Below are 72089 nucleotides of genomic sequence, written 5' to 3' on the forward strand. Positions count from 1 at the left end.
TTTAAAAATTTAGAGTTAGTAGATCCAAAAATTATATCATCAACATAGATTTGGGCTATGAAGATGTCTTTATCTACAGTTTTTACAAATAGAGTTGGATCTATTTGACCTTGGTTGAAGCCTTTGGATATAAGGTGATTGGATAACCGTTCGTACCATGCCCTAGGGGCTTGTTTAAGTCCATACAAGGACTTTTTTAACTTAAATACATGATTAGGATTGTCTAAGTCTTCAAATCCTGGGGGTTAGCTTACATAGACCTCTTCTTTGATGAAACCATTTAAAAAGGCTGACTTAACATCCATTTGGAATAATTTAAACCCTTTATTTGCTGCATAGGCTAATAGCATTCGAATGGATTCGAGTCTAGCTACTGGTGCGTAAGTTTCATCGTAGTCTAATCCTTCAACTTGACTAAACCCTTTGGCTACTAGTCTGGCTTTGTTTCTTATGATATCACCCTGATCATCCAACTTATTTCTAAAAACCCATTTGGTGTCTATTATTGATTTATCTGTGGGTTTAGGTACAAGGTCCCAGACTTGGTTTCTCTCAAATTGGGCTAATTCTTCCTGCATTGCAATAATCCAGTCTGGATCAGGCAGGGCTTCTTCTATAGTTTTAGGTTCAATTTTAGAAATTAGAGCGATCTGACTAAGGTTTCTATAGGATGATCTTGTTCTGACTCCAAGGTTTGGGTCACCCAAAATTTAGTCAGGTGGGTGAGAAGTGCTTATTCTAGTTGGTCTTATCTGTGAGTCAGAACCTTGTTCTTCAGACTCATTAAGATTAGGTTGGATTTCATCATCGTCTACTACTCTTGGATTAGTGTCAATATTTTCATTAGTTAAATTATTTTCTTCATCAAATATTACATTAGTTGTTTCTTCAATTTTCAAGGTATTTTGATTATATACTCTAAAGGCTCTACTGGTAGAGGAGTATCCTAAGAATATTCCTTGGTTAGATTTGGGTGTAAATTTTCCTAAGTAATCTTTAGTATTTAAAATGTGAACTTTACAACCAAATACTTTTAAATAGTTTAAGTTAGGAATTTTATGATAATATAGTTCATAAGGAGTTTTCTTGTGATATTTATTGATTAAAATTCTGTTTTGAATATGATTTGCAGTATTTATGGCTTCAGCCCAAAATTGGTGATTTAAATTATATTCATTTAACATAGTTCTGGCGGCTTCTTGTAGTGTTCTATTTTTACGTTCCACCAGGCCATTTTGCTGAGGGGTTCTAGGACATGAAAATTCATGTAGATATCCATTTATTTTACAAAATTGAGTAAATCTATGATTTTCAAATTCTCCCCCGTGATCACTTCTTATTCTTTTAATTTTAGTATCTTTTTCATTTTCTATTAATTTACAAAAATTACTAAATGTTTCATAGGTTTCATCTTTTGTTTTTAGGAATCTTACCCATGTAAACCTGGAATAGTCATCAATTATTACTAAGCAATACTGGTTCTTGCTTAATGACTTGGCTCCATGTGAATCAAATAGGTCAAGGTGAAGGAGCTCGAGTAATGAGTTGGTTCTTTCTAGATTTGTTGGTTTGTGTGTTGACTTAGTTTGTTTTACTTGTTGACAAGCATTACAGATTGAGGTTTCAATGAATTTTAGTTTGGGCAGACCTCTAACTAGACCGTTATGACTCATTCTTGAAATGAGTCTAGTGTGAGTGTGACCCAATCTTCTGTGCCACAAGTCAGTCTCCTCTTCTTGTGTTATTAAACACTTTATTAAGGATGTGGGTAGATTAATTGAGTACATATTATTTTTCCTAAGTCCCTTAAGTGTAATTTCAGGATTTTCAATATTTTTGCTAAACACCTAGTTTTGTCAAAAGTGACTAAGTATCCGCTATCACATAATTGGCTTATACTTAGTAAGTTGAAATTGAAATTATCAACTAACAGAACTTTTCTAATAATAAACTCAGAGCTGAGTTCGATATTACCTCTTCCGATTACTTTAAGTTGACCATTGTTGCCGAATGCAACTGATCCTAAATTTTTTAATTTGAGCTTTGAAAACTTCAATTTATCTCCAGTCATATGTCTGGAGCATCCACTATCCAACATCCATTGATCCAACTCCTACACATGAAGAAGTTGAATTGGTTTCTTTTTAATGGATTAAAGATAGCGTGATTGAAGCAGACACTATGTTTTCTAATCCATTGTATTTAAGAAAAAAAATTACTTTGCATTTTAAGTTTTAAATAATTTTGAAATTGATTTTTAAATAATTTTGAAATTAATTTTGAAAAAAATTTTAAATAATTTTGAAATAAATTTTGAGTTAATTACTTTGATGATAATTTAAGATAATTAACTTGATTAATTTAAATTCAATTCAATTTTACTTTTAATTTTTAGTCATCTCACCCGATCTAAATTTTCAATCAGGGAACCCTATAATTGTTGTGAGATGAATTATGGTTGAATTTTAGGGTAAGGTTTGACTTTGTGTTAGATTCAGGTTTAGCTTTGGGTTCAACAAGTAAGCATTCTTTGGATAAACTTCTGGGCTATGGTGAGTCACAAGGAACTCATTAAAGTAACCATGCCTTCAAGGTTTTCCAAATAGTCCTACCCACTGAACTTAATACTGAACCTTGGTCTAACTAGTTAGGATCCATTTAAGGGTAGCTTCGGTCAGTTCCACTTGGCCAAATACACCAGGTCGAAGCCATATCTTCCTAGACATGCGATGCCCAAGCTTCCCTAACGTACTATCATCCAAAAACTTCACCAGTACCGTGGGTCAAGTTAAACCTCGCCCATTTATCTAACCTTAATTACCCTGCTGGGTAGTCTATTCTTGTTTACCCATTCCGGGTAGATTAAGTTCGGTTACCCAGTCGGGTAATTTAGTTGGGCGTGCCAGCTATTCTGGATCCTTCTTCTATTGACTTTTGAATTTTTGAATTTTAATTTAATTTTAAATTTTGAATTTGTAATTTGAATTTTGAATTTTGAATTTTTGAAGTTTAATTTAATTTCGAATTTAGAATTTGTAATTTGATTTTTGAATTTTATTTTAATTTCAAATTTGTAATTTAAATTTTAAATTTTGAATTTTAATTTAATTTTGAATAATTTAATTTCGAATTTTAAATTTAGATTTTGTAATTTAATTTTGAATTTTTAATTTAGATTTGAATTTTAAATTTAGATTTTGTAATTTAATTTTGAATTTTTAAATTTAGAATTTTAAATTTAGATTTTGTAATTTTAAATTTTTAGTATTGTTTTTCTTTTTGCTCCCCCTGGATCACGGCCTCGATGTGGTCTATCGATGTAGTATATTTGATCCTTCGGGACCCAGTATTGACCAGATCCAACTTGATTGATCAATTTGGACTTGGGGACCCATGCTTGGACTGATTTACTACTTTGTTTGTTTATTAAAGATAAATAGGATTTATATTTCTTTTTACTTTTGTATCCTAGCCCAGTTCTATTGTAGACAGCTCTTTGTGTCCCAAGAATTAGATCCAAATTCTTGGAACCCAGAGAGAACTTTTCTAGAGTAATTTCTAACTTGTTTAACTGATTTTTCAGATTTGAATTTTCTTTCTCAAGTCGTTGTACTTGAGTTGAATCTTCAGTTAAAGATTTTGAGTTAGTTACTCCTTTAAGAGTGGTTATTTCTCTTAAAAGTGACTTAATTTTCAAATTTGACTTAGCTAATTTGTGAAGTAAATAATTGACTAAATTATTGAGTCTAGGAATACTTACAGCGGAGTCTGGTCCTTCGAAAACGGATGCGGATCTGTGGCTTTGCTCAGAGTCGGATTCGCTGATCTGGTCCCGGGCCATCAATGCGAGTAAACTTGTTTGGTTGAGTTCGTCATCTTCGTCCTCCGAAGAAGATTCATCCCAGGTTGCCTTTAGAGCCTTCTTTCTTCTTTGCTTCTTGGCTTCCTTTTGATTGGGGCAGTTTGCCTTGATATGGCCCTTCTGGTTGCACCCGTAACATGTGACTTCAAATTTTGTCTTTGATTGGGCCTCCTTGGATTGAACTGCCTTCTTCAGATCTTTCTTGTTGAATCCCTTCTTCTTCTTGTAGAGTTTCTTTACAAGATTCACAAATTCGCCGGCCAGTTCATCTTCTGAATCTTCTAAATCGGATTCGTCTTCTGATTCCGATTCAACTTTTCGCCGTCCTCTTGATTCCCATGTTCGACTCGTTCCTGCAACCAAAGCAATCCCTTTCTCGGATGGTCGTGCATTAGTCTGTTCATGGAGTTCGAATTCACTAAACAATTCATCTAATTTTAAGGAAGACAAATCCTTAGAGACTTTATAGGCATCTACCATTGATGCCTATAGTGTACTCCTAGGGAATGAGTTAAGGGCATACCTTATTATATCTCTGTTTTCTACCTTCTGCCCGATTCCATGTAGAGAATTCAGGATATCTTGAATTCGGGCGTGCAAAGAGCTTGTCGTCTCGCCTTCCTGCATTTTCAAATTGTATAGTTTATTTAATAACAAATCACGCTTACTTACCTTGGTTTCCGAGGTACCCTCGTGTAGTTCGATCAGTTTCTCCCATAGTTCCTTTGCGGAGGAGAATGGACCGACTCTGTTGAGCTCTTCTTTGGTCAGACCGCATTGGATGGTGCAGGTGGCTTTGGCGTCGGCTTCCACCTTCTTGATAAATGCGGGCTCCCAGTTTTCACAGGATGTAGGCTTACCATCGGTACCAGTTGGTAGTTGTAGTCTTGTTCTGACGATCATCCAGGTGTCGAACTGGATCTTTAGATATATTTCCATTCGCCCCTTCCAATATCCGAAGTCTTCTCCGGAAAATAGTGGGGGGCGAACGGTGCTATATCCTTCTTGTTGGGCCATTTAGATCTAAAAGAACAAAAACAACAAGATCTATTCCAAGACTGAGTCTTGGATTAGTAGTGTGGGAAGAGAATAGTAATAATTACGAGCTCGAGTGGTGTTGCACCAATTTCGGGCAAAAAAAAAAAATCGATTCGTAAAAAGAAATTAGAATATAGCTATGAGGCTAAATTCTAATTGACTCCGAACAAAACCACGAAAAGAAAATTGTCTTGAATAGTGGTTGCACTGATTCAAGACGACCCCGCTCTGATACCAATTGTTGGATCGAGACGTGCTAGAGGGGGGGTGAATAGCACTCGTGGCTAAATCGTTCGATTCGTAAAACACTCGAGTAATTAAAACACAGCGGAATAAAAAGGCAGACACACAAACACAGAGAAATTTACTTCGTTCGGAGCCTAAGGCGACTCCTACTCGAAGGCCCGCGATCCTTGATCGCTTCCGGTGGGCAACAACTATAAGCTCGATTATTACAGACTAAGTATTACAAGAGATGCGATAAAAGAAATCTATACCGACGACGAAAAAGAGGAATCTTGGAGCTCTGGGTCGTCATAGACGTGTAGCAGCACTTCCGGGAGTCTTTCGGAGCAGCACGTTGAGTAAAGAAGACTTGGAACTTGTTAGTTTGAGCTGCTGGTCGAACCCCCTTTATAAACAGTGTTCAAGGCGCCTTAAACCCTTTCAAGGCGCCTTAAGCATGAATTTTATCCCGTTCTGCTCGCTGGGATAATCCTTTGACTGCCGCGACCTGAAGGCGCCTTAAACCCATTCACGGCGCCTCCAAGCTGTCTAAGGCGCCTTAAACCCCTCCAAGGCGCCTTAAGCCTCCTCCTCGCGCCAGCTCAGGATTTTGAACCCGAGGCGCCTCCAAGCCTCATGGAGGCGCCTCGGACACTGTTCATCCGAGTTCTTCTTTGTGTTTTTGGTACCTGCAAGTATGTTAATCCAAAAATACCTGCAACACAAAGTTAACACAAAATAATAGTGTGAATATGAAATTATGACAGTCTCCGGACTGTCCGGGTCTGACTTCGGATTTCCGACCGGAAACCCTAGGTCGACCCGACGCCTATTGTTCCCTCTACGGGGAACGTGTCCTCACCTACTCCACTCAGGAGATTTACCTGCTGCCAGTGCGATCCTCCAGATCGACTGGACTTTTGCTCAGCACTCGATACTTCCGGACTTTCTGCTGGACATCCGCTTCCCGGCTAGTCCAGTCTTTCACCTGGTTCGCGACACCAGGACTTTCCACCTAGGGTTACCACCCCCTAGGACTTTTGCCTGAAGCCATCGACCTGCCAAGACTTTCCGCATAGGGTTACCACCCCCTATGACCTAGGGTTACCACCCCCTAGGGTTTTTCCCTTTGCCTAACCGCAGCTAGGACTTTTCTCCACCTAGGGTTACCACCCCCTAGGGTTTTTCACCTACCTAACCGCAGTTAGGACTTTTCCTGAAATACTCATTCAACATGTTAGATCACAACACACCTTAACTTTGAATCCTTTGCCATTATCAAAACTTGGGTTCGATCGTCGGATGCTTCCCGCACCAACAATGTAAACGCTCAACGAGTGTGGACCTTGGAGTAGGAGTTGACACAAGCTCCAAACCAAGTAAACGACCTGTGTTTGTGTGTTATGATTTCTTTTATTTTCTGCTACAATTTTTACTCAACTCGTTTTAAATCGAACGAAATAGCCACGAGCGCTATTCATCCCCCTCTAGCGCTTCTCGATCCAACAAACAGCTCCACCGAAAAAAAGTCAAAAGACCACATAATATGCTTCGGGTGCAATGAAAAGGGACACTACAAGAGTATACGTCCATTGGATAAGAAAGAGGTATTTCCTAAACTCAATTTAATTCATTTTGAATCTAATTTGAGCTGTAGGAAGAAGAATGAGAAAAAGTACATAGTGTACTTCACGTGTGGTGAGCGGGGTCATTACCACACCAAATGCCTAAAGAAGAAAGAAATCAAGAAGTTGGTGCATTTGAAGAAGGAGGAGAAGAAGTGGAGAAAGAATGGAGGCTCATGTCAAGAGGGAGCTCCAAAGGTAAAGGGTAAGGTAAGCCTTAGTTTAAATTTGAAGTCAAATTTAAATTCCTCCATGCATGCTAGGAAAAATAATGATAATCATTATGTAGCAATGAAAAATTTTGGCTTTAAATATCATGATAAAAATAGGGTAAATGTAGATTATAACCCTAGGAGACCAATTCATGATAACTCTAGAAATGGTTGACCTAAGGAGACCCAAGGCATTAATCCCAAGAAGGGGAGACATATGCCTAGAAAAATAGGTAGGTCTAGGAATGTTCATGGTGGACATGTTGACTCTAGGTTTAGGAACCTAGAAAGGGAAAATCAAGCTTTGAAGGCAAAGCTTGATAAATTGGAGAAAACCCTAGAAAGATTCAATGTTGGATCTAAGGGTTTAGGTATGGTGTTGGGTAATCAAAGACCCAACAATGATAGATCGGGTCTTGGATACCGATCTAGTGTCTCTAATGCTAAGGGAAAGTCTTATGCTAGGGTTGCATATGACTATAGCAAGGAGAAGTCAAGAAATGGCAAGGGAAAGCCATTTAAAGGTAAGGAGAAATTAACCAAGGACAAGGTGTCCAAGGTTAAGAAGGTTAGGTTTGTAGGTCAAATGTCACCGGAGGTGCACCGATGTGGCCTAGCTATTGTAGATGAGTCACCTAGGGAGGTGGCAAAGGCTAAGAGCTCTAGGGGGAGCTCAAAGAGTCATGTTGGGACCCATGGCCAATGGATCTCAAGTGGGTTTTACTTGCGAGTCTAGATTGGGTCATGGAATGTGCCAAGTGGTTTGGAGATGGACTTAAGTCTCAAACCTAGGGATTTGACACAACTGAGTTGTGTTTCATGCTTGAAAATATGACATTGGGGTCATATTGTAACAACCCAAATTTCCTCATTTCGAGTCCCAAAAGTAATTTAAAAATATTTGAAAATGCTATAGAATATTCTAGAGATTTTTAGAAATTTTTAGAGTATTTTTATGTAATTTTTGGAGGTCATTTGGTATTTTTACTAAACGAAAGAAGTTTCGACAAAAATAATATTCAAGCCGAGATTCGAACCCACGAGCTCTAGCACGATCCAAACCTTAAGCGAATCCGGCTGACCAAGTGTGCAAGCAGTCGTTACTGATCAAATAAAGGACGAATTGTATTTAAGTAGTAGTTGGCTAATGGAATACATAGTTATAAAAGAGGACTTAATTTTTCCCGAGACCTAAACCTTTCCTATCTTCTTCTCCCGACGGCGTTCTTCTTCTCGGGCGAAAACAAAAAGGAGGCTAGGGTTTCACTTCCGGTGGCTGGCGAGGGCATTCTCCGAGGGATTCTTCATGCGGTGGTGAACCTCTCGTCGAGGAGAGGCTGTGGGCGCAAGGAGAGGTCGAGAACTCGAGTTATCCGAACCCTAGAAGCTTTCTTTCCGGTTGTGAGTTCAAGAACACATTGTAAGTTGCTACTCACCTGCAGTAAGAGTTGTTCCGAATTTGATTTGGTGTTTTCCTTGTATTTTTGGGTATGTCGTGAAGATGAATGGTTTTAAAGAGGTCTCTGCCGTGAGCTTCATTAAGGATACAAGAGAGGAATTGATATTAGGCAGAGTATACTAATCTGCCGTGAGCTTCCTTGTTTAAATGATTGCTACTGTGAACTTCAAAGGAAAAGAAAAGAAAATAAATATATTGCATATATAAGGCATGTGGGTTGGATTCCTGTCTACTTAGTTCGTGTACTAGTGTATCACGTATCAATTTGTGATAGCAGCAGTATCATGTTCTTATGCTTTGCTCAGTTGGAAACAATTCAGCATGTGTAGATCCATTGAGAGCATGTTTTAGTATATCACGAGTTAACCTTGATAGCAACAATAACTTTTCCTTAGGCTATGCTTGGTTGAAGATTTTGGTTAAAGATGGGTGATTTGTTTCGATTTTTGTACAGCATTAAGATGGTTTGAGATGTAAGAGTAGTAAGTGCTCCTTGTTGTCTTGCTTTCGGATTTCCTTCCTGTACAGCATTAGGATGGCTTGGAATTAAAGAGTAGTTTAAGAAATTCTTCTGCATTGCATTATACTTTGGTTCCTTGTAAGTTCTAGTATATCATCATATTCACGTATCAACTTTAGATAGCAGAAATTTATTAGTAGTATGTAGGAATTTATTGGTAGTATGCAAAAATTTATTAGTAGCATGCATATTTTTGTTAGTTATAGTATGCAAATTTATTTGTTTGTCTGAACTGAAATTTTGGAACTTCTCAAGCACAGCAGTTTTAGTTTGTTTAAGTATCCAATTTCAGTTTGTTTAAGCATTCACTCTTAGTATGTTTAAGTGTGAAATTTCAGTTTATCTAAGCATTTCAAAGTTAGAATTTGTATGAGACATTGTTTTAGAGGTATTAACAAGTATAAGAAAGATAAAGTATAAGAAAGAAAAATGCCAAGGCCTTAAGTAGATCCCAAGGTCAAGACTTTAGGGATTTTGGCACACAAGGTGCTTATTAAAATGCCGAGGCATTATATATTAGAAGTAATAAAAGATAACAAGTATTTTATTTTAAAAAGGCTAGTACCCGACTTCCAAGGTTGTCGTTAAACAAATCCAGGTGACCAATTCCAAGGTCTTGGCCCTAGTAAGACCAAGGTCTTTACCCTCGTAGGACTTGTGACTAGCTACCACAGTCTCTATTAGGGAGCGCGCTTTGGTACTACGCCTGGGCCCAAGAGAAGTTGATTACTATTTTGAAGTATTAAAGTATAAGTTTTGAAACAAATGAAACAAGCTTCACTTATGTTTAGAGTCAGCGAGTTTAGTTTCTTTTAATTCGAATCATGCAGTATTAGTTTTATTTGTTTCCTGATTAGTTGATTGAGCATGATTAGACTTATCTTCCAGCATGCAGTTTTATCCTTATATATCATGAGTATGCAGATTTTAGTGCTTGCTAATGAATATGCACGAGTAGATTTATTTCCTAGTTTCATTACTTTTAACATGAGCAGCTATATATGTTTTCTTTTAAAAGCATACAGTTTCTAGTTTCTTCTTGTATACATGCATATCCGAGTTTTTGTGAGTTAGATAGCGCTTACTAAGTAATTTTTCTTATAGTTTGCATTTCCTCTTACTGCAGATAAAAGAAAGGAAAAGATATAGTAAAGGAAGGCGACAAGGTGGCATGGACGGTGTGTGATGCCAGGACTATGGGAGAGACTTGGGAAGTTATTAAGTTTTCGTGTTTAGTGGATAAGAAACAATTGAGTTGTACTTTATAGTGCAGGTCATTTGAGATTGTATTTTATTCTCCATGTCATTTGAGTTCATTCATGTTTTAGATTGCATGCTATGATGAGTCTGTTTAATAAGTAGATATTTTAGTGTTTGACACTTATTTAACTGCGTGGGTGTTTGATATATGTTCCAGCCACCTGTGGCTGATGTATACTATATATGTATCTCAGTTTATGATCACCAGTGCAGGGGAGATGCTGTCGAAATTTTTCGGTAGAGACTCCTCGTGGTTTCGATCATACCAGTTAAGTAGAGTTAGTAGTTAAGTAATGGTCACTCTTAGAGAGTAGTATAGTAAGAAGGATGGTCGTTACACATATAGCATGATAATTGATTTTGGATGTATATATGTCATATAAACTAATGCTAGGGATGCATTGTTGGTTAGTATGGGCACATACATTAAGAGGAAGTCAAAACTAGGACTTTAGGTCAAGGTTAAATTGAACAATTTAGCTAGTTTTAGATTTTATTTCAATCTTGGGACTGGTGATAGATACATTTTTTGAATGTATTTTTCCCAAATAGACATGGGTAAAACAGACATCTCCACAAAATTTGGAGATTTTTGGATGTCTGTGGAATTTTCTATGCATTTCTGAAATTGGGTTAGAAATATTGAAAAGGGCTGAAAAAGGGTGTCAGTCGACTGGTACAGTTATCAGTCGACTGGTAACAGTGAAAATTGAACACAAAATGGTTATCTGTGCTATTTCTATAAGGGCAGTCGATTGGGGCAATCGACTAATACTAGTCTGAAACTGTTTTCAGCATTAGTTTGTGACCGGGTCAACTCGTTGAGGTGTATGAGATCCATAGGGGATGATACACGAGTTTAGGGTCAATTTGGATGACAAGTTTTCAACAATTGAGATATTGTTGGAGAACTTTTTGGATGTTAGGCAAAGGAGGAGAAGTAAGGTTTACTTGAGAAAACCTGAAAAATACCTTTGCGGTGGTAAAAATCCTAGCTCGGGAGCTTATGTGTAGGGGGAGTCTTGGGATAGGTTATTAAAAAACCCTGTGGGAAAATTCCTAGCTCAATGGGGAGCATAGGTGTAGGGAGAGCCTTGGGATAGGTTCCAATGCATGTTGCATTTTGTTTCGGCGGTGTAAGTCCAAGTGTGTAGCCTTGGCTGCTGGTGCAGAAAGCATCCGACGATCGAACCCATGTTTTGATAATGGCAAAGGGTTCAAAGTTAAGTTGTTTTGTGATCTAACAGTTTGAATGAGTTTGCAGGAAATTCCTAAGTGTACTTAGGCAAAAGTCCTAGCTGCGGTTAGGCAGGTGGAAAACCCTAGGGGGTGGTAACCCTAGGTCATAGGGGGTGGTAACCCTATGCGGAAAGTCTTGGCGGGTCGAGGGCTTCAGGCAAAAGTCCTAGGGGGTGGTAACCCTAGGTGGAAACTCCTGGTTTTGTGAACCAGGTGAAAGACTGGACGAGCCGAGAAGTGGGTGTCCAGCAGAAAGTCCGGAAGCATCAGCGCTGAGCAAAAGTCCAGTCGATCTGGAGGATCGCACTAGCAACAGGCAACTCTCCTAAGAGGAGTAGGTGAGGATGCGTTCCCCGCAGAGGGAACAGTAGGCGTCGGGTCGACCTAGGGTTTCCGGTAGGAAATTCGAAGTCAGACCCAGGATAGTCCGGAGACTATCAATATTTTATTCACTATGACTATTATGTGCTAACTTTATTTTGCAGGGTATGTGTTTGGGACTAACACATTTTGCAAGAACAAATGAGCATTTTTTCACCTCGGATGAACAGTACCTGAGGCGCCTCCATGGAGCTTGGAGGCACCTCAGGTACAAAGTGGAGACTGTCTGCGAGAAGGAGCTGGAGGCGCCTTCATGGGGACTGAAGGTGCCTTGGACTGTGGCTTGGAGGCGCCTTGGAGTGGTGTTGAAGGCGCCTTCAGGTGGATAACGAGCAGCGGTCAAAGCCAGATCGACAGCGGCTGAATCGGGATAAAATTTTGGTTTGGAGGCGCCTTGGAGCTTAATGGAGGTGCCTTGAACACCCTTTATAAGGATGTCTCGAAGCAGCAGTAAAGACATCACCTTCTAAGCCATCTTTGTGCAACGAGCTGCTAACGAGACGTTCCGACGAAGCCACAACTTGACACCGACGACCTAGAGCTCAGAATCTTCAGTTTTCTATTGTTGTTGATATAATTTAGTTATTTCTTTTTTATTGTACTTCATCTTGTAAATACTTTAAACGAAATTATAGTTGTTGCCCAACGTAAACACTCAACGAGTGTGGGCCTTGGAGTAGGAGTCATCACAGGCTCCGAACCAAGTAAACGACCTGTGTTAGCGTGTTGTGTTTTCTCTTATTTTTCGATGCATTATCTCGATTAGTTTTAAATCGAACAAAATAGCCACGAGCGCTATTCACCCCCTAGCGCTTCTCGATCCAACAATTGGTATCAGAGCGGGGTTGCTCTGAATTGGTACAACTACCGTTCGAGCATTTTTTTTGTCGCTTTTTTGTTCGTTTAGGGTAAAAATAAAACCTTATGCCTTTCGTTTTTTCCCTCCAAAATTAATTTCGAAAAATTCACTGTCATCTTTTCACCACTGGTCTGTATTAGAGAAATATCGCATTTTCAAAAATTAGTGGTAATATTTTTTTTATATTATTTTAATAATATTTTTTTATTATTTTATTATTTTTTTCTCGAAATTCCTGAATTACTATTTTTATTTTTCTCCCACACTACTAATCCAAGACCTAGTCTTGGAACAGATTTTTTGTTTTATTTATGTGCAAGATTTTCAATGGCTTTCCAAGAAGGTTTTAGCACGGTCCGCCCGCCACTTTTTCTGGCAAGGATTTTGGCTATTGGAAGAACCGAATGGAATACCATCTCAGGACGCAAGTTGAGATGTGGATTATTATCCAAACTGGACTCGAGCTTCCACGTGATAGCACTGGAGAACTTGTCTCATGCATCAACTGGGACGCTAGTATAATAAAACAAGTTGAAGTCAATGTCAAAGCAACTTGCATGCTACAATGCGCCCTAACCAATGAGGAGCTAAACTGTGTCGGCCCCTTCTTAAGTGCAAAAGAATTATGGCAAAAATTGATCAAGCTACACGAAGGTATTTCCGATACGAACGTAAGTAAGTGCAATTTAATAGACAATTCATTAAAATTAAATGAGCAGACTGATACTACTTCGGCCGAGGAAGGTGTCACGTTATTTGCAGAATAAGCAAGACGAAGAAAGCACTGAAGGCAACATGGTCTGAATCATCAAACGAGTCCGAGTCCGATGAAGAAGAACCGACAAGCTTCCTCGCTCTACCAATACTAGCAACTGTGGCAGAAACTAAGTCCGAGTATGAGTCAGAAACCGAGAGAGAATTCGAGACCGAGTCCGAGCGAAGCCACGGATCCATATCCATTTCCGAAGGACGAAATTCCACTGTAAGTTCCCTACTCGTCGAGACTCAATTAGACGATTTACAAAAAATTAGTTCCGTACTTATTAAAGAAACTGCCTAAATCCAACGTCCGGGTCAAGTCACTCCAAAAGGAGGTAACAACCCTTAAGGAAGCGAATGACTCGAGTTCTTTGACTGAGCCAGTTCAAATTGGAAGTTCCACTCAAGTCCAACAACTTGAGGAAGAAAATTCTAATTTGAAAACTCAAATTAAAGAACTCAAGAACACGTTGGAACGGTTCACCCTGGGTTCCAAGAATCTAGATCTGATTCTTGGAAAATAGCGAGCCGTTTACAACAAAACCAAATTTGGATTTAAAACTAAAATAAAATACAAATCATATTTATTGCTAGTTAATAGAAATAATAGAAAAATTATCCAAGCATGGGTGCCAAAGTCCAACTTGGTTAATCAAGTTGGACCTGGTCACTATTGGGTCCCCAAGGATCAGATCCATTTCCTTGATAGACCATATCGAGGATATGATCCAGGGGGAGCCAATAGAAAAACTATCTCAATAAATAGATAAAATTGATTGATGCTTGTTTATTTTCCTTGCAATATACATGCTTAGACTAGGATAGCTTAAGGATTTAGGCGTAATTTACACTTGCTAGTTAAATCTAGGAGTTTCAAAAGAAAAATTAAATATATATATTCTTTGAACGGTTCTTCTATCTAGGAAGGGGTGGATGATCTCATACCCAAGAAGGCCTAGAGCCTCGTCCTGACCTGGGAACCAATCATAGAAATACATATTTAATTGTCTAATTGAAAACCCTAATTTTATCTCAAATGTAAATTAATCCTTAGAAAAAACTCAAATTAAATATAACCATCTCACAAAACTAATTAAGATTACCTGATTGATAACTTAGAATCGGGTGAGATGGATCTAGGTTAAACTTAGTCTAAATCAACTTAAATTTATAAATCAGTTTAATTAATAAAATAATTACATCAACCTAATCTATTAAATTCAACTTAATAAATCATTTTATTTAATTATTTTAACTTAATTAACTTGGTCAAATAAATCTAATACAACTTACCCATTGAAAATTATTTGAAATATTCTTTAAAAATCATTTTAAAAATTATTTGAAAAATTATTTAAAAATTATTTTTGAAAATCATTTAAAAATCCTTTTAAAAATTGTTTTAAAAAATCACTTGAAAATCATTTAAAAATCATTTTAAAAACTATTTTAAAAAATTATTTTGAAAATCATTTAAAAATCCTTCAAAAACTATTTTAAAAAATACTTTTAAAAACCATTTAAAAATTCATTTGAAAAATTATCTAAAATTCATTTAAAAAATTATTTAAAAATCATTTGAAAAATTATTGTAAAATCATTTTTTAAAAAAAAATTATTCGAAATCATGATCGCACTTAATATATTAATTTATTTCAAAGTCATGATCGCACTTAATATATTAATTTAATTTCAAAATCATGATCACACTTAATATTTTGATTAATTTGAAAATCATGATCGCACTTAATATTTTAATTAATTTTAAAATCATGATTGCACTTAATATCTTCACACTTAATCAATCTCAAAATCTTACTTAATTCTATTTTAAAATCATATTTGGTTTCCCTAATCTTAATCAATTTTCAAATTATAATTTCAACTCAATTAATTCTTCAAAATGTTAAATGTTTACTTATTTGGAATTCTAACTTATATTTTCAAATGAAGTTAACTCCATCTCACACTCACTCATAAGCTGAATATGCTTGATAACTTAGAATGAGTGAGATGAAAAATTAAGAAAATAATTACTTTTAAAAGCATGCTTGGACTATATGCATTAATTTAGGGGGAGTGCAAATTTTTTTCCCAAGTCAGTTTAAAAAAAAAATTGTTTTTGACTTATCTTTAAAATAAAAATTACTTTTGATTTGACTTCAAAATTTAAAACTATTTTTGATTTGTCTTCAAAAATACAGGCTATCTTTGACCTAGTTTTAAATTTAATTATCTGTGACCTGGCTTTAAAATTAAAACTTTTCTAAAAGGCTAAATATTTTCAAAGCTAAGTACTTAAGCTAAGCTCTTATGTATATCCTTTTAAGTTAAGTACTTAAACCAAAACTTTTATCAAGAAAAACATTTCAAATTTATCTTAAGTTTAGTTAAGTATTTTTTCAAAGCATTTTTTTAAATTTAGCTAAGTGTTTCTCAAAGTAATTATTTTCAAATGCTAAGTTTTGCTAAGTTTTTTGTTGAAAACACCAAGTATCTTTCAAAAGCTTTTCAAATTTAACTAAATATTTTGTCAAAAAGCTTTTCAAATTAAGCTAAGTATCTTTCAAAAAGCTTTTCAAATCTAACTAAGTTTTCATATTTTTTCTAATTAGCTAAGTTACCTTTAAAGTTAATTTTCTCTTTGAAAATTAAGATAAAAATTATCTTTGAAAGTTATGACCTGTATTTTCTTCACTCTCTTGGTTGATATATGACAAAGGGGGAGAGTAGGAAGAAATTCAAAAGAAAATTAAAGAAAATTCAAAGAAAATTAAAAAGAAATTTTTTGTTAAGGGGGAGCTTTGTATATGCTTATGCTTTATTTATGTCTGTGCTTATTTATGCTTATCCTTATTGCATTTTTTGCTTAACTTTAAATTTCGGTGGCATAATCAAAAAGGGGAAGATTGTTGGTGCAGGAAACATCCGACGATCGAACCCATGTTTTGATAATGGCAAAGGGTTCAAAGTTAAGTTGTTTTGTGATCTAACAGTTTGAATGAGTTTGCAAGAAAGTCTTAAGTGTACTTAGGCAAAACTCCTAGCTACGGTTAGGCAGGTGGAAAATCCTAGGGGGTGGTAACCCTAGGTCATAGAGGGTGGTAACCCTATGCGGAAAGTCTTTGCGGGTTGAGGGCTTCAGGCAAAAGTCCTAGGGGGTGGTAACCCTAGGTGGAAACTCCTGGTGTCGCGAACCAGGTGAAGACTGGACGAGCCAGGAAGCGGGTGTCCAGCAGAAAGTCCGGAAGCATCGAGCATTGAGCAAAAGTCCAGTCGATCTGGAGGATCGCACTGGCAACAGGTAACTCTCCTGAGAGGAGTAGGTGAGGACGTGTTCCCCGTAGAGGGAACAGTAGGTGTCGGGTCGACCTAGGGTTTCCGGTAGGAAATTCGAAGTTAGACCTAGGATAGTCCAGAGACTATCAATATTTTATTCACTATGACTATTATGTGCTAACTTTGTTTTGCAGGGTATATGTTTGGGACTAACACATTTTGCAGGAACAAAGGAGCATTTTTTTCACCTCAGGTGAATAGTACCCGAGGCGCCTCCATGGAGCTTGGAGGCACCTCAGGTACAAGGTGGAGACTGTCTGTGAGAAGGAGCTGGAGGTGCCTTCATGGGAACTGAAGGCGCCTTGGACCACGGCTTGGAGGATCCTTGGAGTGGCGTTGAAGGCGCCTTCAGGTGGATAACGAGCAATGGTCAAAGCCTGATCGACAGCGGATGAATCGGGATAAAATTTTGGGTTGGAGGCGCCTTGAACACCCTTTATAAGGATATCTCGAGGTAGCAGTAAAGACATCACCTTCTAAGCCATCTTTATGCAACGAGCTGTTAACGAGACGTTCCGACGAAGCCACAACTTGACACCGACAACCCGGAGCTCAGAATCTTCAATTTTCTATTGTCGTTGGTATAATTTAGTTATTTCTTTTTTATTGTACTTCATCTTGTAAACACTTTAAATGAAATTATAGTTGTTGCCCAACGTAAACACTCAACGAGCGTAGGCCTTGGAGTAGGAGTCGCCACAGGCTTCGAACCAAATAAACGACCTGTGTTAGAGTGTTGTGTTTTCTCTTATTTTCTGCTGTGTTATCTCGATTAGTTTTAAATCGAACGAAATAGCCACGAGCGCTATTCACCCCCCCTCTCTAGCGCTTCTCGATCCAACATTGGCAACGTAAGTCTATTCGGCGGTATAAGTCCAAGTGTGTAGCCTTGGCATCGTAAGTCCATTTGTTTTAGCATGTTTATTTGCTATTTGTTTTCTCTAACTTAAACGTATTGCCAAACATCAAAAAGGGGGAGATTGTTGGAGCAATCCCAATGGTCCTTGTGACCATGTGTTTTGGTGTTTGGGCAAATGGTTTAAGTTAGGTTCACCCTTGTATTTGATATGTATATGTGAGTGTTCAGGTTTGCAAAATACACATGTGACTCAGGTTGATGGCTTCAGGTTCGGTGAAGGATGGAGCATCTGAGGGATCGCGTACAAGGCAACAAAGAAAAGGGTCGAGGGAAGCGACTTCGAGGCATACGCGAAGGATGGCATTGGGGATGAGCCGCAGGCTTGAATGCATCCGAGGGACGAGAGACAAAAGAAGTAGGCTTGAAGGCAAGGGGTCAAGGCTGCAAAGGAAGCGTTAAATGAGTCGTAAGGGTGAGGGTCCGAGTGCTGAGAGAGTGTACTCAGGTACCAGTCGACTGTTAGTTTCACCAGTCGACTGGGGCAGTCGACTAGGAGAGAATAGAATACTTCTGTTCGCTCGACCAGTGTGGAGCAGTCGACTGGTATCGAGCCGTTGGGATGTAACGGTCGAATTTCCACAGAGGGCAATCGACTGATGGTTTTAGCAGTCAACTGGTAGGCGGGGTTTTCAACCCGCAGCTTATATAACCAAAGTTTGGGAGCTCTGTTATGGTTGAAGAAATTAGTGGTGGAAAACCCTAATTAGTAGTCTACTAGTCTCAAGAGTCTTGGTTGGTATTGTGGTGAGGCTTCTCCACCCACAAGAAGCGACTTGAGATAGCCGGAGTTTGTCGGGGGCTAATCCACCGACGGATAGGGTTCGTCTACCTCAAGGGCACACCGTGGAGTAAGAGCAAGTAATCTCCAAACCACGCTAAATGATTGTGTATCTTGGTTTGATTTCTCTCTTGTCTTTAGCTTTCTTTGTATTCATATTAGTTTGTATTTTCATTGCGTAAACTAACAAGTGTAGGAAGCGAGTATTTGGGAGTGTCGTCTATCCAACCCCCCTTCAAGTCGGCCACCGATCCCCTATAATATTTTATATTTTTAATTTACATATATTTCTGGAAAGCATTTTAATAAATTCATATGATTATTCAGGAGATAGGGAATATAGCTTACTTATCTCGTGATCTATTGCTCCTTCATTGATGCTTCCATCCATTAACGCTCCTCATTCATCAATGCTCATTTTTGTGCTTACTTTGTCCCTATATGATGGTTTGCCATTAGTGTCAGTCCTGCATAGGCCTCGATCTCGCACTTAAAAGATGATGACTCATCCCACGTAGCTTTTAAGTTTCTCTGCTTCATTCATCTTGACCCTTTTTCTTTTTCTTTCTTTTTCAGTTTAGGGCAGTCATCCTTGAAGTGTCCTTCTTCCTCGCAGTTGTAGCATTGAACCTTCCTTTTGTTTCAAAGGTGTTTCTTTTCCTGCGTCTTGTGAAATTTGTTAGATTTAAGAAATTTACTAAAGTTTCTTACCATGAGGGTTGTGTCGTCTTCGTTAATAAAAGCTTCGGAGTCTTGTTCATCCGTTTTTGCCTTTAGGGCAATGTTCTGATTCAGCTCCTTCCTTAGTTCTGTATATCTAGATTCATGCAGTTCTAAAGTAGAAAAATAAACTTTTTAATGAACTTACCTCTACATCCTTTAGAGATATAATAGGAGTCGATTATGGATGTCCACACGGGTATTCTTAGAAAAGGGTTTAGCACATACCTTAGTGAATCTCGGTTTGTTACCTTTTCTCTGAGATTCGTGAGTTCAATGATCAACTCCTTCAGTTTGGCGTGCAGTTGAGCCATCGACTCTCCTTCTTTCAGCCAAAGGTTCGTTAGCTGATTCCAGAGCAGATCTCGTTTTGCGAGTTGGCTTTGAAAGTCCCTTCGTGCAGCTTCAGAAATTTCTCCCAGAGTTCTTTTGTTGATCCGTAGGCACCAATGCTATTGATTTCTTGTGGCAGTAGCACACTGGGGTAAAATTCTTCTTATTCATTTGCTACAAAGTTAGCTTGTTCCTTCTTGGTTCATTGATATTTTTCTTTTTCTTCTCCTTATTGATTTTTAGGAGCTACAAAACCATATTTGATTATTAATAAAATTTCAAAATTGGTTTTGAAAAATACATCCATTCGCTTTTTCCACATCGCGAACTCTCCCTCGACTTTGGCAGTTAGATGCTTGGTCCAGCCATTATTTTGGTGCTTTAGTTAGCGGTTAGTCCTTCTGAGGCTGTTGGATTTTGATACCAATTGATGGTCCTTTGGCGGCTCGCTAGAGGGGGTTGAATAACCCTGCAATTTTAATTTAACAATTTATTTGGCTTTCTTGTTTAGCAAAGATAAATACAAGTTAAATAGTTAAATAAAACATAAAAGGAATTATAAGAGGTAAAAGATTTGCTTGGTTTATAACCAGGGAGGTTGCTAATCCAAAACAAATGAAAACACTAAAGATCTCCTTCTTGGAAGCTAGAGAAGTTTCTTATAAGCGTTGAAAGCTTAGTAAAGAAATTATAAATTGAAGAAGTAAAAGCATAGAATTTGTGGTTAAGAATTGTGTTAAACTAAGAGGACCAGGGCTATATATATAGCTCACTAGTTGAAGTAGCAGTTTTGATGATGTGGCATCTCTGAGCACCTAGAACAGCTCTAGGTGCCTCCAAGGTGCAACTTATCTCCAATGCGACGGATATGTAACGATACGAATTTATCCCCTCCCGAGCACCTGGATTGGTCCAAGTGCCCGAACCATGCTGACATGGACCTAAATTTGATCCACGCTGCAATGGCCAGAAAGGGCGCCTGGTTTATGCCAAGGTGGTTTGGGCCCCCAAACGAGTCAGCTTCGTGTTGACTCGTTTGGCTTCTTCTCGGTCATTTGAGTGATCCTCCAGCCATCCAGAGTTGAGCTCACCCGAACCCAACTCTGGCCTTCTCTCCTCAAGAAGTCTTCCACTCTGGCTTCTCATCCCTAGGAAGCATCGCGCACGTCCTTCTCGCCCGTCGGTGTACTCTTCCGCAACACCTCATTCCTTGGATACCCAAGCCCATCGATTCGCTTCTTGTGCTATTATTCTCACTAGTTGTGTCTCTGCTCGACTTCCTGTCTTTCTAAGTTTCTACACACTTAAACATAAGAATCAAATACAACAGGACATAACTTAACCTACTTAATCACATTAAAAATTACTCGGGGTACTTAGACTGGACCTATAGTCGGTCTGACCTCCGGGGCTCAGTTCCCTATTTCTCATGGGCATGACTTCCAACATAAACCTGACAAGTCCTAGAGCTGATCGGACCTCCGAATCTCAGTTCTCCACTTATCTTGGGCATGACTCCCAACCTAAGCCTAACCAGCCCTAAAGCTAGTCAGATTTTAGGGGTTCATTTCCCCATTTCTTATGAGCATGGCTCCCAGCATAAACCCGATTGGTCGTATAGTCAGTCGAATCTCTGAGGCTTAGTTCTCCACTTCTTATGAGCATGACTCTTAACATAAACTCGACCGGCCCTAGAGTCGGTTGGACCTCCGAGGCCTAGTTCTCCACTTCTCATGGGCATGACTCCCAATATAAACCTGACCGACCCTATAGTCAACATAAACTCGACCGGCTATAGAACCAGTCGGACCTTTGGGGCTCAGATTCTTATTTCTCATGGGCTTGACTCCTAACATAAACTTGACCAACACTATAGCCGGTTGGACCTCCGGAGCTCACTTTTCCACTTCTCATGGGTATAACTCTCAACAAAAATTTGACCGGCCCTATAACCAGTCAGACCTCCGAGGCTCAATTCCTCACTTCTCATGGGCAGGGCTCCCAACATAAACCTGATTGACCTTAGAACTGGTCGGACCTCCAAGGCTCAGTTCCCCACTTCTCCTGGTCATAATTCCCAACATAAACCCGATCGGCCCTATAGTCGGTTGGATCTCCGAGGCTTGGTTTCTCACTTCTCCTAGGCATGGCTCCTAACCTAAGCTCGACCGACCCTAGAGTTGGTTGGATATCCGGGGCTCATTCTCCACTTCTCATGGGCATGACTCTCAGCATAAACTCAACTGACTCTATAGCCGGTCATACCTCTAGGGCTCAGTTTCTCTCTTCTCATAGGCATAACTCCCAATATAAACCCGACCGACCCTATAGCTGGTTAGACCTCCGGGGTCTAGTTCCCCACTTCTCATGAGCATGACTCCCAACATAAACCCGATCGGCCCTATAGCTAATCATACCTACGGGGCTCAGCTCCCCACTTCTCATGTACATGACTCTAATTATATGTCCGGCTGACCCTAGAGCTGGTCGGATCTCCGAGGCTCAGTTTTCCACTTCTCATGGGCATGATTTCCAACATAAACCCGACCAACCATATAGTCAGTCGGACTTCCGGGGATCAATTTTCCACTTCTCATTAGTATGATTCCCAACATAAACCTGATCAGCACTATAGCCGTTCGGATCTTCAGGGCTCAGTTCTCCACTTCTCATGGACATGACTTCCAGCATAAACTTGACCGACCTAAGCCGATCAGACTTCAATAAGGCTTGGCTCCCCACCTCACATGGACATGCCTCCCAACCTAAAACCGGTCGGGTCCAAGCCGATCAGACTCCCTCTAGGAGACAACCTTGTCAGAGAATTGCAACCACTTATTAGAATATAATGATTACTCGCTAGGAAATATTTCTCTGCTCTGACATATACACACAACAGAACCTTCCTCTGCTTAAGAGAAGGTGGTCATACATCCTCCACTAGACATATTCTGATACCTGATACTTTCTGACGTCTCATTATTATAGAGGTTATGAGAGGTAGTATAAAAAGGGGTCCTCTCCGCTGGCCAAGTACGCCCATGCAAGCACACATCGATATTGCTATTTTACTACTCATTTTTTCTCCATTTCTCTCAACTACTTTTCTAACTTGAGTGTCAAAGTGCTTGCACTAAGGACTCCCTCCCTAATTCTTGCTTTAACATTTCTGTTGGCTCTATCTATAATGTGTATAGATCTATAGTTCTTAGCGCTAGGTCCATAAATCCTAGCTCAAAATTTTTTTTCCATCAATATTCCTGCTACCTCATGGATTATCTATAATATATGTAATATATGTATGTGAAAACTTTTGTATTTGATATGTGAAAATATTGAAAACCGCTGAGTAAGATGAATATAATAAAATATTATTAAATTTTGATTAATTCCTATTGATTTCTGATTTTGTTCTGAGTTTTAACTTGCTCTGATTTACTTCTTTCCTTCTAACCAGGATTATGCTTCTCGTTTTTATCTAAGAATGTCAATTTAGATGGATCGGAAAAAAAAAAATTAAACCCAATGCTAATTTGTTCCGAATTGAATTTAATTTGAAACTCCTAAATTTGAATCTGAATTTGACCAATCCAAGTAACTTGACCAATTCAATTTCAACCCGAATAATCTAAAATTTTGATTTAAATAATTTTTTTTACTATTTTTTCTATAATTTTTTATTTTTATCTCAATATGTCATAATTATCATACTAACATTAATATTAATATACATAAATATATCTTAATTTTTAAAATAAAATTTTATTTTATTCCAAAAAATCCACTAAATCCTAAATTTAGGTCAACTCGAACTCAATCTGAAAATTTTAACTCGAAAATGTCCAATCCGAACTTAGTTTTTTTTTTAGTCGATTCGGATTGAATCATCGAGTCAGATTCATTTTGACACCCCTATTTTTTTAGCATAAAGCCAATTATCTTACTATTTTATTAAAAATCTAGACGCTTTACTGAGTAACTCTTAATTAACTTGGTGAAGTTCAAAATTAAATTACGTTAATATATTTTTTTCATACTGAAAATAATTTTAAGATTTATTAGTAATTTTCACAGGCGTATTAATCATGGATCTAGAGTTCAAAATTCAGCTATGATATATTATTTAATTTTTTTATCATTAAACAATCAGAGATTTAGAGATCGAAACTCAACTGCAGTACGTATTATTGAGAATTTTTCTCATTAATCAATCAGAGATCTAAAGTCAAAATTCAACTGCTGCGGTGTATTGTTGAAAATTTTTTCTAATTCTATTTAGTCTATATTATATTATTACATAGGTCTAGTGCACTTTATCTAATTTATGAGGATGATATAAAAAATTAAATTAATTTTTTAATTCAGAGGAGTCTGATCATCGTATTATTATTAAATAATATTATTTAATTATCATATAAAAAACATTCATGGTATCAAATTAGTATTAGCGAAGAACCGGACAAACTTCTGCAAAGTCAGGCGCAGCAGCAGCTTTAGTGGAGAGGACTGATCATACGGAGATCATTCTTTTCCACTGCAGCTATTTCCTCGGACTCCGCCAAACCCATGGCATGGCCACAAACATGCATGCAAGCTTTGACGACTTCTTCGAACCTTGCTTCGGAAAGGGAGACCTCAGCCAGGAGTCTCCATGCGTAGTCCTCCGACGCCTGTTCAAAATCTTTCTTCCGCTTTAAGACCATGTGTCCGCTAATCTCCCACGCAGCAGGATTTACCTGAGTATCTAATAGCTCCTGGCTGACTTGTCCCAGTGCCTGTTTCTCGGCATAGCACTGGGGGAAGAGGAAGATCCTCCTGCCGCAGTCAGAGATGAGAACATTGAATGGTGTGTCGTTTTCTTGAAGCCAGATGCAGGAGCGGGCGACTGTATCAGATAATTCCTTCAAGGTGCTTCTTCCTCTTTCATAAACGAGGCCCCTCACAGGGTAGTCGACCAATTTCGAGAACTTCACTCTGCTCTCGATTGGAATCTTTCGGGCATGCGCTTTCTCAACCGGCAATGGCGTCGATAGGAAGTAAGCCTGGAAGTGCAGATGGTTAATGGTGGCAAAGGCGCCTAGACTATTGTAGCCGACCCTGAAGTAGGGACTTCCTGCTTCGGCGGCCATGTGGAGAGCGAGCGAGAGGCTTTCGGGATCGATCCTCTGAGGCAAGCAGTCGAGCACATGGGGAACCAGCAAAACATGGCCGTATTCGATGGGGCTCACGTTGATCGCCACGACGCTGGGGCTCTCTGTTTCGTCTGCAACGGCGCTGCGCTCCAGGAACTGCGATTTGTGATCCTTCCCCCCGGCCTCGAAGCGGAACAGCACCTCCTCCTGGCCGACCTTGGTGAAGTTGAATTTCGCAGGGTCGAAGGGCTGGAGGACACGGTCGACGACCCGGAACTCGGTGGGCCTTTTCTTCAGGTGGCGGCCCTCGTTTAGCAACGCCACGAAACCGTGCTTTCCGGGGATCACCTTGGTCTCGCAGGCGGCCACGTCGTAGCGGAACAGCCCTCGGCTCATCCGATCTTCCCACTGTCCCAGCAAAAGGGTGTTCAGAAAAAAATCGGATGGTAATTCATCCGCGCCGGGAGAAACTTCTGGACTCGCGTCGTTTTTGAAGGCGTAAAGAGGGAGCTCGGACACGAGCATGCAGCACTTGCCGAGGCAGTTCCGGCCGCAACCTCGGGGTGCGCTGGAATCTTCCTGGTCGTCGGAGAGCACGGTGGGGACGGCTCTCTCGATCGTGAGCATTTTCTCTCTCGATGTTTTCCAATCAGAGATAATGCAACGTAAGGAAGAAAACAGGAGGGGGAAGGAAGCAACAGAGAAGCGAGCGGCCTCCTCCGGCGAGGAAGAGGAGATCGGATGGACTGCTGCCGACCACCGTGCGGGGCGGAACTGCGAACTTTGTCCCGATAACAGAAAAGCGCGGCTAAAGGGTCTGTCTCAACAACATGTTCAAATGCCTAGGATGTTTACCCCCTTTAATAAACACAATTCATTCTTTTTAACAGATTTTACTAATAAAACTAAACTAAATTTTCCAAAAAATAATAATAAAAATTAAACTAACTCTTTCAAATAATAAAAAAAATTTATATTATTTATATTTTTAAAATATAATAAGATGTTTTAATATAATCCAGTTATCTGGCTCAACTAAAATTTCCACCGAATTAAGAAAAATCTAGAAAATACTAAGTGACCTAATAATTATAGTCAAATTTTATAGAATTAATTATGCTAGACAAATGCCTTTAAGAACCGACCCAAATACTTTTGTTAGTATCATCACATCATCGTTATTTTATCGTTTAAGTTGTCGAGCTATAATAAATTATTATTATTATTATTTTCTCTTGGGCTCAACATTAAATATTTAAAGTTTGACATCCAGTATATTATAGAAGATTTTTTCTTAACAGATATTATAAAAGATCTTCTCAATGGATAACAAATCTGAGAATACGGATTGTTAAGATAAACCTCCATAATTTTGAGACTAACGGTTTGAATACACCGTATCAACTTAAAAAATATATATATAATAAAATATTATTGAACAATAAATGAATAGTCTTGGCTAATCAAAGAATAAAAAGTAAAATGTTTACCGGAGTTTAAATTTGTTGCTTTTTTAGTAAATAAAATACAATTTAGTATGGTATCAATGGTTGATGAACTTGAAAAAAAATAGGTAAGTTGGCCAATGAAGAATTTTTTATGGCCACGTCACAACTCCTATCATCTATTTAATTCATGTTTAACCTAAATTAAAATACTAAGTAGGATTGATTGTTTAGTATAGAATATAATTAAAGATTTAATTTTCGATAAAGTCAAGGAAGAAAAAGATTTTTTCATACTGGTTAACTATAGTTCTAGTTCTTTTATTTAACTTTTTATACATAATTATTGGGATAACGAATTTTTACTTTTAACTATTTAGTAAAAATTAAAATATTTTATTGTGGAAAAAATAATGTTAAAAAGGATATATTACTGGTAGTAATAAAAAGTAATTTATTTAGTTATTTTTCATGATGGTTGATCTTTTATAATAAAGAAAAAACATACGATAAATATCTAGAAAACAGAAAATGACAGTGGCAAATAATGGAATAATTCCGTAATCAAACAAAGCCCTAACAAATAACAATTATTAAATGTGGTACTCAAAATAAAATAGATAAAAACATTGTATAACAAGGTTGTATTGGTCAAAGTACATGGAATCGTATTGGTCGTCGGATAGACGAGCTGCGGCTCATAATTGCTTTAGGATTGTGAAATTTATAATCTGACGGTCAAAGGGTCCTCCTCATTGTACTACTGAAGCATTATGTTATTTTCTAGAAGTTCATAATTTATTTGAGGAGGAAGGGCGAGATCGGGGGAGGAAGAGAGAGAGAGCTCGAAGAAGGGGAAGAAGATGGAGATGGAAGGAGAGGGGAGGGAGAAGGGACGGGAGTCGGCGGTGGGGGAGCTGGCGGCGGTGGCGGAGGAAGGGGAGGAGGAGATGGAGGAGACGGTGGGTTCGAGCTTGACGATGGAGCGGGTGGCCGCCGCAAAGCAGTTCATTGAGAATCACTACAAGAATCAGATGAAGAACATACAGGAGAGGAAAGAAAGGTCATTCCATGCACTCCATTTGCTCGATTGACCCCTTGGTTTTTTTTTTCTCTCCTTGATCTCGGCTTGCTTGGCCATCTTAGTCGCTCTAGATTTGATCCTACTTTGTCTGTTCTTATTTTTCTTATATCATTTGCTGTCTCTTTTATCCCTTTTCTCGGTTTTGATTCGGTGAAAAAAAAAATCCACAAATCCTCAGTTCCTGAACAGCGTTTTCTAACACGGGATTAGTTCTCTGTTCAGATCATGATAATAATAATTTAATATGTTGGTTGCGGATTGAAAATCTCGTAGCTTGTCCATCCCCATTTAGAATTTTGAATGCCATAATCGGAGTTGGTTTATGTTTCAACGTGGAGAGCTAATATTTTCCATCATTGTTTTTTTAGATTTCTATTTCGTAGATTGGTTGGATTTTAGTACGATATGGTTGTTATTTGAGCTGCATTGAAAAGTAATGAGTACGTGATGTGAAAGAATGTGCAACCTCATGCATGACTATTCTGTGCCGCTGATACAATTTAGTGATATAAATTGTTTCTTTCATGAATGCTTCAGCATTGAAATTGATGGCGTAATTTGGAAGTTGAACTCATCAGCTCGGCTGATACTTTGTAGTCCCAGTCTTGTTGCTTTTAGTGTGTAAATCCCCTTGACTTGTCTTCATTTATCTTTATGGAAAATGCCATTTTTAAAGTAAAGTTTCTTTGAATGACTTCTCAAAGTGATAAATTCACAGGTTATCTTATGATTCTTTCTAAGAGAACCACTTTTAATGCAGATGCATATGCTTGCTTCTGTACTTAATTTGTAACAAAGAAGGATTCAATTTGAAGGGTTTATTGTTTTAAGGAATATGACAAGTTCTAAATTGTTTTAGCTCTGAAAGGAGAATTTCGAATTAATTGACTCATGTGAAGAATGCATAATCTACAAAAATATGAAAATGATGACAATAACTTTTGCTATGCTGCTAACATGACTCTGAGTCATCTAAAATTTTAATCATGTTTCTTGCTCAATAGCTGAAGTCAATATTGCTATCTGAACATCCTCATTTGTTTTTTTTTTCTTTTGATTTATGGTTGAATTTATTTCTTTTATTTACTTGTGGAATTGAAACTTGTTAAAATTCTACTACACTTCATCGTCTAAGATTGAGTATAGAATGTATTTGGGATGGGTGGTTCTTTAAGTGAACCTAGGAATGACCAAGATGACACTAGTGATTTATTAATGACTAAACTAGTTATTAATCACCAAGGATATACTTTTCCTATATATATTTTTTTCATCTTCCATGATTATACAACCTTTTGTGGATCATATGAAAATATACTTGCCACCTTGTTCACATTCTGGTTGCCTCAGCTTCAAAGGAAAGTCCTCAAATGAAAGATTTTTTCCATTTGCTTATTGATTTTGTGGAATTAAAGTTTCAATGACATAGCATTAGGAATTTAACTAAACATTGAAACTTTGTTGTTTTTTTTTGCTTGGAAAATGTTTTATCTAGAGATGTACATGATAGCCAACATATAAATATTCTTATTTTTATATCAACTTTTGAAATTGTGGTGAATCTCATAAGTTCATGCTTGATGACAATATGTTCTAATGCAGGCGTTGGTTCTTGGAGAGAAAATTGGCTTCTTCACAAGTTTCCAAGGAGGAACAACTCAATTTATTGAAGGATCTTGAGAGAAAGGAGACAGAATATATGAGACTTAAAAGGCACAAGATCTGTGTCGATGATTTTGAGCTGTTGACAATAATTGGAAGAGGTGCTTTTGGGGAGGTCTGAAATTGCATGATCTTTGTCGTAGAAGGAAAAATAATTATAAAATATGCAAATTTACAACCTTAGGACTGCAGTTAGAATAATGTTTAGTTCTTCCTATTATGTTAATTAAGATGGTTATAAATGCAAAAAAGAATAACTGATCTTCTTGCGTTTCTCTTCTTTTTGTAGATTTATGGTACTGATAATATACTTTGACTGAAGATTCATTGGAAGGTTCTACATCTGGCCATATATTAGTTCAAATTACAAAAAGACTCCTAAAATGCTTTAGATTTATATTCTAGCTTCATGAACATACCTTTCCAGATTACTCAAATAGATTTGCCTAAAACAACAACTGACCCTCATTTTCTGAAATTCTCTGAACACAATATTCAATAGCTATCACATCTTGTCGTGGGTTAGATGGAAGTATGATTCAATCATATTGTACTTTAGTGGGAGAGTATCATATAAATTCAATATTGTTTGCACTTTTTTCATTCTCGAAATTTTATTTTTTCTACCATCTAAGACCCTGAATTCCTGTGATCCAGAAAATTATATGTTATGTATACAAATTGGATTGAAATCCTTTACTCATTCAAATGTCATAATGGCAAAATCCCATTAGCATGAAATATATACTGCTACACTTGGGTGATGATGGATTGTACAGGTCAGGCTTTGCCGGGAGAAGTCATCTTGCAATATTTATGCCATGAAGAAGTTGAAGAAATCGGAAATGGTTAGCAGGGGCCAGGTAAGACATGCAAATACCTTTACATGCCTAACTTAACAAAATATTTCCTGTATTTCATTTTTGAAGGCATGAGATTGTTTGTCCCTGATTTTGTGGAATTTTAATAAAATTCTTGAAACATCTACAGAGTGTATGCAATTAACAAGTCATCAACTGTACAATGCATATGCACTGTATGCAGATTAAAAGATGTAGAGTATTATATACAAAAGGATATCTAAGATGACAACCATAATATAGCAAATTAATATAACATACTACAACTACAGTAAACATAATGGCACAGATATTGCAACAAACAATGAATCAACAATAGGCTATCTACTTGAGATATGATAGCGGCGATTGATACAAGAAAAAACAGGAAAAGAAGTTGCTTATATGCCTGCTAACTATTGTTACTATGAGGGAGGTGGAGACAGGCGCATGGGAACTAGAGAGAGGTTGAAGATTCTTGTTGTTTGCTAACAAAGCTCAATAGCCACTGTTGCTGCCCGAGATCTGCTGTAAGTGGAGGTGTTATGAGGTCTCAGATTGAGGGAGAATTGCAGGCTTGAGGACTGCTTGATTTCATTCAATTTCCACCAGCTATAAGGGTAATTTGGCATCACCTTAGAAAGGTTCCTTCCATGGTCAATTTTGAAAATCCGATTAACCTTTGCCGATGTCAATTCAATTTGATCTGGATTTGAATTGGTTAATTTTGGAAAGCTCGATCCAATCTGTGCAGTTAGTTAAGAGTACTTAAATCGTGGTTTAGGAGTTCACTTCAGATTGTATTGTAAATTTTCTTTTGCTATAAACTTTCATCTCCCACTCAGCAACATTCGCTGAAGGTGCTCCATATATACCCTTTGCTCCATATACATTTTCAATATTCATTTGGAGCATTTTCCCTCTGATTAAAAACAAGAGAAAAAGGTACACATGCTTATTTAATCGAGCCATCCACATCAAATGTCTAGGTAAATATTTTGTTTCAGGTCGTGCTTTGTATTGCTAAGCTAGAACCAGCTAGCAGATATTTTGCATTATAAAATTTGCTACCAACAGAAATATTTTCCTTCAGATTTTGCTTTGTAAGCTAGAACCATCTAGCAGATATTTAGGCAGTATCAATTTGCAACCTACAGTCGTATCACCACTTGATCATGTTTTCTCTCACTAATCTAGAGCCATCTAGCAGATAAGCCATACCATCTGCGATCAGACCCCTCACCACCTAATGGTGAACTATCTCAACTAGATCTAATGTTCCATGATAAATTAGGGCATCCATTTCTCATCCATTGATCCTTTCCACTAAGCATCAAATATAATTTCTTGCTATGATTTAGGTATGAAACAGTTGCAAAGAAAAGGAAAGCTAGCGAAAAATAGATGATGAACAAGCATAATAGAATAACTGAGTATGAGGGTTTTGAAGAAGAAATCTTTTACTTCTGCAAGGAGCAATAGATAACTCTAGGTCAAACAAGAGTGGAGGAAATGATCTGTTAAAGGTCTTTGTCAAAGCATAATGCAACCCTAACCCTTTTCATTAAAGTTGGTAACCATGGTTTCAAATTTTGTATAGATGCCAATGTTGGTACAAGTAGACTTCACTCTGTCACTCTACACAGTTTTAGTGGTATTGACCAATACAAGGCTTGTCTTGGCTCTATATTCTAGAATCAATAAAGGTAGGAAGAATCTCTTCCCATGACTCATTCAGATTTCTGATCACAGGGAGAAGATGAAACACTATTAAAAGAGAGGAAAGCACTAACCAAAACATCAATCAAAACACCGATACCAACAACAAAGTGGAGTGACATTGGAGTCAAAGAAACTGAGATATATCATTTCTTTATGTCAGTACCAGTTCAACTCTAAATATATTTATGAACACACCAAGAAATTAATTCTAATGCATAAATGTTCCGGAATAACTATTTAATATAAGCCTTAAAAATTATATGGTTGATCTCATTAGATGCTACTCTCATTGGATGTATGATACCGATATTTATTTTGGTATTAGCAATGTATAATTATTAGTCGAGATACTTGTTATATTTATGTAACTTGTAGCTATAAAATTTAAGTTTATTGACTTTTTAATTTCTTTAGGCTTATTATTGGAGGGAAACAAAATAAGTGGAAGAGGATCACTAATTTGCTTGGTGTGATAAGCATTAAAATACATCATCAACTAGTTGTGTGTCTCAACTATATAGAGTTGACTGAATTGATCTTATCTCTCAATCGTGATGCTTATCATCATCATCATCGAGTATTGTTTGTCCAAACTATTTGGAGTTGGCTACCTAGATCTCATCTCCCCATGAGATCTATGCTCATCATCTAGTTTTTTTTGCCCCAACGATTTGGCGAGGATCATGGGATCATGCAACAGGTAGTACTATAGCATATGCTGGGATGCATGGATTATGCGCTGTTACTAAATACCTTTAAATACCCCCTTTTCATATTTTATAAAACAAAAGTAAACAGCTGATGGTAATCTAAATTTTTCTTATTATATCCTATCATTTTTATCTATCCATGTTTTATATTGATCTATTTAGTTAGCCTTTTTTTCTTTTGTGATTCTGTATGTTTTGCTCCACCATTGGTGTGAGATCAATTTTTCTGTTATGCAGCTCTTGCCTTGTATCTAAATAGTAATTGAAGTTGTATGTAACGGTTACTGACAATTTATTTATTTTGTACTTTACTTCTTCCATCCTTTTTGATAGTTTTTCTCTTTTTGCTGCGCTTATAGCTCTTTCCATACTCTCTTTTAGGTGGAACATGTAAGAGCTGAAAGAAACTTGCTTGCTGAAGTTGCTAGCCATTACATTGTAAAACTATACTATTCATTTCAAGATGATGAATACCTTTACCTAATCATGGAATATCTTCCTGGAGGGGACATGATGACCCTACTTATTAGAGAAGATACCCTGACTGAAACTGTTGCTAGGTTTTATATTGCTCAGAGCGTGTTGGCGATTGAATCCATTCATAAACACAATTATATTCACAGGTTTGTACATTACATATTAGAAGTAAAATTCTTGTTGCATTGAATTATATTCTTAAATACCAATTCAAGATCTACATATTTGTGTTTAGGGACATAAAGCCTGACAACCTTCTGTTGGACAAAAATGGTCACATGAAGCTGTCAGATTTTGGCTTGTGTAAGCCAATTGATTATTCAAAGCTTTCAACATTGAAGGAAGACGAACCCATGCCTGATGAAAATATTCGGGAATCAATGGATATAGATAGGTTTTCAGATAAAAATAATGATAATATATGGAAAAGCCCTCAAGAACAGCTACAACATTGGCAAATGAACAGAAGGAAGCTGGTATATTTACTAAAATATCTTATCTGTAATTAATCTGTGGAATAGTTGTTTTTTTCTTCATATTAAAATTTACTGCCTTAATATTGCTTTCATAGCTCAAGTCTATGATAGCCTATCTCTGTTTTTAGGCATTTTCTACAGTCGGAACACCAGACTATATTGCTCCTGAAGTATTATTGAAAAAAGGATATGGCATGGAGTGTGATTGGTAAGTAATTGCTGAAGTCTGAACCATCCTATACACATGCTTTCTAGTTCTTGCTATAATCATTCATCTAACTTTCAGTACAAAAACAACTTGATTCAGTGCTAGACTACTACTGAATATTGTTATTTTTGTATGATTATCAAAATGAGATTAGTGTTGATTCTGCATCAAATGAAATGAAAACCCAATCTCATCTATCTCTCTTCCTCTTTTTCTCCCTTTTACTTTCTTCTTCTAGGTTCCTCTTCTTGTTCCTCTCCTCCTAACTCACATTTTCCTCTCTTCTTCACAGTCCTCCCAGTTTTCCCTTGCATTATCCTTCATATTTTTCCTATTTTTCTCACATAGTTGGCCATTGGCCTTCATGCCTCTGTCCCAGTCCATCTGCAGCTACTTACATATATGACATTGGCTCAAAGCACCAAGACAAGAATTCATCATCACAAAGATCAATCTCTGTTAACTAATACTAATATTTTGTTCTATGGATCCCAGTATACTATGATCTTGTTCCCAGTTTTCAACCCTATACAAGACATCATACTGAATGTGAGAACTGGCAATTGGGATTGCAAACAGAAGTTTTGTCAATCAGATGCCTTTCCATATATGATTCAGTTAGCTGGAGTCGAGCTTATCTAGTGAGGGTGATTGATGCAGGAGTTTAATTAAATATCAAAGTTTTTTTTATGTATTTGATGTATTAACTGTAGTGGATTTGGTGGTTAGTTTTTTAGCTCCACTAGTGCTCATCAGAATTTGAATTTGATAGGAGATCAAGCTAACAAGGTTATTGGGTTGATGGTTCAATTAATCGGTTGAATTGGGAATTGATTGTGTAAATATAATTTATACTTTTATGAGTATCAGATATTTTATATAAGTTAATAAAAATATCAAAACTAAAATAAATCACTTTAAAATATAAAAAACTTAAATCCAATAAAGCATATTCAAACATATATTTAAATTTATATACAAAAGTAAAAAAATCTCACATATACAATTGTATATCTGTTACTATGTAAAATTCAATTAGATTTTGCATATGTTTGTTTGAAATAAATCTATTTGAAATACGTGGTTCTACCAATTCCAGGTTTAAAGCTGATTTTCCCTTTGGTTACCAATTCAACCCCTGGTTTATATATCTAACAGGACTAAGATGGGCTTTGGTTCACTGTTGTAAAAATATTGCTCTCACCTCTATCTTTTCCTCTTCTCGTTGGTGATTCTGCAGCACAACTTTATATTATTACTTGAACCTTCTAAATTATGGAAACCTAAATATCTCTATATCAGTTGAAAACTTTTATTTGCAGAACCATTTAGTTCTACCTACTTGTTCTCAAGATTTCCTTGTATAATATAATTGATTTTTTTAAAATTTTTACAATATTTACTTCTTGAGTATTGGCATCACACAAAATTGAATAATAGCATCACACAAAATTGACTTAGGTTTGATGGTTTGATTAAGTATGCACATTTTCTCTCATTAAAGATAAAACTATTATATCCAATTTAGCACTGTATACCTATTCAGCATATTAATAATAATTCTTAAAACGAATTCTAACACATGCATACATACTCTTGCATATTTGCAATAAAACGTTACATGGATGTATACTATATTTCACGGATACAAGTATATTCAGTTGTATTTACTTGTTGGAGAAATATGCAGGTGGTCATTGGGTGCAATAATGTATGAAATGCTTGTTGGTTATCCACCATTCTATTCTGATGATCCAATAACTACTTGCCGAAAGGTTAAATCTTCTAAACTCATGGCTCCCAACAGTTATTTTTCTCCAAAAAAATGATTATGATTATAAGCTTCTAGAATGATTGAAACATGACTAAGATTGGTTTGTTAACATGAAGCTATGTTCTTGAATTGTCATATAATTTGCTCATGTCCCACCCTGCCTTAAAGCCTGTAGCTATATTATGGTTATAATTTCCATCTTGTTCCTCTAGTTGCCATTTGGTAATCAAAAGTAAAAATCTGATAACTTAGTACTTGATCTTTGATTGAAGTTAGACTCCTACAAAAGCTAGTTAATAAAAAAATAAAATGGCACAGACATTGTGCTTATGTAATAGTTAGCGCTCAAATTTGGGTTATACAATCCTTGGGGTTGCTTCTCAAGATAGAGGTGCATGTAAAAAAATTGACTGGAGTAGATTACATAGGTGCTTTAGGAATAAAGCAATCCTAAATCTGGCAACTAAACTAGCAGTGGTTGATGCAAGAATATTTTCCTGCATTGTATCTCTATGCTGCAACGTATACTAGACTGAACTGGTGCTATCTTGTGCATTTTTTCTGGTTTTATATTCTGCTTTCACATGGACACAGGATCTCCTGTGTTGTCTTCTAGATTGGAACTTCAAAATAGTGTCTTCTAGATTGAAACTTTTAGATATTGGCTTCTAGATTGGAGCTTTTAGATGCTTAATGATCTTGGTTGTTTTAATCATCTTCCACTGTCCAAATTCTGATTTTTTTTTTTTAATATACTATTAGATTGTGCATTGGCGAAATCAACTCAAATTTCCTGAAGATTCAAGGTTGTCTCTAGAGGCAAAAGATCTTATTTGTAGATTGTTATGTGATGTTGAGCACAGATTTGGCAGTGGAGGGGCAGATCAAATAAAGGTTGAATTCCGATGATAAAATTTAGGAAAAGTTATCTTCTTGTTTTTTTTAGAGTATTGTTGTAACTGCTTTCCAGGCTCATCCTTGGTTCAAAGATGTCGTTTGGGATAAACTTTATGAAATGGATGCGGCATTTAAGCCTGAAGTTAATGGTGAATTAGATACTCAGAACTTCTTGAAGTTCGATGAAGTAGGTCTTCCTTCCTGTCCTTCATTAATTTTGTTTTTCTTGTGAAAAGTGGTTATGTTCTCTCTCCATATGTTTGGTAATACAATCATGCAAAACATCAACCTAATTTTTATATATGTATTTAGATACTATAATTTGCTTTCTATGAGTGTCTTTTATATATTCTAATCTGCATTTGACTGCATCAGTTGGCTTCTGTGCTCACAAGTACTGGTTCATACTAACTGGTTTTCTATTGAATCCTAAATAAATATGATTTTACTGCTTTCGGATGGGCAATGTATTACATCACCATATATATATTATTTCTTTTTATATTAACTTCCTTTTCTTTGATTTTCCCTGCGATCCAGTTGGACCCCACTCCATCAAGAACGGGATCTGGGCCTTTAAGAAAGGTAGGTAACGTGCTGGTATTCTGTATTCAACAGTTGTTAAGATGAGAAATTTGCTGATACACACTGTTTTTGTAAAAAGGTCTATTCTATAGTCAGGAATTTCCATACTAAAGATTAAGAAGTTGAGTGGAAAAAGGTAGTAGACTTGTCACACTAAGTGAACTCTACATAAAGTTTTACTGCTTGTAATACTAGGTCCAGAATTAAGTTTTTCCCGTGCACATTCACCTCTAATTAGTACTACTTGTCTAACTTTCAAGTATTTTGGTTGTCTTTGTACATGCATCTAATTTCTTCCATTTTATCATCTATGGAAGGTAAGTTTACTCTAATTGCTAGTTGATAATATTTGTTATATACATTTTATCTCCTAACCTATACATGCTCATAATGTTATTGTTGATGATACATAAATTTTTTGTGATATTTCTTTATTGCTTAATACTCTTAACTCATAGCATGGTTTATTTCACTTATCCTATATTTTCTCTTCTAGCAAGATGAACACTACAAGTTGTAAGGCATTTTCCCCCATTTGATATAACTTCTTATAAGGTGAATGAACCTGAGTAGGCATACCTGTGTCAATATTTCAACTTAAAAATTCAATAATGATATATATTTAACTGTTGGTGCAGCGGGGCCGGCAAGAGGGGAGGGGTGAATTGCCTGCAATAAGAAAATACCCTCCTCATTCTTTTAACTCTAAAATAGCAACAATAAAATAAAAACAAAATAACAGAAAAGAAAGAAAGAAGACTCAGGGTTTTGACTTGGTTACAACCTAGTTGGTTGTTAATCCAAGGCGGTTGAACAATTCAGAATCTCCTTCTTTGAAGGTGGAGAAATCTTTTACACACTAAAAGCTCTTAAGAGTTACTATGAATTGAATACAGAGTTGAATAAATAATTTCCTAACTCCAAGGGCCTTTATATAGTTCCTGAAAATCCTATCTCAAGTCTTGAGGGCGCCTCCAAAGGGGTTGAGGGCGCCTCCAGCCGAGGCATCGGATAAAACTTAATCCAAATACGAAACAGTCAAGTAGATTGGGTCGAGGGCGCCCTCAATGGCCTTGAGGGCGCCCTGGACAATGTGGAGGGCACCCTCAAGGCAATGAGGGCGCCCTCAAGCCTGTAGGCAGCGGAGGCGCCTCCAATACTTCGTTGAGGGCGCCTTCAGTTTGCTTTTCCAGCTCCTTTTGACTCCTTTTCTTCTTTTGACGCTCCGATTGCTTGGATGATTGCGGCCAACCGAAATAGGGCTCACCCGAACCCAATTTTCGGCCTTCTCCTCGAGCAGGCTTCCACCCCGGCTTCTCGTCCCTTGAACGTCGCACACGTTCTTCTCGTCCACCGGTGTACTCTTCTGCAGCTCTTTTGTCCTTCGGACGCACCGAGCCCGTCGGCTCCCTTCCCGTGCCATCCTTCTCGCTAGCTGCATCTTCCGCTCGACTTCCTGTGCTTCTAAGCTCCTACATACTTAGACACAGGGATTAAAACTAAACAGGACTTAACCTAACTTGGTTGATCACATCAAAACAACCACGGGGACCAACATTAACAACCTACTCCATCCATTTTGTTTCCTACTTGACCACAGAAAATTCATTTTTCATCATAAGTCCATGTCAGTTTGAACAACTGCAGATTTTTAGAAACTTAGAGCAACCACAACAAAAATAGTAAATTTTAGAAACACTTCTACACCAAAAGTAACCAAGAATAACTAAAGCTTGGTGCACTATTCTATTTCTAGATCACATTTGGGTTCTTCACACTAGACTAGTTTTGAAGCATGCTATTGGAGGTTCCTTTTGAATAGTAGGTAACTAAGATGTTTATGCTTCAGTTGCTAAATTCTCCATGAATATTAGGATAAAACACTTGACCATGTCGAAAATTTAGACTGACATTGTTTTTGTTTGAACGTACCAACTTATTGTGTGAACATAATTTGGTGCAGAAATTGCTAAATCCTCAAGATTTGAGTTTTGTCGGATATACATACAAGAACTTTGATGCTGTCAAAGGGTTGATCCAATCTCATGGTACAGAATTACATTTTCTTGAGTAAATTATGTTCTCAACATCCTATTTCTTGACTTTGTTAAGAGCAAATACTTGGTCATTTTTTTCTTATATTATTCTATGAATTTGCACCTTTTCTAGAGTTTTCAACTGATGATTATCATTTTGAAAAGGAAATGTAAGAAAGCATATGTGTGCTGCGAGCACATAAAATTAAAACACTTTTAGAGGAAAATTGAAATTGATCTAATTAATTATGTACAGTAGTATAAACATTATTTTTGGATGGCTTGTTTCTTTTTTGAAGAGTGGACAACTAGTTGGATGGTTAGTACAATAAGCTGCTGGAGAATAGAGTTATCATTTTGTCCCTTGTAAAATTGTTTTTCTTTAAATTTGGTTCTTTGTCAATTCCTTTTGTCCTTGTGCTTTTATTTGCATACAGAATTGGTTATTTTTATTCCACAGATTCTTGATCAAAATGGTATGATCTTTTAGGATGTTCAAATTGCTAATCTGAGCATTCATGTGTTATGTACTTGCTAAATTGGTGTTTATTGATATTCCTTTTTCCCATGTGGTTTTGGTGCTTGCATAAAAGATCACCCACATAATCAAGTCATTTGGCTAAAGGGATTTAAATAACTTCAGTTAATGTAATAAAAATGATTTAGTTGATTTGAATGTTTCTAGGCAGACATTGAGCTTAATGGAGGGGTAACATCCATGTAACAAATACAAATAGTTGGGGCAAACATGACTTAATGTTGACAATGATTTAGATAAATTTATCTCATGAAAGATGGTAACTGGATTTCTATTTCTGCATTGTTGTTTAACACAATTTCAGAATTTGTTTATTCCTTATGCATGCTAAACTTGTGTAGTTAGCTTGTGTATTTGTGGTGGTACCAAGATTATTTTGAAAGACATTAGAAAGATGTCCTAGAAGGGGGGTTTTGTCTAAGAGTAAAGTTGCCTCTGTGTGACCTAGAGGAGTCTCGGAAATAGCTTCTTGCAAAACAAGGTAAGACTGCGTACAATAGACCCTTCTTTGGGACCTCGCATTGGCTGGAGCTTCGTGCCCTTTACATTAGAAAGATGTCCCAGTTAATGTTGTTCAACTCTGATTTGATAAAATTTATTCTAGTATTAACTGTTAACATTTTACTAGTATGCAAAATAAACTATTTAACAATTTGATCTTTTTGGGCGGGGATGCATGCAAGTTCCAATAGCTTCTGGCATGAAAAAAAATAATAAAAAAAAGAAAAAGCTAAAATAGCCATTCTATACAGACTCAAAAACTACATTTTTAAACATTGCACTGCACCAAGTGCAGCATGTACCACCATCTCATATTCTAGAGGCATTGAGATGTGTACCATCCTATATGAACAGTAGATACAGGCATTATATATGCAAACCATTCAGATTTGAATGTTCCTTATTGTACCCATTTCCCTTGGGTGACAATATGAGATCTCAAACAATCCTTTTTAACTGTTCATAACATTCATTGCATTATATATGCTCATGCCAAGCTTCTCTCATCGCTGGCTCCATGGTGAAATGAAGGGAGGTAAATCAGGTAATGTGCAAAGGGTTATTTGCCGCAGCCGCGACTCAAATCCTTGCCCATTGATGCAAGTCTATCACTTGGGTACCAATTTAACTACGCCTTGGGGCTTATGTTTTCCAATATGTGAAGGATACTAAAATTGATTAAATTTAGTAAATTTACAATGTTTTATGCATAATTGAATATTTTGCTTCTATTTTCTCATTAGAGATATTTAACTGGTTGCAGTTCATTGGCAAAACTGATCATAAATTGATTCTAATATAGTAACTTATGAAGGCTATAAGTGTGTAATGGCTTAACTGTTTTTCCCCACTTCATCAATGATTCTAACACGGTGTTCCTTGTATCATTTCTCGTGTTTCTTTACGCCAGGTGATGGTGGAAGGAAATCAACTGGAGGAAGTGGTGACGTGGACATGGTTTGTTCAGGCAACACAATGACCCCATAAGTCTGGCCAATTCACCAGTGAATTCATCTAAGATTAGTGCCCTACAAATGTGGATGTTGGACTTGCCTGCTCATTTTTAGTCAGGTTTGTCCAAATCCCATGGTCCTGATGAGCTACCGACTTCACATTTAATAGAACTAAACCATATTTAAGTTGTATAGTAGTGTGTTAACGATGTCTATTAAAGGCATATGAGCTGTGGTTATTATGGTCCGGCTCCAGAGTCAGCTATGTGGGCGCATTCATCCTTGATGCCCGGGGTTGGCAGAACAAACTATTTCTACCCTTGTGGCAGTTTCTTATGATGATGCAAATTCAACCTTTTTGTGGACGCTACAGATTTAGCAATGTTTGATGTGAGAGGAACTGTCTAAATTGTGTTTCCTTGAACCAATATTGATCCAATCAATTTTGTCTAGTACAAGTTTTTGTTTACAGTGACTGGGATCTCTGGGGCAAGTTGTTGTATGTTCTGGAGTTAATTCAAAATTGTCCCTGAGATAGGGTTGAGTTGGCTACTGTAGGGCAGAACTTGCTATAATCGACAAGGGTCGATTATCGGCAAAGTCGAACAAACAACCCTTCCTTGTAATGGCCAACTATAGCTTTTTGAGATACTTCCTCATAGATGGTTGTCGGCCAACCATGTGAGACCGCCTTTTGTTACAATAGGGTTAATTTGAAAAGTTTTCTTGTTTTGATCTTGTCCCATGTCTTTGGTTGGCTTGAGTATTAGCATCAAATGTGCAATGCCTGATGTTGAAAATATATAGCGGTAACCTCTGCCTGTGCAGTATGATAATTGCTTCCGAATTTGTATTGAACCGAAATGTTGTCTATGGGCGCAATTTGTCGAATGAATTTGGGTGTACAAGTGAAGATCTCTAAAACTTGTAGAATCCACTACGTTCGGTTAACTGAAGCCTCCGTCACTAGCAAAAGATCATCCGCAGCCAACTAACCTTTCAACAAGACTTAACACCTTCAATAGCTTGCCAAACAACCAAGTTGTAAGGTAGATTGTACATGGAGAGAATTCAAGTGGTGCATGCTCTATGTGGCAAAAAGTAAGCGACAATTTAGCAAAGGACGTACGTAGAGATTTAAATATATCAAAAGGTGTACGCTACTTTAATATTTATCAAAGAACATACTTTTTTAAGTACATTTCTTATTTTATCCTCCTGATAATTTAACTTTTTCTATTGTTTTTTTTTTCTCTATTATTTTTCTCTCCTTTCTCTCTCTTCTCTTTTTTGTATCGACATGCAGAGCATATGAATAACATTTGTAAAATTTTTAATAACATTTTAATACATTTGAAGAAATAAAAATAAATAATGTATAGCATATTTGAACTCCTTGTAATTTCAGAAATCCACTTGAAATAAAATGAGTGTAATCGGAGCTCTTTAGGTCGATCAGTGAGTTTCGATCAAAATCCATTGATGGACTTAGAGAGCTCCGATTGCACCCATTTCAGTTTCTATGGATTTCTAAAATTACAAGGAGTTCAAATATGGTATCAATTATTTATTTATGCTTTTCATAGATGTTAACATGCAAAATAAAAGAATCGTCAAAAATGCCCACGTTGGGCCTGATATTATTCCATATCATGCCCATGTTGGGCCTGATATGAGTCCATATCAAGTCCAACATTGATTTTTTTTGCCGATTCTTTGATTTGATATTTTAACATATATTAAAAGGTGAAATAAATAATGAAGATCATATTTGAACTCCTTTCAACATCAGAAATCCATAGGAACTGAAATGGGTGCAATCGGAACTCTCTAGGTCCATAAGTGGATTTCGGTCGAAACCCACTGATGGATCTAGAGAGTTCCGATTGCACTCATTTCAGTTCCTATGAATTTCTGATATTGCAAGAAGTTCAAATATGGTGCACATTATTTATTTCGCCTTTTAATAGATGTTAATATATCAAATCAAAGAATCGGCAAAAAAAATAACATTGGGCCAGATATGAAATCATATCATGCCCAATGTGGGCCAGATATGAAATCATATCATGCCCAATGTGGGTCTGATATGATATCATATCAAGTCCAACTTGGAAAGTCAATTTATGGTACATTAGTGCGAAGCACCTTGATCTTTGACTAGGCCATCTCTTACACTAGTAGTTCTTTTTGTGAGTTATTTGGATCTGACTAAATGGATTTCATCTTAAATTATATATTCTCTACCACGAGTAATCCTCAGACTATTTCAATCATATTAATTATTCTAAGAAGAGTTTTCTTTGATCTTCTTTGCCCCTAAAACCTTCAACTCTACTTAATTCAAGCCATCTTAGAAATTTATCAATATTCATAAATATTGATATTTTGTTAACTTATTTATAATTTATCAAGATTACAAATAGTAACCTTACAAATGACTATGATGTAAGGTATACCAACAATTAGACAAGGTTAAATGCTCAATTCTAGAAATGAAAATTTATGTTTTTCAGTTCAGGGTTTATAGTGTCTTTTATGTTTAATAAAATTCTTCATATCATTATTAAGGTAACATGACAAAAATACTGCAGCTCAATGATCTTATTTTGTGATTCCTTTACAGTAGTTCCCAATGCACCTGCCTGCAAGATAATGTGCATTTCATATCAAGCTCACGTTGGGCCTGATATGATTCCATATCAGGCCCAACGTGGATTTTTTTGTCGATTCTTTGATTTGATATATTAACATCTATGAAAAGGTGAAATAAATAATAAACACCATATTTGAATTCGTTGCAATATCAGAAATTCAAAGGAACTGAAATGGGTGTAATCTGAGCTCTCTAGGTCCATCAATGAGTTTTGATCAAAATTCACTGATGGACCTAGAGAGCTTAGATTACACCCATTTCAGTTCATATGGATTTCTGATGTTGCAAGTAGTTCAAATATGGTGTCCATTATTTATTTCACCTTTTTCATAGATGTTAATATATCAAATCAAAGAATCAGTAAAAAAACTTACGTTGGGCCTGATATGATATCATATCAGGCCCAACTTGGAAAGTCAATTTATGGTACATTAGTGCAAATCAACTTGATCTTTGATTAGGCCATCGCTTACAGCAGTAGCTCTATTTGTGAGTTATTTGGATCTGACTAAATGGATTTCATCTCATCACTGAATTGTATATTCTCTACCACTAATAATCCTCCGTCTATTTAAATCATATTAATTATTTTAAGAAGAGATTTCTTTGATCTTCTTTGCCCCTAAAACCTTCAACTCTACTTAATTCAAGCCATCTTAGAAATTTATCAATATTCATAAATATTGATATTTTGTTAACTTATTTATAATCTATCAGGATTACAAATAGTAACCTTACAAATGACTATGATGTATGGTATACCAACAATTAGACAAGGTTAAATGCTCAATTCTAGAAATGAAAATTTATGTTTTTCAGTTCAGGGTTTATAGTGTCTTTTGTGTTTAATAAAATTTTTTATATCATTATTAAGGTAACATGACAAAAATACTGTAGCTCAATGATCTTATTTTGTGATTCCTTTACAGTAGTTCCCAATGCACTTGCCTGCAAGATAATGTGCATTTCATATCAGGCTCACGTTGGGCCTGATATGATTCCATATCAGGCCCAACGTGAGTTTTTTTTTACCGATTCTTTGATTTGATATATTAACATCTATGAAAAGACGAAATAAATAATGGAAACCATATTTGAACTTCTTGCAACATCAGAAATCCATAAAAACTGAAATGGGTACAATCTGAGTTTTCTAGGTCCATCAGTGGATTTTGACCAAAATCCACTAATGGACCTAGAGAGCTCAGATTGCACCCATTTCAGTTTCTATGGATTTCTGATGTTGCAGGGAGTTCATATATGATGTCCATTATTTATTTCGCCTTTTCATATATGTTAATATATCAAATCAAAGAATCCGTAAAAAAAATCCACGTTGGGTCTGATATGGAATCATATTAGGCAGGCCCAACGTGGGTCTGATATGAAATCATATCAGACCCAACTTGGAAAGCCAATTTATGGTACATTAGTGCAAAGCACCTTGATCTTTGACTAGGCCTTCTCTTACCGCAGTAGCTCTGTTTGTGAGTTATTTGGATCTAACTAAATGGATCTCATCTCATCACTGAATTATATATTCTCTACCACTAGTAATCCTCATTTTATTTAAATCATATTAATTATTCTAAGAAGAGATTTCTTTGATCTTCTTTGCCCCTAAAACCTTCAACTCTACTTAATTCAAGCCATGTTAGAAATTTATCAATATTCATAAATATTCATATTTGGTTAACTTATTTATAATCTATCAAGATTACAAATAGTAACCTTACAAATGACTACAATGTAAGGTATACCAACAATTAGACAAGGTTAAATGCTCAATTCTAGAAATGAAAATTTATGTTTTTCAGTTCAGGATTCATAGTGTCTTTTGTGTTTAATAAAATTCTTCATATCGTTATTAAAGTGTTCATAGTGTCTTTTGTATTTAATAAAATTCTTCATATCATTATTAAGGTAATATGACAAAAATACTGCAGCTCAATGATCTTATTTTGTGATTCCTTTACAGTAGTTCCCAATGCACCTGCCTGCAAGATAATGTGCATTTCATATCAGGCCCACGTTAGGCCTGATATGATTGCATATCAGGCTCAACGTGGATTTTTTTACCGATTTTTTGATTTGATATATTAACATCTATAAAAATGCGGAATAAATAATGAGCATCATATTTGAACTCCTTGCAACATCAGAAATCCATAGGAACTGAAATGGGTGTAATCGGAGCTCTCTAGGTCCATTAGTGAATTTTGGTCAAAACCCACTGATTCATCTAGAGAGTTTCGATTGCACTCATTTAAGTTCCTATGGATTTATGATGTTGCAAGGAGTTCAAATATGGTGTCTATTATTTATTCATCTTTTCATATATGTTAGTATATCAAATCAAAGAATCGACAAAAAAAACCCACGTTAGGCCTGATATGGAATCATATCAAGCCCAACGTGGGCCTGATATGAAATCATATCAGACCCAATGTGGAAAGCCAATTTTTGGTACATTAGTACAAAACACCTTGATCTTTGACTAGGCCATCTCTTGCAACAGTAGCTTTGTTTGTGAGTTATTTGGATTTGACTAAATGAATCTTATCTCATCACTGAATTGTATATTCTCTACCACTAGTAATTCTCAAACTATTTAAATCATATTAATTATTCTAAGAAGAGTTTTCTTTGATCTTCTTTGCCCCTAAAACCTTCAACTCTACTTAATTCAAGTCATCTTAGAAATTTATCAATATTCATAAATATTGATATTTTGTTAACTTATTTATAATTTATCAAGATTACAAATAGTAACCTTACAAATCACTATGATGTAAGGTATACCAACAATTAGACAAGGTTAAATGCTCAATTCTAGAAATGAAAATTTATGTTTTTCAGTTTAGGGTTTATAGTGTCTTTTGTGTTTAATAAAATTCTTCATATCATTATTAAGGTAACATGACAAAAATACTGCAGCTCAATGATCTTATTTTGTGATTCCTTTATAGTAGTTCCCAATGCACCTGCTTGCAAGAAAATGTGCATTTCATATCAGACTCATGTTAGGCCTGATATGATTCCATATCAGGCCCAACGTGAACTTTTTTATCGATTCTTTGATTTGATATATTAATATCTATGAAAAGGTGAAATAAATAATGGACATCATATTTGAACTCCTTGCAACATCAGAAATCCAAAAGAACTGAAATGGGTGCAATCAGAACTCTTTAGGTCCATCAGTAGATTTAACCGAAAATCCACTGATCGACCTAGAGAGCTCCGATTATACACATTTTAATTTCAGTGGATTTCTAAAATTACAAAGAGTTCAAATATGTTATTTATTGTTTATTTTTGCTTTTCAAATATATTAAAATGTTATTAAAAAATTGACAAATGTTATTCATATGTTCTACACGTCGATATAAAAAAGAGAAGAGAGAGAAGAGAGAGAAAAATAATAGAGAAAAGAAAAGCAATATAAAAAGTCAAATTGTTAGGAGGGTAAAATAGGAAATGCACTTAAAAATGTGCGTTCTTTGGTAAATATCAAAGTTATAAAATACCGGAAAAATGATGAATAATCATAAGGGAATTTTCTGAAATTTTTAGAAATCTGACAATGTTTTAGAGCTTGTACATCGGATTTTAAGGGGACGAATTTATGGATACGGATAAAATCTGTTTAGGATACTCTTACTTTAAATATTTTATTTATAAGTACATTTCCTTTTCTTTTTTCTTTTCCTCTAAACGCCGTTTCTTCCCCCTGACCCGCGCCTCCCCCGACGCCGCCGCCGCGTCGATTCCTCTCCTCCCCACGCGTACAAAACCGCCGGCCAAAGGGAGCTTCGAGTCCTTCCTCCTTCCGACTCCCTCTCCCTCACCCTCTGCCCTCACGGCGACGGCATCCTCTGCCCTAGGATCTCCACCGCCGCCTTTTCTCTGCCCTAGCCGACGCCACCACCGCCGTCTCCCTCTACCCTAGCTGTGATCTCAACATCGCCGGTTGCTGATCACCAGGAGGACCGAGCCATCATCTCTTAGGTATGAACGAGGAGGTGTGATTATGCCCTAAATCTCTATCTGTAGTTATCCTTTATGTTTACTATTATCTGCGATTGGGATTTCTTCTTCTCCTCACTATAAGCCAGCATCCCTCTGCTTGCGCCAGATTCACTGTGCCAGCCAAGCAACACTTCTCCGGCCGAATCCACAGTGAAGCATTTGAAATTTGGGTAAGTTAGTTGGTTTGAGTTCTGGATCCCTAAGAGCTTGGAGCTTATGGAAGTGGTGTTGACCGAGATGGATGTCTCTGATGGTAGTTTTGTTTGCAGTGTCGGGAACATATTTCTGGCAGTAACTTCACCAGCTGTGATTCTACAGAGGAGGGTAAATTAGGTAAGTTTTAGAGGTGATTTCATTTATACATTGGAGTTGGTTTGTTAATTGGTGATTAATGGGTTATGGAATGCTTAATCCAATACAATTGTGATTGTTATGCACCTTGATCATTTAGTAGTAAATGATGTGCATAGATTAGTTTGGTTGTTGGTTCATGTATGTTGGATAATTGTAGTATGTCAATATATAGAAGGGATAACTATTTGGATTTAATCTAATGGGTTGATTGGGGATTAAGTAACTAACCCTAATTAACTAATTAGATTTATATAGGTAAATTGAGGTTATGTGATTAGAGTTTTACCCTAAATTGGTTTTAAGGATTTTATTTAGCTATTTTTTTATGAATTTAGCTAAATAAAATATTTATATGTTGTTTGATGCATGACTCTGTTTCGAGACGAGCATCTCGACGTCGGATTTGGACTGGATTGGACCTTCCTATTGGAGGCGGGTATCTTGACCTATCTATTTTGATATGTCTTGTTGATATGTTTAGTAGATTTTAACAAGTAGTATTAAATATGTTTATATCTGCATCGGCATGCCACTATTTGTTTTCGAGCATGTTTTGTTTGTTACTTGTTTAGCGTTCATGCCCTATTTGTTATGAATGTTATGGAGGTAGTGACATGCCATGCTTTATGATATATACCAGACTGGTTAGATACTCTACCTGACCTGTGTACCTAGATCATATTATTTGATCCATGTATATGGTACATGTTTGTTTTTATGGAGGTAGATAGGATCAGGATATTTCTATGCTTAGTGTCATGCACCATCTCGCATGATTGCATGCTGAGCGATTGACAGCTCCATTATTGTTGAGCACATCGCCAGTTACATGGATCTGCACACACCACTACTCACGGGTTAGTGGTATATCAGACAGGGTGTAGTGCTGGCTCTGTTGGTGCTTCGCTGGTCCACTCATGGGTAGCGTAGCGCAGCGTGGTAGCACGTCAGGGCTCCCTCCACTGGATTGTCTCAGGAGATGAAAGCATTGAGCTCCCCCACTTATGATTTGGAGTAGAAGGATAAGTGTACTCCGATAGCATCCCATCCACTCGGTCACTCATCAGGAGCAGTGATGACAGAGTGCACGGTTGTCACAGCCCTACCCACTCGGTCTCACCATCGTGTGTGAGATGGCTGACTGGCGTCAGGGGTGACCAGGACATGTCATGGGCATCATATGTATGATGCATTTATTGTTTGTGGTTGCTGGGCAGGGTTTGACAGCCTTGATATCCCTATACCCAGGTTCTGGTTAGTACAGTTACTTCTTATCTTACAGTTTGCACTTTCCATATGTTATATTCAGAAGACTGTACGCATATTTTTTACTGCTGGTTATTATTTACTATGCATGTCAACTAAGTATCCGCTGAGTGTTGGACTCACGCCCTCCTCCGTTGATATTTTCAGGTTGATGCTGTCAGAAGGTTCCAGTCGCTAGTCCCCCACCACTGCGCGTCGCGACGAGTTCGCACATTTTGGTTTACTTATTATGTTAGACTATGTTTTCAGACTTATAGCTTTTGACATTTGGATCTTGTTTGGTTTTGGTATTTGGCAATGGATTTTCATTTAAATAGGATAACGGTTTTGTGTTTTATGAGTGTAGTTGAGTAGGATATCAGATTTGAGTTTTATGGGTGTAGTTGAGTAGGATTTTTGACTTGGTTTCCTTATCTTTGTTTAGTTTAGTTTGTTTACTATTAAACTGCGTGGATGCTGGTTTGTTGTATTGTTTTTATTATACATATGTTCCGACCGTGTTGGCCGAGGTATCGGGATTGGTGTAGAAAGTTTCATATTGTCACCCGTACATGGGAGATGCTATCGAAATTTTCTCTGGCAGGGACTACTTGGGGCGTGACAATATTTTTGGAGCTCACTTGGCTACCAGGATTCATAAACTCTAGTACTTATTCTGGAGGTCTAGAGTTCGAATCCTGGGGAAGGCAAAAAATCCACTGGTCAGGGGTGGGAAGACCTAGTGAGTAACGGCACGACCGAGGGTCGTCGGTAGATGACATAAGGGGTCGCCGGTTGGGCCGCCCAACGGGTCGAGGGGCCGGGTTGTTACAAGAAAAAGGCGCTTTTTTATTGTAACGACCCGACCCTTCGGCCCTTTGGGCGACCACAATGGCGACCCAACTGACGACCCTTTGGCGGTCCCTTGGGCGGCCACACTAGCGGCCCAACTGGCGACCCCTTATATCGTCGACTAACGACCCTCGGGCGTGTGCCGTTACTCACAAGGTCTTCCCACCCCTAGCCAATGGATTTTTTGTCATCCCCAGGATTCGAAATCTAGACCTCCAGGATAAGTACTAGAGTTTATGAATCCTGGTACTCTAGTACTTATCCTGGAGGTCTAGAGTTCGAATCCTGGGGATGACAAAAAATTCATTGGCCAGGGGTGGGAAGACCTTGTGAGTAACGGCACACGCCCGAGGGTCGAGGACATAAGGGGTCGCCAGTTCAGCCGTTAGTGTGGCCGCTCAAGGGATCGCCAGTTGGGCCGCCATTGTGGCCGCCCAAAGGGCCGAAGCGTCGGGTCGTTACAAAAGTAGCGTACGCCTTTTGGTAAATTTAGATCTCTACATACGCCCTTTGGTAAATTGCCGAAAAGCAAGTCATTTGATCTAATTGTTCGCTAAACCTTTGGAGAAGGTTATACGATTGTTACTGATAATACCACTTTTATGCTTGTGTTTTGATTTATAAAAAGGAAAAGGATCTCCTTCACTATGTTTGTTTGAGGCACTAGCGAGATCGAGAAGGAAGTAAGAGATGAAGGATTTATAATTGTGAATTATTATGCCTTCGTGAATGTGGCTCATGAATATAGTCAGGTTGTTCCCTTGGGACAGTCTAGTGGCTAGCACACGAGGTGTTGCCACTATGAGGTCTGAGGTTCGAATCTCGGCAAAGTCGAGGTAAATGACTCCCTTATGTGATAGTTATTATTCCAAAGGTTAGTAGCTGTCCGTGATTTACCTCTTCCATGTTGGCCCTGGGACGGGTTAGCGGCAGCCCTGGGGGCGAACGTATTCGTCTTTTGCCATTATGAATATAACCGGGTTGCTATTCGAGTGATATAATTATATCGTAGGAGTAAAGTTTGAATCCTTAGTTCATTCTCTTAGGGAATTAATTCCTCTCACCTAGGAGGTTGCATTATGATTTACCTCCCTTCTACAAAACTTTGGAATTGACATTGGAGGGGCGGGTGAGCGTAATCACTTTTGCATCCCATAATTGTGAATTACAAATTCAATTTAACACCTTAAGATCTAGGGAAGTTAATCTGAGTTGGATGGATCAAATCATTCAAACTCAAAAACATATGAGTTTGCTGAACTCAACTCTATTGAATTGGATTTGCATCTGCAAATATTAATTATTAATATTTGAAAAGAGAATGTTAATATATTCTTTGTCTAAAAGAGTTATTTTGTAAGTCAGATTGCATCCACTGCATGTGCATTTGAATTAGATTACAAATATCTTATTATTATGAATTTTTAAATACCCTAAATAAAATATTAATATTTTTTTTGTCTAAAAATAAATTTCTTTCGATAAAAATTTAAAGGAAAATTATAATAAATCAGCGTACACTTTGTAAATAAGGATATTTTGATTTTTTGTATAAAAACTAATTATAAGGGTGTCTATTAGCCATTTTTAATTACAAAGAGAATATCTTGATAAATTACTCCTTTTTATTATTTTATTTTAAAATAATTTTTATCTATTTTGTATATTTTATCCTTATTCATTTATTATCTTCAGTAGCAAAAGTATTCGAAATTTGAAAGTATATTGCTAAAATAATAACAATAATTATTGTATTTTGATAATATTTATAAAAGTTTGAGAGGTAAAAAATAATAAAAAATATAAAGGTATTTAAAATAAAATAAAATAAAATAAAAAAAAATAAAATAAAATAAAATAAAATAAAATAGGTCGGGTTGAAATGTTTTTATTTATTATTGTCTTTAGAAAAGAAATTTACTTGGTGTTCTCTTTCTCGTGTTCTGTGTATTTCAGATTCTCAAATCTTCTTATCAGGGTTCTGTCTTCTCCGGCGATGGCTGATCCCTACCGGAAATACCTTTCCACTGAAAGAGATGAGCTTTCTGATCCTTACCGGAGATACTCTTCCTCTGAAAGAGCCGATCCCTCTGATTCTTACCGGAGATACCCTTCCATTGACAGAGGTGCTGTTTCTCTCTCTTTCTCGGACATTTTTTTTTTGTTTAGGGAATTTATTTTTTTTTCGTCTTGTTATTTCTTAATAAATTTGGAAGGTGGGGTTGGGCGTGCTAAGGCTTTAACTTCTTGGAGTTTTTTTTTTTGTTTTTTTTTTGATGATTTTCCAACCTAGTGTTTGTTTGTGAGCGATTATTATCAAGGGTAAGGGGAAAAAAGCAATTTGCTTTGGGAATATATCGAAATAATAATAATACATAGGTTAGATGACTAACAATAAAGAGTTTACGGGGGTTGAGATGTTTAGGCCAGATGAATATTGCTTTAGATAGGGCTAATTATCAGTCAATGACCTTTTTGTGGATTTAGTCATGCATATATTAGACGGGATTTCATATCTATAAAGGGAAGTAAAACTAATTGTTGCATAGTTAAGTTCCTCTTATCAAGAAAGCTCATGAACAATTCATAAGCAGTCGTCATGAGCAATTCATGACAACTATAACACCCCTTGAGGGTTGAAAAACTTAAATTTAAACACCATCAGTGCTGGTCCCAACATTGGATGCAAATGATTGAGAGTTGTGTGAGGATTTTACTCCCAACATACTAATCAAAACCTCATGAACATCAACTTTTATATTTGTTGTAAATTTAAAGAATGAGCATTACGAGTGATATGATCTTACATAGAACGCCAACCATAAGAAAGAATCCATGTAGTGAGTATCTATCTATCTTTATATATATAGATAGGCTCTTAAGCCTAATTTTTCATTATCATCATTAAGTCATATTAGTTCCAACTAGTTGGGGTGTGCTTATCCATCTCATACCTCCATTAAACTCTATTATATCACAAATGATAATTATATCTCTTAAATTTTTTTTTTTTTTATCACAATTGAAGTTTTCTTTGCTCTCCCTCTATCCGTCACCTTCAACTTTTCTTACTTGTCTAACTATATATACCTCACACTTATTTTCTCTAGTTTTAGAGCTACAATTACTTGCTTCTAGATGGAAGCATTTTTTTTTTTTTATATCTTATCTTCATTATTATGATCGTCAACCTCAAGCTGAGTTTGCCCCAATTGTGAATCTTATCCTTGTATTAATTAATTAATATATTTTTTATAACATGTTTTTGGTCTTCCTGATCCCTTACTACTACAATAGATTCAACTCTTGTATTTGAGCATGGCTAGACCATATCAATGTACTTTCCTTATTTTATTACCTATTGAAGCTAAACTTATTTGTCTATCATTTATTCTATCTAGTAACTCCACAAATTCATCTTAGCATTCTCATTCTTATATTAAATTTTTTAACTGTTGCTTTCTAATAGCCCAACACTTTCTATTATAAAGTGTAGTTTATTGTACAACAATCTTATAAAATTTTCCTTTTACTTTAAGGTGATTGGACGATCACACAAGGCTCCAGATAGTTCTCTTTATTTTTTTTCATTCGTCTTTTCTATTAATGATATTTTCATCGATATCTCTTTCTTATATAATAATTATTCCATTGTATTTAGAATTCCTTCTTTGTCAAGTGGCATTCTGAATGTGTTATTCTGATAAAATTTTGAAACTCAATAGTAATCAGCACAGCTAATCTCTCCTATCTCCTACATAGCATATGTTGATTAGTATTGTATCATGATAAATTTTGACACTTCTTAGTATGTTATGATAATAAACTGTTAAACTCCCATGCGAGTTAATTTTTATTTGTTGGTTGAACCTTGAGCATGAATACGAGCCCAGGTTATGGAAGAGCTCAACCTCAACACTTGAGCTTGAACTAGGTTTTCGATGAACAAAACTTGAATTGAATTTTCAGCTTAGTTTGTGATTGAGAAGTGCTCAATATGAAGAAATTTTTGTATATACAAAATTAAACTTGAGGAGCAAGCAACCTATTGTTGACTGCAAAGTCTCTTTTAGTTGTACCTAGGTACTTGAAAATTGTGTACAATGCATTGATACACATACACCAATATTATTGATAATGTTTGTAGTTTCTAGCTTCTATAAACTGATTTCCTGCTCTTATTATGATAGATGCACGGGCTGCTGTTCCATCTTATATGCAATTCAACACACCTTCTACAACTTCTCATCCGACGTGGAGCTTAAGTGACTCTCAAAAAACACCTGATTTACTACATAATGATGTAGGGACTCACCTAGTATTGTCTTGATACCTTTTTAGTAGATCTTTTTCTAATGCTGCATGATTGAATTTCATTCAGATGTTACCGGCGAGATCCACAAATCATGGGTTCGATGATCATACTGGAATGGGGGCTCATGCTTCAAACAAGTTCAGTAGATTGTCAACTGGAGATGGTGATAGAACATTTAGTCCTTTGGTAGATCCAGCTTTAGCACGAGATGTTTCAGTAAACATCAATCATGACATTGTGACCAATGGTCAATTGCCGGAAGAGTCTAACATTCTTTTTGTCGAATGTCTCCCTACTGATTGCACAAGAAGAGAGGTGTCCCGTATCCTTACTTCTGCTAGTTGTTTTATATTACATTATCATGGTTCTTTTTTAATTTTTGGAAGAATTCTTAATTTTATCCCTGAAGATCTATTTCGCCCATTTATTGGGTTCAAGGAAATTCGAGTTCTACACAAGGAACCTCGCGGGGTATGTCGTTTTGACTCGAGTCTTACTTTGTTAAAACTTCCAAAGCTGTTAAATAAAACATTCCTGTGAGCATAATGGTGGGCATGTTCGACTAGTCCTAGAGAAGAACATATTTGTTCTCAATAAACTTTCAAAAGTTTATTGAACTTCCATTCACAATTTCCATTGATGTTGTGTTTATCAATAATGTTATGAAGAAATACAACGTTGTTGCATTCTCTCTGTATATAGATTTTGGAAACTAAGTGTTTCGTGGCTCTTCATTAGGCTAATACGAGATTGCATTGTCTGTGTAATGGGTAACTTACACAGTGCACCTTATATAAATTTTACCCTTTCATATGTATCATGCAATATCAGCAGTTGCTTCAGAGGTTAGATGTGTGCATAGTTTGATGTATAACATTCTGGTGTCTACATAAATTTTAGTTGGGATAATTGCATAGATAAATCACTACTAGTTGTTTTTTTTTAATATATGCCCCTCTAACTCTTATTTCATCCCATATTATCTTGTAAAATTTAACAACTTATAAATGTGTCATTTTGATTAATATGGAGTAACTGAACTTTTAGACTTTGGGGACAAGTTGAAAGGTTCTAAATTTTGAGGGTTGGGGTGGGGGATGAAAATATCTAATTTATAGTAACATGCAAGTAAAATCTTTTACATTCAGTATTTTAATTTATTTTTATTGTGTTATAAATTTATTGGACAAATTATCATTTAGATTATGATTGTTGAAAATAATAGAATGTTCCAACTCCATGAAAGCTAAGTCTATGCTGAGTATTTTAGTATTTACTATATATTTAAAATTATTCTTGTTAATATTTAACAATAATGTTTAAATTTGATTTTATTCTAAGCATTCAAAGATTTGTAGTATTTATAATAATTAATAATATAGATTTGATAGCTATTTGATATTTATATTTATTTTTATTTATAGATTGTTGTAATTTTTCAATTAGAATATGCTTGTTCAAAATAATCAAAATTTCAACTTCATGCAAATTAAGTCTATATCGGGTGGCTTAGAATTTATTATATATTTTAAATTATGGTTAATCATGATCATTAATCTTTGAATTAATTTTATTTAAAGCATTCAATTATATATTCCTGTGAAGAATCCATTATCTGTGTCTAGTGTTTGTCCCAACTCTTTGGATCAGCCAAACGAGTCTTATTCCTCCATTAAGCTATATGGAAATATATATTAACAGTGATGTTCAAATATCTTAAATAGCTTTGTTATGTTTATAGAGTTTTCTTAGGTATCCTTTTACCCTTTACGTCTCTCTCTTTTTGGAGGGTCTATTAATTCTCATTCCAATTCTAAACTTACCATGGTGAAATTGAAGACACAGAATTCCAAACAGCTTTATCTAGGTAATGGTAAATAGGATTGTTGAATAACTGAAAATTTAGATTATTTAGGACTTACATATTTGAATTATGAGATTATTCAAGCGCTATATAATTTAGTGAGAGGAGCAAAACAACATACTTGAATTGTACTTGATTTATTTGTTTAACTCCAGAATTTGTCATCTTTGAGTGTATTGATCATCTAATCTATTGTCTAACTACTAGAGAAAATGCCCAAGTTAGTAGTACTTCATTCATCTTAAGCTATAAATCTCTTTCAATAGACCATAACTCCCAATGTGGATCTAATTAGGGTGTCATAACCTTCCCAACTTGAGACTTAGCATCCTTGTAATAGATACTATTCAATCCATGGCCTGGAATCATCCCTAATAGATGGCACGAGAGGTTCTTGTGTGGTTCCACCATCAAACAAGCATCCTTTTTGTGCATCTTATTATGCGTAAGATTAAGCCTGCTTTGACACCGATTATCACAATCTTCCTAGATGGTATTTCTAGCCTATTAACCTTTGCCAGATTCAACCATTGACCAAAATGCTTAAGCCAAGTGAATAATAAAAGCTTTTAGATTCTTTCATCAGCCCACAACTTCATGTATGGTGCCACAACTTTTCCATTCTCTCTTTCTTCTAGTCCTTTCCAGTTATATTCTCTCTCTTAGTGTACATGCTTGTTTGTGTCACCAACTTTTCTTTTGTTTCCATCTCTTCAAATTCATTATCCATATTGCCACCATGGATGTTCTTGCTCCTGTAAAAGCCCTGGCTTCCTCTTCCTGAGTACCCTTGGCTCCCTGACCTGTAGTACTGGCACCAAACTGTAGCAGATCATTGTTGAGGCTTTCAGTCATTTCTTTGTGGTAGTGCATGTGTCCATTCAATACACAGAAATGTGTGGTAATTTTGGATAGGCTTGAGTAGTTTTATGTGGGTAAGAGGACATATATCCATTCAAATTATGATGTTCATTGTTTGCTACACGTGCAGACCTAGACATCTTTAATTTTGTTCTCATTTAACATTGATCAAATTTCCTTTAATATTTTGTAGATTTCATCCTATCATAGTTCCAATGTGGTTGGGATTGCATATGCTATATATATACCAGATTAGTTAGTCTGCATTTATTTTGGTATGAATATCCCTTGCACAGTGGGTAAAAATCTGATCAATGCAGGTGAAATTCTCAAGGTGGTGATTACTACCCTTTTTCATGCATGGTCATGACGTTGGTTATTGGATTAGTCTTAATTAGTTGTCATTCTAGTCTCCTTTCAAACAGACAAAAATATTATAGTTATCTACTTAAGTTATTCGATTGCTTCTCGATGCCTTTTGCCAACTCAACTGGTGGGCAGAGAAGAGACAACTATCGTCTTTCTCTCCAGAATTATTTGAATTTTCTTTCATAACCATATTTGAAATGCTCATCTGAATTGTTACGCCTATCTTCAGTATAATTAAAAAAAAAACGTGAAACGCTCTTTCATAATTATTTGCCTTTATTATTTATTTAATCATTATGGAGAAACGTAATAGTCCATTTATATTCAAAGAATGTTCATTTTAAGGGTGTAATTAGTGTTTATAGTGTACAATAAACTTTTTTTTTTTTTTTTCAATTTTGTAAAGGATGAGTATTGTTCTAAGATTGAAGGGGAGCCTTGGTGTAAAGTTGTTGCTTTGTGATCAAAATGTTACGGGTTCGAATCTTGGAAATAATCTCTTGTAAAAAATTAGGGTAAGACTGCGTACAATGGATCCTTTTCCGAGACCACGCATGGCGGGAGTTTCATATATTGGGCTGCCCTTTTTATAAGTATTGTTCTGAGATTATATTGTATTTTTTTTAGCTCTGATAAAATTTCATAGGTTCCATCAATTTCACATACAAGTCCTTTATGACAGATGATAAGCTGCTTTGATCTAGAATGTATTGCTACCCTTTTTTTTTGTGTGCACACGCAAAATTTGAAAAATGGTTTTCTGTGGTTTGATATGTTTGCCGGAAATTTAACATGGTTTTATGGAAACACTGCATACAGGCTGGGGATAAGGCTAAAGTGCTATGTTTTGTGGAGTTTGATGATGCCAAGTGTGCTTCGACTGCATTAAATGCCCTTCAAGGTAACTTCTCATGGTGCTCGCAATGCATTCTATTTACTCTTTGCATATAGAAATTTCTGAAACATTTTTGCACGGTGCATTCATTTTGTTGGGCACAATCAATCTTTATAGTTCGTATTGATAAGCTGCTAGATGGTTGAATGTAGTTTTAAATCATGAATTTCTATATGCCTTGGTTGTAAGTTTGATTTGCCATCGAACAAACTAGAATTCTCTTAAAAATAAATCATTCTTTCGTTCGCTACATGAAACTCCATAAATCTTGTCCTTGTCTTGTGTAATTTAGAAACACCAATCAGACATTTATTAACTTATCATGCAGGCTACAAGTTCGATGATAAGAAACCCAATGCACCGGTCTTGCAGATTCAGTTTGTGAAATTTCCCTTTCGTCCAGCTTCTCTTCCTAATAGCCAGACTTAATGGAAACCACACTGGTTTCCTCTAACGCAGTCTTCGGGCTTGCTAGCTGGTTGGAGTCTAATCTTTCTTACAATCTTCAACGCAAAGCAATGTTCAAGTTTTCATGCAACTGAATGGTCTTATGGAACTTATATTTGAATGTATCAACTAGTGGGAGCTCCCCAAATGACCTACCTCTATTTAAAACTTCAAAGATGAGTTGACTTGGAAACACTCCCATGGAGGAGCTACCTTGTGTCGTGGGCAGTAGATCGACTCATTTGGCTTCTTGTTGCTTTCTTGCAGTTGTTTGAGGGCAATCTCACGCATAATATGAACCATTAGCATTGAGCACTAACTTTATATTTGAAACAGGTAGATACTTTGTATGTGATTGGCATTTGTCTGCACCAGTCTCTAGTATTGCAAGAAAAACGTATTGCACTGTTTCTTCAACTTGTTCTTTTCTTTCTTCGGCAATTTATCAAATGGCATGATGTATGCCGACGTATCATAGTTTTGTATTTATCGAAAGGGACAGTAAAATATATAAAATTTCCCTTTACCCCTCCTCTCAACCTCTCCTTTTCCTACTCCATTTTCTAAGATATCCGAATCACTTTTTTTTTTTGAAAATTATTTTTGTAGTACATTTTATTTGAAAATTATTTTTGTAGTTCACTCTCTCTGTGCTCACCTTCTTCCTTCACTTATAAATATGAAATCATCACGAACCTCTTTCGATTACCAAACCTCTTACAATTTGGTTGGATTGTAAAAAAGTAATAAAAGTGAGATATTGTTACAAGGGTTTCAAGAAGTGATTTCAAATGACAATAGTGTTCAAGAGTAACGTCATTGAAGAACATTGCTATTGAAGGACAAATTTAGTGAAATTGGTAGAAGAAGACAAATAAAGATTTAGCGATATACGTATCAATTTGCTACTGTAAAATTGGTTTATAGTGTAAAAAAAAATAGTGTACGTTTTTGTAATAAAAGGTGATTACAAAAAACATGTTTATTGTGTCAATAGATGTATGGGGAAGAATTATGGAACAACACCTGTAATATTGTGTCATCCATTACTTAATCGGTTTGCGAGGTGCTCTACTATGATGCTAGATTTTAGCTAGACCTTGCTCATGCACGTTCAACTTATATGGTAGGGATCAGCACGTATGCAATCATATCAGATCCACTTTGTTCATTGATCAAAACTTTAATTTGATATCATATCTATCTTCTCCTTGCTCAACCTTTTGTAGTGATTGAAAGTTTACATAAATCCAATTACTCTAGGTCCATCAGTGAATTTTGACCAAAGTGTTCAAGTGTTGGGTAACGAGATTTTTTTTAAGTACTTAATTATTACATAAAGGAAAGTGTAGATTATTATACTTGTCCTTCATTATTGTACTCGATTCCCTCTTCCGGCGATTTCAGAAGAGATTTTTAGTAGATTGTCTGTCGATATGGTCAGAGGAATCGAGAGTCTTGGAGTAGGAGTCACCGAAGACTCTAAACCAACTAACTCCTCGTATATTTGTGTTTTTTTTGGTTTTTTTCTTTATTTTATTCTGCTGTGTGCTTGCGTTTAAAAATCTAAAAAGATAGATCTTTAAAACCATGTGATTCACCCCCACCCCCTCCCTCTCCCTTCTCACACACATGCATAACGATCTTATAAGTGGTATCAGAGTCCTGTTAGCTCTGAATTGGTGCAACCACCAATCAAGCAGGGAGTTTATTTTCTAGTTTTTTCGATTTTAAGTTTTTCAAATTCATCTAAGCTGGTACTGTTGACTCTTCAGATAAGTTTTTCGCTTTGATTTCTTTGAACTGCTCGAAATTGCTACAACACCACTCGAGCTTTATTCTCTTATTCTTTCCACACTACTTACTCTAAGACCAAGTCTTTGTATCTGTTTAAGTTTCTCCTATTTCAGTAATCACATGGCCTAAAATGAAGGATACATTATCACTTGCCCCCTGCTTTTTAAAGGAGAAGACTTTTCATACTGGAAGAAGCTGATGGAGGTGTACCTCAAGACCGACATTGATTAGTGGTTCACTATTTGACGAGGATACAAGGCGCTAATAGATAAAGCTACAAAAGCACCTCTCGATCCAAAAAGTTGGAACCCTGAGATGAAAAAGAAGGCGGAAATTGAGTTCAAAGTTGTAAACACTCTTCAGTGTCGACTCAAAGGAAGAACTAATCGCATTGGCCCACACGAGAACACAAAGGAACTATGGGACAAACTCATCGAGTTACACGAAGGAACGATAGATGCCAAGGTAATGAAACACGACCTTTTATTAAATAAATTATTTCATATTAAAATGCAGGAAGGAGAGACAACTAACCAACTACACATGAGGATCAAGGAGATCCTCAATGGACTCCACATGATCGACCACCAAATGGAGAACCAAGACATTATAAGGTACATTCTAAACTTGTTTCCTTGGAATGCATTATGGGTATCTATTGTGGATGTCTATAAAATTTCCATGAATTTTTCTAAATTAAAATTAGACGAGTTGTTTTGTGAATTAGAACTACATGAGCAAACTAACTCTAAACAGGCCGAGAAAGGTATTGCTCTCCTTGCAGGTTCTTCCAAAGAAGTAAAGTCCATAATCAAACCTGAAACAGAAATTGAGTATGACTCAAAATCAGATGATGAAAAATATCTAGTGAACTTGGTGAGAAAAATATTCACTAGGAGAAAGAAGACTTTACCAAGAAGGATCTGCAAAAGATAAAGTCTACTACCAATAGACATACTAGGGTGTAATAAGAAAGAGCACTAGAAGCACAAGTGTCCAAAACTGAAAGAGGACAAATCCAAGACAACCAGAAGAAAAAAACCATTGAAGGCAACTTGGGACGAATCCTCCTCCGAAGAATCGGACGCCAAAGAATCAAAGAAGTAGAATTACCTCATGCTGATGGCATCCACGTTGGAATCAGAAAGCGAGATGGATCAAGACAACTAGTCGAATATAAGTCAAGCCATGAGTCTGTACTCGTTTCTGAAGGTCCTAACGAGATAAATTCTAACTTATCTGCTACTTTCTTTAAAATTATGGCATGCATGAATAGAAAATTATAACTCCACCCATGACGACCAGTCATGGCTGGTCCCAAGCCCGGATAAAGGAGGAGGGTTGCGTTAGCTTGCCAGCCAGCGTCAAACTATGAAAAATATTCAATGAATGAATCCATTAAACTATTGTGCTCATGCTAGGTTGTTCTTGGAAGGAACGCATTGCAGGGTCCGACTGTAATGTCTCGACAAGGACCGCTACATCTCCAGAACTCGAGTGTAGTGATAAATATACAAGAGTTCGTGTTACAAGGTCCGACTGTAATGTCTCAATAAGGACCGCTACATCTCCATGAGAACTTTGGTGTAGTGTTAAATATGCAAGAGTTCTCATACCATAGGTTAGATAAGAACAAATATGATAGAAAAACTAATAATCTAATATTTGGAACATGGAACATAGGAACTCTCACTGGTAAATCAATGGATGTAGTAGATATGATGATTAGGAGAAAAATTAGTATTTTATGTGTACAAGCGACAAAATGGATAGGTGAGAAGGCAAAGATGATAGAAAACTCGGGTTTTAAGTTATGGTACACTGGAAAGAGTAAAGCAAGAAATGGAGTGGGTATTATTGTAGATAGTTTGTTAAAGGATGAAGTTGTAGGGTAGTTAGAAAAGGGGATAGAATTATAACCCTTAAAATAATAGTGGCGAAAGAAACTATGAACATAATTAGCGTATATTCACCACAAGAAGGATTAGATGAAGCTACCAAATCAAGTTTTTGGGAGGACTTAGATGAAATATTACAAACTATTCCACCAAATGAAATGATTTTAATAGAAAGTGATCTAAATGGGCATGTCGGAGTGAAAAATGAGGAATATGAGAGAGTACATGGGAGTTATGGGTTTGGAACGAGGAATGAGGAAGGGAAAACTATATTTAGATTTTGCGATAGCATATGACCTTATATTAGCTAATATGTTTTTTAAGAAAAGAGAAGAACACTTAGTCATATTCAAAAGTGGGAATAATAAATCGCAAATTGACTTTCTTATGGTTAAGAAGAAAGATAGAAAGATTTGTAAAGATTGCAAAGTCATCCCTGGAGAAAACTTAACTACCCAATATAGGGTAGTAGTGTTGGATATACGCCTCAAATATAGTATCAATAGAAAGAAAATATATACAATTCCTAGAATTAAGTGGTGGAAGTTAAAGGACGGGAAACAACATATATTTAATGAGAAGGTTAAAGTACAAGCATTAGGTGAAATATACGATGACTCTAATACAACATGGGATAAGATGATATCAAAGTTAAAAATAGTAGCTAAGAGTGTACTGGGTGAGTCAAAGGGACATGCACCACTAAGTAAAGAATCTTGGTGGTGGAATAAGAAAGTACAAGAGAAAGTGAAGGAAAAATGAATAGCTTATAAGGAATTATATATTTGTAAGAATGGGGAAAACTTAAAAAAATATACAATAGCTAAGAAAGAAGCTAAGAAAGTAGTGAGTGAAGCAAAAAATGAAACTTTTGAATGGTTATATCAAAAATTGGATACAAAAGAAGGGGAAAGAGACATTTATAGAATAGCTAAAGTGAGAGAAAGAAAAACAAGAGATTTTAGCCAAATAAAATGTATTAAAGATGAATGTAATAGGGTATTAGTAAACGATGGAGAAATAAAAGAACGGTGGAAAAGGTATTTTCATCAACTTTTTAATGAAGGTTTAGGTGACCAACTTAACTTAGGTAATTTAATTAGGTCAAATGAGCATAGAAATTTTAATTTTTATCATAGAATTCAAATTTTAGAAGTAAAACAAATTTTAAATGAGAGTCACAATGGAAAAGCCGTTGGACCAGATGATATTCTGATAGATGTATGGAAGTGCTTAGGGAAACAAGATATTGAATGACTTATAAAATTATTTAACATGATATTGAAAAGGAAAAAAAGCCTGATCAATGGAAGATAAGTACTCTAGTTCCCTTATATAAGAATAAGGGAGACGTACAAAATTGTGCAAACATATGAGTATTAAACTAATGAGTCATACTATGAAACTTTGGGAAAAAATAATAGAAAAAAGATTAAGGAAGGAGACCACAGTGATAGAAAATCAATTTGGGTTTATACCTGGAAGGTAGACAATAGAAGCTATACATCTTCTTAGACAATTAATTGAAAAATATCGGGAGCAAAAATAAGATCTACACATGGTATTCATTGACTTAGAAAAAGCTTATAATAGAGTCCCAAGAGAAATTATATGGAGAAGTTTAGAAAAGAGAGGTGTTAGCGTAACATATATTGAACTAATTAAGGATATGTATGAGGATGTAATGACCAGAGTAAAGACTTCAGGTGGAGTAACTGAAGCATTTCCAATAAAGATAGGGTTACATCAAGGATCAACTCTAAGTCCCTATCTTTTTACACTAATTATGGGAGAACTCACTGCGCACATTCAAGACACAGTACCGTGGTGCATGTTGTTTACAGATGATATTATTTTGGTAGATGAGACACGTGAAGGAGTAAATGCTAAGCTAGAATCTTGGAGGGAAACACTAGAAGGAAAAGACTTTAAGCTTAGTAGATTAAGGACAGAATATATGGAATTTAAGTTTAGCAATATTAGAAGTAATGAAACAATTGTTAACATAGGAGAGGACGAGTTGCCCGGAATCGAGAGATTTAAATATTTAGGATCATTTTTACAAAATGATCGAGCGATTGAGAGAGATGTCTTACATATAATACAAGCAGGATGAGTGAAATGGAGGGGAGCGTCGAGTGTTTTATGTGACCGTAAAGTACCTCTTAAACTTAAAGGTAAGTTCTATAAAATCGCAGTTAGACCTGTTATGTTATATGGAGCTGAATGTTGGACTATGACTCGAGCACATGAGGAGAAGATGAGAGTTGTAGAGATGAGGATGTTAAGGTGGATGTATGGATATACGAAGATGGACAAAATAAGAAATGAGAGCATTAGAGAAAAAGTCGGAGTTACATCTATTGAGGGAAAACTCCGAGAGACACGTTTAAGATGGTACAGACATGTACTTAGACGACCAATAAATGCTCCAGTTAGGCGATGTGAAACTATGATAAACATGCATATCAAACGAGGAAGAGGAAGACCAAAAAAGACTTGGTTAGCAACAATAAAATAAGATAAAATTTATTTAAATATAGATGATGATATAATAGGAGATAGAGCTCAATGGAGTAAAAGGATTCATACAGCCGCCCCCACCTAGTGGGAAAAGGCTTGGTTGTTGTTGTTGTATGAATAGAAAATTAGCAAAATCAGAAACTCAAATTAATCAATTTCGTAAGAAAAATCAATATATAAAAAAACAATTAAAATCAAGCTAAACAACTGAACCAGTTTAATCTAGAAATCTAACTCAAGTTGTGAAACTTGAGGAGAAAAATTTCAGATTGAAAAGTAAAGTTGTTGAACTAAAAGAACTTTTAGATAAATTCACAACAAGATCCAAGTATCTAGATATAATACTTGAATTACAACGAGCTGTGTACAACAAATTCAAACTTAAATACAAGTCCAACTCAACAAATAAAATATTTACAACACTGCTAACCCAAAATAAGAAACAAACCAAATCTTGGATTTCAAAAACTTGTCTAACTAAGCAAGTAGGACTTAATCAATACTATATAACTAAAATTGAAATGCACTACCTGAAAACAAAAATGAAATAATCCAAACCTAAAATCTAAATCAAATAAATCAAATTCAAATAAAAAAACTAAATTTAAATCAAATAACTACAAATTCAATCTAAATTCAAGATATAATAAAGTTTATTACAACTATAAAACAAATCAACATAAACCTAAAACTTAAAATAAACCCATGTTCAATAATTCAGGGAGACACCAAATTAGTTGGCACCTCAAAAATAATAGTTTACCCAGTTGGGTAATTAGGACTTGATTTAAAAAGATAACTTGACTTTTATCCAACCTAGTAATAGGGTAGGGCGAGATGATAGTATGTTAGGGAGGCTTAGACTAGGGAATCAAGTAGGGTACTTGGTTCGGAGTCCTCGTTGACTCCTACTCCAAGACCCGCACTCTTCGAATTCTTTCATTGGGCAATCCACTAAAAATTCACAAATATTTACAAGAGGAATACAACATATCTATAATTTAAGTACAAACATAAACAAGTATAGCAACAACTTCTTAGAGATTTGGAAAGTTGTGCTTTTAGTTGTTGGAGTCGCGTCACTCTGTCGTTGGAGTTGTGTTGCTCGATCGTCGGAGTAGCGTCACTCAGTCGTTGGAGTCTCGTCATGGAGTCGCAGGAACTTCTTTGGAGCAACGCGCAAGAAGGCAATCGTAGAAGAAGCTTGTGTCCTGTGCTCCTGGTGGAAGACTGCTTATATAGATAGTTTCGGGTGCCTGGATCCCTTTCGGATGCTTGGATCCCTTCCGGGCGCCTAGACCGTGATGTTAGCCCATCCAATTAGCATGCTCCAAATTGACGTTGAGAAAGATTTTGGCATTCCAAGCTCCCAGACCGAACCCGGGCGCCCGGACCCCTTCCGGGCACCCAGACATGACTTTTCCAGCAACTCATTTTCCCGCAAGAAAAAGTTAGTCCGAGACAATAAAAATTATATTACCCTGCAAAACAGAGTTAGCATAATATAGCAAATAGAGTAGTAATTAGATTCTATCTCCTCGAGACCATAATCTAGTTAAGATCTCAACTTAGATTTCCAAAATGGATCTAAATTGGATCGACGTCTACTGTTCCCTAAAACGGAGAACGTGTCTTTACGAAGTCACTCCCTCCAGTGACTTACCTTAACTTACCGCTTTGCCAGACCTCCAGTCAGCTCGTTGATCTGTCTGGACTTCGTGCCAGCTATCCGGTCGGCCCATTGACCTAGCTGGACTTCATGCCAGATATCCGGTCAACCTGTTGACCTATCTGGACTTTATGCCAGCTATCCGGTCGGCTCGTTGACCTAGTTGGACTTCGTGCCAGATATCCGGTTAGCCCGTCGACCTATCTGGACTTCTCCTGCACACTTAGTTAACTCGTTAGATCATAATAAACTTAACTTAACTTAACTTACTTTGCCATTCATCAAAACCTGAGTTAGACCATTAGTGCATTCTGCACCAACAATCTCCCTCTTTTTGATGCAATGACAATCTGGGTTAAGTTAGGGGAAAAAATAATATGCAAAAATGATAAGAGTTTTTAAGTTAGTCTTGTTTTAATATTGTGCTTTGGTATTTTTTTAACTTAATCCACCTAACCCTCCCCCTTTGACATTCATCAAAAAATAGAAATAGACAATTTATGGAAAAATTTGCTAAGTAAAGTAACAAAAAAAATTTGACAATAGAAAAATTTTCGGGATTACTTGGGGAGTTAACTTAGAAAATAAGTTAATTAACTTTAAGAAAATCTTTAAAGACATCTTATAAAGTGATTTTCAAGAGCAAAAATTTTATGTTAGGATCTTCAAAAATAAGGTGATTTTGAAATTGTTTTCAAAATCTACTAAGTTTTCAAAAAATAAGATTTCCAAAAGATACAAAAATTTGATAATTCTAAACTTTGCAAAAATAACTTTAAATATTAGAAAATTTAAAACTATTTTCAAAATCTACTAATTTTTAATAAAGTTTTCAAAATAAAAGTTTAAAAAAAATAACTTTAAGGTTTGAAAGTTCAAAATTATTTTTTTAAAAAATATTTTGAAAAATAGGTAGAAAAAATTTGAAAACCTTTTTCAAGAAATGGAATTTTTGAAAAAGATATAAGGGATGAATAAAATGGTAAAACTGAAGTAAGATTTTCAAACATTTTAAAAACTGTGCCAAGTTGCTTTCAAAAATATCTTTTAAAGCAATATTTCAAAACTTAAATAGTTGTCAAACTGATTTTTAAAAGTTATCTTTTTAAAACACTTTTGAAATTTGTAAGGCTAAAAGTTTACATCTTTGAAAACTCTTAAAAAAATATTTAAAGTTATTAATTATCCCCCTGAACCTGACATTATTTCAAAATAATCAACTAAAAAGTGTCCTTAATTGTCTAACCATTTGTTACTTACTAATTATCAAAAGATAGCAGTTTTTACTTTGTTAGTCAGGATAAGATAATTTATCCAGTTAATATTTGACTAAGCTGAAAAACTTAACCTGATTACTGTTGGTTTGATTTTCAATGCCCAGACTTGTATTGATACACTGATATCCGCATCTTAAGTTTATGCAATTTGCCTATGCATCTCACTCCTTTCTAAATTTATCAATACACAAACAAGGTAGCCCTAGTGTGCTGGTGAGATGCTCAAGTCCTATATCTATAGGAACGTGCTTTCTAAGGCTTTGATCTAGACTTAGACTAAAGTAATTTTGAAAATTCTAAAAATAAGGGAAGTTTTGAGAAAAATAAATAAAGAATTTTACCTTAGAATTTTAAAAAATATTTTTGAAAACAATTTTAAAAGTAATAGTCCTACTCTATAAATCATAATATGACAAGTCAATATCTGAAGTGAAACATAGATAAGTCAATAGACAAGGACAATAGTCAAGGCCAAATACACGTAGATAGCAGCCTAATCTACTGTGATGATGAGAAGGGTGGCTCGGAACCTAAAGAGTGTAACATCTCTATCAGCTCAGCATGACGAGTCTGGTCATCCTCTCGAGAGCTAGATATGTCCCGTCAAAGATTGGAGATATCCTGCCGCATGTTTTTTTTTCCAAAATCGAAAATCTCCTGCTACATGTTCCGTTGAAAATCAGAGACCTCCTACTGAAGACTAGTCACAACTGTCTCAAGATCGATAACTCGGCCGACTAGAGTGCGAGGGGTGGGACGTGGTGGTCGAGCTGGAGGCGGTACTGGAGCTGGGGAATCACCAAAAAGCGCATCCATGAACCCATCCACCCCTGCCTCCTCCCCCTCAGCATCGGGTTATGGTTCAACGTCCGGGTCAGGTTGGTGCTAGGCCCCCCTCCGCCAGGACAAGATACCCTCATCATCTGTATGAATACCACCTAAAGAAAAGTTCCTAGATCCTACCATGTCAAACTCAGTCAGAGCTCTGACATCACCTCTGGTGACATCAATATCTAAAGAGGCAATGTATGCAGTCAAGATGTGGCAGTAGGGCATGTAAACCCATCTGCTGGTGATGAGTCTAGCTGAGTAAAGAATGATATGAAAAATATGTAAACTAATATCTATATCTAGTCTATGAAAAAAAGGCATATAGTAGAAATGAGTGAAAGGGACGAATCATCGCGACGATGCGAGTGGTCAACGACAAAATGCAAGAGACTAAGACCCTATAAAGGGCATAGTCCTGGACTCTAAGGGAGACCAACCTAAATAGGGTAATTGTGGGTACTCACTCGCCCCCCCAAAAAATATGAGTAGATCGTGTCAAGTGTAATGTGCGAGTAAAGATCACCAAATGGTGGATCCCTAGGGGGATAGCACTGAAAAGTGCATGCAGATGGACGCAAGCCTAAAAAGGTTTGAATGATAGTAGGGGATAGCGTGATATTAGTACTAGCTACCCTAGTGGTGTATGTATGCCATCTACTCTAACTAGGTTGTTGTACAGTTCAACACATAAACCTATGTTAACTGAACTTGTACAGTAAACCAGACGCTGCAAGTTGTAGTAATCAATGACCTCTATAGCAGGAATACATGAACGCATAAAAAACTGTCTATCTAAACACCTAGTCCATATAGGTATGTAGATAGTAGTAGCAAACCTAATCCTAAGTTCCTCAGTAGGAAACCTAGGGTCAGTACTAGCAGTAGAAGGCCCAACACCCGGATTAGAATGTTTCCTAATTTATCAAAGAAAACTAAACTAAGCATAAAATAGTAAAATAAAATAAATTTAAAACTTAGGAAGGGAAATAAAATTTACTGAGGCATCGTTAATGAAAATAATAGAATTGACGACCTCAGTTGTTCTGCAGTGGCGTAATAACCGGAGGAGGAAGAAAAAATTTAAAGTTTTATTCCTTTTGCGTTAAAGTCCGGTGAAGGCCTTTGCAAAAGAAAAATGTGGAGATGCAAGTCTTTGGGGGCGCCATTGCCACCCCTTTTATAGGGCGGTCCGAGCGCCTAGACATGGTTCGGGCGCTTGGAGCAGGGTTCGGGCTTAGTTTATGACTTATGACATTTTTTTAATTTTAATTTTAATTTAATTTAAGTTAATTTAATTTAAAAGTTAAATTTTAAGTTAATTTAAATTTTAAGTTGATTTAATTTACTTTTAATGTTAAGTTAATTTTAAGTTAATTTGAATGTGAAGTTAATTTTAAGTTAATTTGAATTCTAAGTTAATTTAAATGTTAAGTAAATTTTAAATTAATTTAAATTTAATTTAATTTGAGTGTTAAATTCATTTTAAGTTAATTTGAATATTAAGTTAATTTAAATGTTAAGTTAATTTTAAGTTAGTTTGAATTCTAAGTTAATTTAAATGTTAAGTCAATTTTAAGTTAGTTTAAATTTTGAATTTTAAGTTAATTTGAATATAAATTTTAATTTTTAATTTATGTTTTAATTTAAATTTAATCTTAATTTAATTTTAATTGTATTTAATTTTAATTTTAATTTAATGTAATTTTAATTTTAATTTTAATTCAATTTTAATTTAATTTTAATTTAATTTAAATTAATTAATTTATTTTTTTATTTTAATTTAATTTAATGTTAATGTTAATTTAATTAATATTAATATTAATTTTAATTTAATTAATATTAATATTAATTTTAATTTAGTTTAGTTTAGTTTTAGTTTTAATTTTAATTTTAATTTTAAATTTAAAATCTAATTTAATTTAAATTTTAATTTTATTTAAATTTAAATTTAAATTTATCTTTAATTTGAATTTGAATTTGAATTTGAATTTAATTTAATTTAATAATAATATTAATTTTAATTTAATTTAATTTAATTTAATTAACTTTAAATTTAATTTTAGTTAATTTAAATTTAATTTAAATTTAATTTAATTTTAAGTTTAGTCCTTAGTCATCTCACCCGATCTATGTTTTCAATCAGGGAATCCTATAATTTTTGTGAGATGAGTTAGGTTCAATTTCAGGGTTTGGTTTAACTTTGTGTTAGATTCAGGTTTAGCTTTGAGCTCAACAAACATATATTCTTTGGATAAACTTCTGGGCTATGGCGAGTCGCCTAGATATCATTTGAGTAACCATGCTGTCGAGGTTTTCCAAATAGTCCCATCCACTGAACTTAGTACAAAACCTTGGTCTAACTAGTTAGGATTCATAAGGGGTACCTTCAGTTAGTTTCACTAAGCCAAATGCACCAGGTCGAAATCATATCTTCCTAGATATGCATAGACAAAGCTTCCCTAACCTACTATCATCCAAAACTTCACTAGTAGATCAAGTTAAACTTTTATCCCTTTTTTAATCTGATCCTTAATTACCCTGTTGGGTAGGCTATTTTTGGATGTGCCAACTAGTTTGGAGTCTCCCTCTAAATTATTGATCTAAATTTCTTAAGTTTTGGTTTTGGGTTTATGTCAGTTACTTTTGTAATTATAATAGACTTGATGATAGTTTGGGTTTGAGTTGCTTTTGTAGTTCTTTCTATAATTTGTCTTCCGTTTAGTTGATTTATTTTATGTTTTTGATTTTACAATTAAATTTTATTTTTGGGTATATAGTATTTGTTAATTTATACTTGCGTGGTTAGGTACGCTTTTGGAACCCAAGCTTTAGTTTGTATTTTATTTTGAGTTACTAGTGATATGAATGATTTATTTGTTGAACTGGACTTGTATCCAAGCCCAGATTTATTATATACAGCTTTATGATTTTTAAGGATTAGATCCAAGTTTTTGGATCTAGTTGTAAAATTTTCTAACAGCACTTCAAGTTTGTTAATTTCAATTTTTAATATTGAGTTTTCCTCAAGTTTTACCACTTGATTTGGATTAGAATTTCCAATTTGTTCCTTGAGGTGTCGATTTTTCTCAAGGAGTATCTTGTTTTGATTTTCTTGTTCAGTTAATTTTTTATTTAAGCATGCAATAACTTTAAATTTTTTTTTTTGCTTAAATTAAAGTATAGCTCATCGGAACCTTCAGAAATGAGTACGAACTCATGGCTCAATTTGGGTTCAAACTCATCTTCCGATTTGCCTTCCAATTCTAATTCACAGACCATCAGTGCGAGGTAGCCTCGGTGCTTCTGATCTTCGACATCTGATTCATCTGAAGATGATTCGACCCACGTTGCCTTGAGTGCTTTCTTCTTGGTTGTCTTGAATTTGTCGTTCTTCAGCTTTGGGCACTCGTTCTTGTAGTGACCCTTCTTGTTGCATCCGAAGTAGGTCACATTTTTGTTGTTAGGGTCGGTTGTTAGGGTCAGTGGTGGAGTTAATGGCAAAGAGATTCAAAGTTAAGTTATTTTGTTATCTAACATGTGTGAATGAGGTTTTTCAGGAAAGTCCTAACTATGGTTAGACAGGTGGAAAACCCTAGGGGGTGGTAACCCTAGGTCCTAGGGGGTGATAACCATAGGT

General features: G+C 35.9%; 3 protein-coding genes across 16 annotated transcripts; 2 read left to right on the forward strand and 1 right to left on the reverse strand.

Annotated features, from left to right (window-relative positions):
* Positions 1-24021: 24021 nt before the first annotated feature.
* LOC121999329 (GDP-L-galactose phosphorylase 1-like) lies at positions 24022-25314 on the reverse strand. The gene has a single exon (XM_042554024.1). It carries the CDS (start codon positions 25285-25287, stop codon positions 24022-24024), a length of 1266 nt encoding a protein of 421 aa, XP_042409958.1. The 5' UTR covers positions 25288-25314.
* Positions 25315-26938: 1624 nt separating this feature from the next.
* Positions 26939-41304, forward strand: LOC122001290 (serine/threonine-protein kinase tricornered-like). Of its 2 annotated transcripts, XR_006117309.1 has the most exons (13): positions 26939-27168; positions 28792-28966; positions 29631-29714; positions 32504-32745; positions 32835-33075; positions 33204-33283; positions 34974-35058; positions 35820-35951; positions 36028-36141; positions 36495-36539; positions 36619-36675; positions 38503-38587; positions 40525-40570. XR_006117309.1 is itself a non-coding variant. In XM_042555952.1 (12 exons), exons 1-12 carry the CDS (start codon positions 26969-26971, stop codon positions 40599-40601), a joined length of 1560 nt encoding a protein of 519 aa, XP_042411886.1. In that variant the 5' UTR covers positions 26940-26968; the 3' UTR covers positions 40602-41304. The 2 variants fall into 2 exon arrangements, 1 of the variants encoding a protein (XP_042411886.1); XM_042555952.1 differs by lacking the exon at positions 36619-36675 and having other exon boundaries at positions 26940-27168; positions 40525-41304.
* A 5622-nt stretch (positions 41305-46926) lies between these two features.
* LOC122001291 (RNA-binding protein 1-like) lies at positions 46927-58867 on the forward strand. Of its 13 annotated transcripts, none has more exons than XM_042555959.1 (10): positions 46927-47234; positions 47362-47425; positions 47525-47588; positions 49023-49106; positions 51663-51832; positions 53897-54009; positions 54088-54343; positions 54431-54492; positions 57935-58016; positions 58339-58867. In XM_042555959.1, exons 5-10 carry the CDS (start codon positions 51703-51705, stop codon positions 58437-58439), a joined length of 744 nt encoding a protein of 247 aa, XP_042411893.1. In that variant the 5' UTR covers positions 46927-47234; positions 47362-47425; positions 47525-47588; positions 49023-49106; positions 51663-51702; the 3' UTR covers positions 58440-58867. The 13 variants fall into 13 exon arrangements, with proteins under 13 accessions (XP_042411893.1, XP_042411894.1, XP_042411895.1 ...); XM_042555960.1 differs by having other exon boundaries at positions 49023-49093; positions 51684-51832; XM_042555961.1 differs by having other exon boundaries at positions 49023-49079; positions 51684-51832.
* Positions 58868-72089: the final 13222 nt, after the last annotated feature.

The sequence above is a fragment of the Zingiber officinale genome, chromosome 7A, assembly GCF_018446385.1.
Source record: "Zingiber officinale cultivar Zhangliang chromosome 7A, Zo_v1.1, whole genome shotgun sequence".
In the NCBI taxonomy this organism is placed as follows: Eukaryota; Viridiplantae; Streptophyta; class Magnoliopsida; order Zingiberales; family Zingiberaceae; genus Zingiber; species Zingiber officinale.

What these genes read in the sequence shown, in the direction of transcription:
- LOC121999329 (XM_042554024.1), bottom strand. Translation starts at nt 25,287, where the DNA reads ATGCTCACGATCGAGAGAGCCGTCCCCACCGTGCTCTCCGACGACCAG.
- LOC122001291 (XM_042555953.1), top strand. Translation starts at nt 47,976, where the DNA reads ATGACTCTGTTTCGAGACGAGCATCTCGACGTCGGATTTGGACTGGAT. An exon ending in ATTGGACCTTCCTATTGGAG is followed by an intron (nt 48,042 to 49,022) that starts GCGGGTATCTTG and finishes TGATATTTTCAG; the next exon opens with GTTGATGCTGTCAGAAGGTT. An exon ending in CACAAGAAGAGAGGTGTCCC is followed by an intron (nt 54,344 to 54,430) that starts GTATCCTTACTT and finishes TTATCCCTGAAG; the next exon opens with ATCTATTTCGCCCATTTATT.
- LOC122001290 (XM_042555952.1), top strand. Translation starts at nt 26,969, where the DNA reads ATGGAGATGGAAGGAGAGGGGAGGGAGAAGGGACGGGAGTCGGCGGTG. An exon ending in ATACAGGAGAGGAAAGAAAG is followed by an intron (nt 27,169 to 28,791) that starts GTCATTCCATGC and finishes GTTCTAATGCAG; the next exon opens with GCGTTGGTTCTTGGAGAGAA. An exon ending in GAAGAGGTGCTTTTGGGGAG is followed by an intron (nt 28,967 to 29,630) that starts GTCTGAAATTGC and finishes TGGATTGTACAG; the next exon opens with GTCAGGCTTTGCCGGGAGAA.